General features: G+C 36.8%; 5 protein-coding genes and 1 long non-coding RNA gene across 13 annotated transcripts; 2 read left to right on the top strand and 4 right to left on the bottom strand.

Moving 5' to 3' along the window:
• Window positions 1-17475: 17475 nt before the first annotated feature.
• Window positions 17476-19109, bottom strand: LOC112286544 (uncharacterized). Its single transcript, XM_024528498.3, has 2 exons — window positions 18251-19109; window positions 17476-18121 (listed from the first exon to the last, which is right to left on the bottom strand). The coding sequence occupies exons 1-2, from the start codon at window positions 18596-18598 to the stop codon at window positions 17774-17776; spliced, it is 696 nt and encodes a 231-aa protein (XP_024384266.1). The 5' UTR covers window positions 18599-19109; the 3' UTR covers window positions 17476-17773.
• A 5120-nt stretch (window positions 19110-24229) lies between these two features.
• LOC112286573 (uncharacterized) lies at window positions 24230-25088 on the bottom strand. Its single transcript, XR_002971064.3, has 2 exons — window positions 24919-25088; window positions 24230-24680 (listed from the first exon to the last, which is right to left on the bottom strand). It is a non-coding gene; the product is annotated as an uncharacterized LOC112286573 (long non-coding RNA).
• Window positions 25089-31301: 6213 nt separating this feature from the next.
• On the top strand, window positions 31302-33973 carry LOC112286506 (uncharacterized). Its single transcript, XM_024528439.3, has 2 exons — window positions 31302-31522; window positions 31676-33973. Exon 2 carries the CDS (start codon window positions 31745-31747, stop codon window positions 33608-33610), a length of 1866 nt encoding a protein of 621 aa, XP_024384207.1. The 5' UTR covers window positions 31302-31522; window positions 31676-31744; the 3' UTR covers window positions 33611-33973.
• A 3229-nt stretch (window positions 33974-37202) lies between these two features.
• On the top strand, window positions 37203-44422 carry LOC112286467 (uncharacterized). Of its 2 annotated transcripts, XM_024528376.3 has the most exons (22): window positions 37203-37640; window positions 37811-37908; window positions 38012-38137; window positions 38255-38311; window positions 38434-38499; window positions 38634-38845; window positions 39098-39172; window positions 39517-39615; window positions 39885-40011; window positions 40197-40324; window positions 40552-40618; window positions 40935-41024; window positions 41195-41257; window positions 41430-41528; window positions 41790-41864; window positions 42080-42181; window positions 42374-42446; window positions 42741-42826; window positions 42962-43033; window positions 43305-43499; window positions 43750-43899; window positions 44052-44422. In XM_024528376.3, the coding sequence occupies exons 1-22, from the start codon at window positions 37529-37531 to the stop codon at window positions 44196-44198; spliced, it is 2319 nt and encodes a 772-aa protein (XP_024384144.1). In that variant the 5' UTR covers window positions 37203-37528; the 3' UTR covers window positions 44199-44422. The 2 variants fall into 2 exon arrangements, with proteins under 2 accessions (XP_024384144.1, XP_024384145.1); XM_024528377.3 differs by lacking the exon at window positions 44052-44422 and having other exon boundaries at window positions 43305-43595; window positions 43750-43883.
• Window positions 44423-44833: 411 nt separating this feature from the next.
• On the bottom strand, window positions 44834-47447 carry LOC112286468 (F-box/kelch-repeat protein At1g80440). The gene is made up of 2 exons (XM_024528379.3): window positions 46589-47447; window positions 44834-46152 (listed from the first exon to the last, which is right to left on the bottom strand). The coding sequence occupies exons 1-2, from the start codon at window positions 46978-46980 to the stop codon at window positions 45381-45383; spliced, it is 1164 nt and encodes a 387-aa protein (XP_024384147.1). The 5' UTR covers window positions 46981-47447; the 3' UTR covers window positions 44834-45380.
• A 4769-nt stretch (window positions 47448-52216) lies between these two features.
• On the bottom strand, window positions 52217-56972 carry LOC112286700 (uncharacterized). 7 transcript variants are annotated; one of them, XR_016504695.1, is made up of 5 exons: window positions 55669-55804; window positions 55260-55383; window positions 53501-55089; window positions 53195-53346; window positions 52217-52803 (listed from the first exon to the last, which is right to left on the bottom strand). XR_016504695.1 is itself a non-coding variant. In XM_024528847.3 (5 exons), the coding sequence occupies exons 2-5, from the start codon at window positions 55290-55292 to the stop codon at window positions 52723-52725; spliced, it is 1824 nt and encodes a 607-aa protein (XP_024384615.1). In that variant the 5' UTR covers window positions 55293-55383; window positions 55669-55804; the 3' UTR covers window positions 52217-52722. The 7 variants fall into 7 exon arrangements, 4 of the variants coding, with proteins under 4 accessions (XP_024384615.1, XP_024384616.1, XP_024384617.1 ...); XR_016504696.1 differs by having other exon boundaries at window positions 52217-52794; XM_024528847.3 differs by having other exon boundaries at window positions 53532-55089.
• Window positions 56973-71601: the final 14629 nt, after the last annotated feature.

The following is a 71601-nucleotide window of genomic DNA, read 5'->3' as shown; positions in this document are numbered from 1 at the left end:
AACCAATTTTGGCAAGGGAGGAATGAGAGCATTGGTTCAAGATTACTTAAAAGGGCATGAAACAGTAGCACGAGAAAGTGCAAGTTATGGTGCTAGAGTAGATGATGAAATTAGTAGAAGTACGAAAACTAGTGAGTTTTGGGCTTCTACCGTTTCTACAATGCAAGAAGGGAAATTACCTTGAGAAGCGTTATTGAGGACTGCAGCTACAATACAAGGTAGAACAGGTTGAAAGGATCCTGTTGAGTCTCTTTCAATTCATGCATATATTGCTAAGAGCCAACATGAAGCTTTGATGGAAGAAAAGAGACGAGGAAATTTTGATGATACTAGAGAAGGAAATTCTTCTAAGAGGCAAACTCGAGGAGACAAGGCTCAGGAGGCAGCTTCACAAGAATTGCCTATAAAGGATACCTCAGCATCATTGGGAGAAAAAACAAAGGAGACAAAAGATAAGGGCAAATCAATTGCTTATAACCTACTTTCTGACATTGAAGCGGCAATAAATTTGAAAGGGGTGTTGGAAGAACGTATATTAAATGCTTAGGTGGAATTCACATTGAAAGAAGTCTTGGGAATTGTAAAGAAGGAGTTTCATGATGTTATCATTGACAGCATTAAGCAAAAGAGGTAATTAATGGGCAAAATTGGAATAAGTCATGCTATTGATACAAGAATATATAAAGAAGAAGAAGAGGTTGATATTGATTACAAGCAACCAACAAATGAAAAGAATGGGTATAATCAACGAGTACATTTCAAAGATTTTAGTGACAAGGAAATGAAAACTTTGAGCCATTATACTCAAAAGCATTGGACAAGGATAACTACTGAGATATTGGTGAAAGTAGGAGATATAGAAGAACCAATTGTTGCTTTGGTGGACCATGGTTCTGAAATAAATCTCATGTCTAAAGATCTTTATAAGAAGCAAAAATGGCCAATTGATGTGGAACATGGATGGGCAATTCAAGCGGCTAATAACACACGAGGCGAATTATATGGAGCTTGTGCCGATGTCAAAATTTGGATTGAGGATGTTGCGATGGAGCAACATTTCTTTGTTCAAGATACAACGTCTTATCCGTTGATTTTAGGACAACCTTATATCACGACAACACGGATGGAAACAAAAGTACTTGACGATGGTTCTGCTTATACAAGGGTACGATGTTGTGTTGTAACATGAGTATAGCGTAAAAATATAAAGAAAGGGGACTTTTATTAATGTTCAATTACCTCGAATATTGGGAGCAACGACCAACTCCAGTGCAAATACTGAGTGGCCAGGTTCAGTCACCCCGTTACAATCAGCCGGGGCATACTGAAATGCTCCATTCGGTTCCGATAACGGGAGTCAGGTTGAAGAAAAAGGACCAATTCACACGATGGGTGAGCCTGGTTCGAAGAGCCAATTGGATCCAATTTCAAGAATCCAATCCGAGTCCTCTTACCCAATATGAGACCTGCATTGGTCGAACAACCCAATGCAGTCTAATTACGGGAAAATCCAGGTCTTACTATGGGCCTCAGCCAGTCTGACGCGAAGGATCAATTTGATCCAATTACGGGAACATCCAGGTTACTATGGGCATCTTACCCAATATGAGACCTGAATTGGTCGGGCGACTCAATGTGGACCCGAGTACGGGGTTTCGATTCTATTTCAGGCTGTCCTATTCTCTGTGCCATTTCAAGGAACGTTATTTTCGGTAAATGGATCTGTTAACGATAAAAATGGAGGAGGAAGCTCTGACAGTAGGAGCCAATTTCGGATCTAAGCTCTGAGGATGGGAGCAAATTCTGGATCCAAGACGGAAGATTGAAGAAATTCAGAGGATAAGGTTAGGGGGAGAATAAGTTTTGGGGGGGTTTCTTTTTAGATCGGGGTGGGTTTTTTGGATCGAAGAACTAGCTTCAAGTTTTTTTTCAAGGTTACTAGTTCGGTTTCATTAGGGGATTTTTTTGAAGATCAGGGGGAGAGGAGCTTCATGCTTTGGGCGGGAGAGGAGCTTCATTCTTGCAGTCGTTTATATTCCAGCAGTCAAAAACTGATAGACTGCTTGACTATTCGCGAATCTCCATACTACCTTTTACAGCCAGACGCCCGACGCGTTCTCGAGCAAGAAAGCATGTAATACGACAATGGAGCGAAGATGGAAGAAAAGCTGTATAATTTCTAACAATACCTCCTAATCATGAACGGAATCGAGATAGGTTGAGGGAGAAACCATTGCCAAAGATTGTTGAAGGATTTAAGGATTTTGGGGATGTACCACTGTAAAGCGAGATTATGGAGGTACAAAAGAGGAGGTACTCTCGCAAGATGAAGGTGCCTTTGATGCGAGTTTTATTGGTATATTGGAGAATGGAAATATTATGTATAAGAAAGTTAATGATTTTAAAAGAAAAGAAAGAAAAAGATTATATGATATTGAAGGACAATTGTGCAAGTTAGGTACATTGCAAGATGATGAGAGGATTTTAGGTGTTTATGAAGAAAATGGACTAGAAGATTCATTGGAATTGATTACATCTATTGGGTTAGGGGATAATGATAAGATTGTTGAGATTCATTCAAGAGAGGTTTATACCATACTTGAATCTTTTCAAGCACCACAAGTCACTGTAGAGACGAGATATAAAACGGTAAATAAAAAGATAAAGCCTGTTGCCGGGCCATTGCCAGAAGATTCTAAAGAACAAATGGGAGAAGCATCAAAAGAAGCAAGTTTAAGAGATCCAATGAGTATTGGACATCAATTTACTAAAGAGACTTTTGAAGAATTGAAGATTGGTTCTGATGGTTCTTTATTGCCGGAGGAAATTACTTGCTTCAAAAGGATGTTGGCTAAACAAGGTAGATCGTTTGCTTTCGAATCTCATGAAATTGGATGTGTGGATCCGAATATTATAACACCTATGGTTATCTTCATTGTACCGCATGTACCTTGGAATCTAAGACCGATTCCAGTACCGAGGGCACATTTACCTAAATTGGTGGAACTATTAAAAGAAAAGATAAAGATGGAAATATTGGAACCCTCATTTCCGTCGTATTCTAGTCGATGGTTTACGGTACCTAAGAAGAATGGGTCACTACGGTTTATTCAAGATATGCAACCGGTGAATGCAGTAACTGTCAGAAATGCAGGAATTGGACCTATTGTGGATGAATTTATTGAGGCGTTTGCTGGAAGGGCGATCTATTCAATAGGTGACTTGTATTCAGGTTATGATCAATTTTAACTTGCCGAAGGAAGTAGAGATATGACAACAATGAGGACACCACTTAGATTGGTTAGAATGTGCACTCTTCCTCGAGGCGCGACCAACTCAGTTGCGCATATGATGAATGGGATGAATAAGGTATTGAGTGATTTTATTCCAGAAAAGACTATGCCTTTTCTGGATGATGTTCCTATAAAAGGGTGCAAAGAAGGAGACAAGGATGAAACTTTAGATACGAGGAGGTGTCGCAAATATGTTGTTGATCATATATAAGATTGTGAAAAGATTTTAACTCGGCTTGGAGAAGTCCATCTTACATTATCGGGTATGAAGTCCGTATTTGGAATACGAGAGGTTGTAATTGTTGGACATTTATGTGGATCTTACAGAAGAAAACCAGATCCGACTAAAGTTGATGCAATTGGAAGGATGAAAGAGGATTGTGATTCTTTAACAGAGGTTCGTAGGTTTCTAGGTGCATGTGTATTTTATCAAATCTGGATCCCTCATTTTGCTCACATAGCGGATCCATTATATGAACTGTTACGCAAGGGCTACCGATTTAAATGGAAAGAAAGGCATATTGAGGCAATGCAAAGATTGAAGAAATTATTGATGTCACCTCCAATATTAAGGAAGGTTGATTATAAGTACAATAGACCAGTGATTCTTATTGTGGACGCTAGTCCAATTGCCATTGGATGGACTGTGGGTCAAGATGATTCAAATGGGAATAGAATTGCAGTTCGATTTGGGGCTAAAGTTTTAAGTATTCATCAGCGTGCATATTCGCAAGTCAAAAGAGAACTTTGGGGTGTCGTTTCGGCTATGAAAGCTGAAAAGGACTATTTGATTGGGGCAGTAGTAGTAATTGAAATAGATTGCTTGCCATTGCTTGGAATGATTATTAACTGTTCAACGCCAGATATTGCAATGTTGAGATGGATTCTTTATATTAAATCACTAAATCCAGAATTTAAGCATATTATTGGGAAAGATAATTTAGTAGCAGACATGCTATCTCGAGCAAGATACGAGAGGGAAGACGAAATGGTTGAAGACATTGATGACGTCGGATTGAAATTCTATTCAATATCAAATCTCAACAGTGAAGACAAGCTATTTCTTGAAGAATCTTATGAAGGAGAATTATTGGATATTGGTCATTACTTGAATACCTTGACTAAGCAGAGGAATTGGTCTACAGAAAAATTCAAACAAATAAGAAAAAAAGCATATGGATTTTTGCTTCGAGATGGATTCTTATGGAAGAGACCGAAGAAAGGAATTGGGATGCCACAACGAGTGATAGGCAAAAAGGAAGAAAAACTAAAATTATTAAAGGAGTTTCATGATAGTTTATGGGCAGGGCATAGAGGAATCTGGTCTACTTTTGCTAAACTCAAGGAACGATATTGGTGGAAAAATATGTATCGAGATGTGCTCTCATTTGTAGAGTCATGTGAAATCTGTCAATCGTATTCTAATATCCGACATCGAGATGGTCTTCATCCTACGTATCCTCTGGCTATTCATTTTAAATGGGTTGTTGATTTGGTTATTATGCCGGTTGGGTTATGGCAGATGAGATATTTGGTTTTAGCTCGTGAAGATTTATCAAATCAAGTAGAAGGAAGAGCATTGAGGAAAAAATCTACAGAGGGGATTTGTAGGTTTTTGCTTGAAGATGTCATTTGCAGCTACAGATGCATAGGAAAAATCACTGCAGATCATAGAGAATTAAATGCACAAGAAGGTCATAATTTCTTTGAAAGATGTGGGGTTAAACTATCACTGACTATTGCTTATAATCCGGAAGAGAATGCAAAAAGCGAACACGGTCACCCATCGATTGTTAAAGCATTAGTTAAAGCTTGTAATGGGAAAGTTAAAGAGTGGCCACGGCTTTTGTCATTTGCATTATGGGCTGATCAAACAACACATAGTTCAGTGACAGGATATATGCCAGTAGAACTTATGACAGGTCGAAAACCAATTATGTCGATTGAATAAAAGGTACTTACTTGGAGTATGCTACCATGGGAAGATGGATTGTCAAGAGAAGAACTTCTGGCTATTAGGATTCTACAATTGGAGCAAAGAACGGAAGATGTCCAGATAGCATTGGAAAGGTTAAAAAGAGCAAGGTTACAAAACAAGGCACGATTCGATAAGCAACATCGATTGAGACCAAAAGCAATCGATGAAGGTGACTGGGTACTTGTTTATGACAATAGTCTGGATAATCAACATAGTACTTTGCGGAAATTTTCAAAACGTTGGTTTGGACCATATGTGGTAACAACTGTTCATGATAATGCGACTTACTCATTACGGGAGTTAAATGGTACAAAATTGAAAATACCAATTGCAGGGAAGCGAGTAAAAATATTTAAACAAAGACACGCGGAGATGAATATGGAAGACCTTAATGAAGGTATAGAGATTCCCTAGCAAGAGATTCAAAGTGATTTGGATAATGAAGGTGACGAAGACAAACTGGATAAAGACGTAGAGGATATTTTCTAAATCAAACAACAATTAGATAAATTGGTGCATACCGGAGGATGCACAAGTTCAGAGGGGGTCGATGTCGTGTTCTAACACGAGTATACCGTGAAAATATAAAGAAAGAGGACTTTTATTAATGTTCAGTTACTTCGAATATTGCGAGCAACGACCAACTCCAGTGCAAATACTGAGTGGTCAGGTTCAATCACCTCGTTACAGTCAATCGAAGCATACTGAAATGCTCCATTCGATTCCGATAACGGGAGTCAGCAAGAAGAGAAAGGACCAATTCACACGACGGGTGAGCCTGGTTCGAAGAGCCAATTGGATCCAATTTCAAGAATCCAATCCGGGTCCTCTTACCCAATATGAGACCTGAATTGGCCGAGCAATCCAATGCAGTCTAATTACAGGAAAATCTAGGTTTTATTATGGGCCTCAGCCAATCTGATGCGAAGGACCAATTTGATCCAATTACGGGGACATCCGGGCCTTACTACTGGACTCTTAGCCAATATGAGACTTGAATTGGTCGGGCGACGCAATGTGGTGTCGATTAGGGGGTTTTGATTCTGTTTCAGGCTCTCCTGTTCTCTGTGCCGTTTCAGGGAACATTATTTTCGATAAAAGGATCTCTTAAAGGTAAAAACGGAGAAGAAAGCTCTGACGGCGAGAGCCAATTTTGGATCCAAGCTCTGACGGTGGGAGCCAATTTCGAATCTAAGATGGAAGATTGAAGAAATTCAGAGGATAAGGTTAGGGGGGAGAATAAGTTTTGGAGGAGTTTTGAAGGATGGGGGAGAGCTAGCTTCATGCTTTGGGCGAGGAAAAAGACAGAGAATTGGGTTTTTTTTTCATAGGGTTTTGGGAAGACTGAGGCAATCGTTGTTGAAGTCAATGTTGTAATGGTGAATCGAAATTTTTAATGAAGTGGGTTTGATTACTCTTGACTGTTTTGTGAAATCGAGTTACGTCTGTGATGAAGAATTAAAAGAGTGTCTATAGGATTGAGTATGCGGAGTGAATGAAATTTATTGGGTTAATCTAACAAGACAGTCAGTGGATACAAGATTGTAAGTACAAAGCGGTATCGAAGATTAGTAGTTTGGGTTGTTCGGGGTTCTCTGTAACGTTTAGAGACCTACCGGCTGGGACAAAAAAGGACTTCAGCGAGCAGTCGAAGGGCATCCGTATAGATTTACGATGTATTCTTACAGTCGTTTATATTCCAATAGTCAAAAACTGATAGACTGCTTGATTATAAGCGAATCTCCATACTACTTTCTACAGCCAGACGCCCGGCACGTTCTCGAGCAGAAAAGCATATAATACGACAACGGCTGGACAGTGAAATATCGCAACAACAACCAGGTTCTTTTCTTTCTACTCAACCTGCCCTTTGTTTTACAATACCTTTGCTTATTGGCCCTCAGAAACTGAGAACCTTAGCATTACTAGATTCAGGAGCATCTGCTTATTTCTTAGACGAAGAATTTGCAAGGCGTCATAAGATCCCTTTAGTACAAAAATCCAAACCTATTCACGTTGAGGTCATAGATGAACGACCTTTATTGTCTGGTAGTGTCACCCATAAATCAGAACCTATAGAAGTGACGTTTAAGGACCATAGTAGTCATATTATTTTCAATATTATTAGAATCCCATCAAATCCTGTTATTCTTGGTCTTTCCTGGTTGAAAAAGCATAACCCATCCATAGATTGGAAGTTGTGAAAGATGACCTTTCCCACAAAACCACCCAAGAGCAAGCCTAGTAGAAAACCCCGAATAGAGAAATCCTTATTTATTGGAGCAAGAGCGTTTATAAGATTGTCCAGGGGAGGCACACCGTTTGTCATTTATGCGGCTCCAACTACCGGGGAGAAGATCTCGACAGCAAGTATACCGGAGCAATATAAGGATTTTAAAGACGTGTTTCAAAAGAAAAATGTCGACATGCTATCGAAACACAGACCATATGATTGCGCCATAGACTTACAAAAAGGAGAACAACCGCCTTTTGGCCCAATCTACAATCTATCGCAGATGGAGTTGGCGGAGTTGCGGAAGTACATCAACGAGAATCTAGCCAAGAACTTCATCCGTCATTCAAAATCATCAGCTCGAGCACCCATCTTATTTATGAAGAAGAAAGATGGCTCGTTGCGGATGTGCATGGACTATCGAGGCCTCAACAAGGTAACAAAGAAGAATCATTACCTGTTACCCTTGATTTCTGGTCTCTTAGAACAACTTGGACATGCAAGGATCTTTACAAAAAATGATCTAAGGGGAGCTTACAACCTCGTACGAATCAAAGAAGGAGATGAGTGGAAGACAGCGTTCTGTACAAGGTATGGCCATTTTGAATATAATGTCATGCCCTTTGGTCTTACCAATGCTCCAGCGGTCTTTCAACATATGATGAATGACATTTTCCGAGAGTACCTTGACGATTTTGTTGTCATCTATTTGGATGATATTTTGATATTTTCCAAAAATGAGGAAGAGCATGAAAAACACGTTCGTTTGATATTGGAGAAACTACGCGAGCGAGGACTATATGCCAAGTTGGAGAAGTGTTTATTTCACCAAATAGAGATGGAATTTCTGAGAATCATTGCGACTATGAAAGGCTTGAAGATGGATCCCAAGAAGGTAGAAGCAACTGTGTCTTGGGAGGTTCCGAAGACGGTTAGAGACGTACAATGCTTTCTTGGTTTTGCCAACTTCTATCGGATCTTTATCAAGAATTACTCTCAAGTTGCTGCTCCTCTCACTCGGTTGACATACAAGGATAAGCTGGAATGGGGACCTCTAGCTGAAAAGGCGTTTCAAAACCTGAAGACCGCATTTACTACGGCTCCAATCTTGGTACATCCAGACTTTACAAAGGCCTTCTATTTAGAAACTGATGCTTCAGATTTTGCTTTGGAAGCTGTACTTTCACAAATGGGAGAAGACAAGAAGCTCCATCCGGTTGCATTCTATTCTCGAAAGTTCTCTGCTGCTGAAATCAATTATGAGATCCACGATAAGGAACTTCTTGCTATAGTGGATTCTTTCCAAGAATGGCATCACTTTCTTGAAGGAGCTGCACATCTAATGACCGTATACACAAATCACAAAAATTTGGAGTATTTCGTGTAGGCTCGAGTTCTAAATCGACGTCAAGCTCGATGGAGTATGTTGCTATGTAGGTTCGATTTTGTTATCACTTATCGACCTGGAAAGCAGCAAGGACTATCTGATGCCTTATCGAGGAGATCGTATCTTGTACCAAAGGCTGGAGAAGCAGCGTTTGATCAACAATGTACGACATTGTTGAAGCCAGAGCAATTTCAGCTTTGCGCTAATATTATGTCAATTGATGCTGACTTCCTGAATCAGGTACGTGCCGTAACCATTGAAGATTCAGTAGCCATTGATATTAAGCAGCGTCCCAATGATGACAAGTTCAAGGTGGAGGGAGATCTTTTATACTTTGAAGAGCGGTTATATATCCCAAAAGGACCAGCACAACTCCGAGTTCTTCAATCTCGCCACGATTTTCCAACTGCGGGACATTTTGGATTCAACAAGACCTTGGAGTTTATTTCTCGAGATTTTTGGTGGCCCCAAATGTGGAAGGATGTGAAAGATTTTGTCCTCTCCTTCGACATCTGTTCAAGATCCAAGAATCCTCGCCATCGCCCTTATGGACTTCTACAGCCATCGCCGATTCCACGTTGACCATGGTCTTCAATTTCCATGGACTTCATCACGGACCTGCCATCATCGAACTCATTTGACAGCATCTTTGTCGTGGTAGATCGGCTTACAAAAATGGCACACTTTGTCCCTTGCAAGAAGACATCATCCAGTGAAGTCACAGCAAGGCTCTTTCTCGATAATGTGTATCGATATCATGGACTACCAGATGATATCGTATCAGATCGAGGAACCCAGTTCGTATCAAAGTTTTGGAGATCTCTCTTTGAGATACTGAAGGTGGATATCAAGCTTTCTTCGGCTTTTCATCCTCAAACTAACGGTCAAACGGAACGGGTGAACCAAGTCTTGAAACAATACTTATGATGCAGCATCAACTATTAGCAAGACGATTGGACCACATATTTGCCGCTAACCGAGTTTGCATATAACAACACCCTCCATGCATCGACTCAATACATACCATTCTTTTCCAACTATGGGTATCATCCAAAGCTTGATTTATTGAGTTCATCAACAAATAACAATCCAACAGCTGATGGATTTGCGAAACAACTATCAGAGCTTCAAAATACATTGAAGCTTCAATTACAATCCGCTCAAGAATCCTACAAGGCGTCTGCAGATAGATTTTGGAATCAAGCACCTACTTTCAAAATTAGAGATAAAGCATGGCTTCTTCGACGAAATATCAAAACCAAGCGACCATGTGATAAGTTGGACTATCAAAGATTGGGACCATTTATCATCCAAAAGCAAATCAATCTAGTGGCGTACCGTCTGGAATTACCGGCTTCTATGAAGGTACATCCAGTCTTTCATGTTTCTTTGTTGGAGCCTTATCGAGAGTCATTTTTTCCTGTGAGAGTGCAATGTCCGCCACCTAGTATTGAGATTTTCAGCTGGCTCCCACGTTCGCCAAGAATCAAGCACCTACTTTCAAACCTCACCAATGCGTCGCAAAAGGTACAGGAGTTTCATCAACAACATCCTCATAAACCTAAGCCGGTTCGACAATAGCTTCTTTTTGAAGCTTGCTCACCCAAGAATATAAGAAAGGGAGAGAGCACCACCAAAATTCGTAGTTGATATAGTTATTTTCTCCAAGATAAAATAGAATTTTTTCAGTAGCCATAGTTTGGTCTTCTGATATGGATAGCCAAGAGATAGATACTATGCCAGTCAGATTATCTCAACCAACTAGTTCACGAAGGCGACCCCGAGATAAAGAACCACCTATACCACGACGACGACGGAGGATACCAAGTAACCGATCACTAGTGATTGTATTTGAGTCCGAGCCTGCTTACGATGGTCAATCAGAAGGCATATTTGTAGGACAATTTCACAATGAAGACACGAAAGTTCATGCTTGGTCAGAAGTTGAAGGAGTGGGCCACTACTATTGGCTTCAAGGGCCGATGAACCACTTACCTCGTGAACAACAGTTGGAGTTCATAGCAGACGTTATGCAACAGATCTTCATTTTCTTGCGTTCGTACTGATTGACAACAACATTGCTTCTCAGAGACCTCGAAGCTAAAGGAAGGGGTGATGTTAGGAACATAGTCCTTAGAACCTTTTAGAGACAAGTTTCTAGAACCTTCTAAAAGCTTCTTAGTTGGTAGAAGATGTTCGGGACATAGTCCTTAGAACCTTCTAGAGATAAGTTTCTAGAACCTTCTAGAAGCTTCCTAGTTGGTAGAAGTTGCTTGAGAAGCTTCCTAAATAGGAGTATATATTGGAATCGAGGCTGAAGAGTTCTTCAGTCTCGACAACACATCTCTTGGAGCTCTAGCTCACCTCTCTGGTGTTGTTCTTGTATTCATCTGATTAATCTAGTTCTTGTCAGTTCTTCTTGAACTTCTTGGTAGATATCAAGTCTGTATTCTGTGTCCGTGACAGGATCACTGTTTATCAATTGTTGTGAAAGATTGAAGATGTATGGAAGTTTCCAATCACTATTTATTGCAAGATTGTAAGTTTAGTGGAGATAAATTTTAATGGAAGGAATTGTCTTGATCAGATACTATGGATTGAAAGTTGTTCATTCTAGGGTTTGGGTTGTGCTTGTATATTCGTGAATTATACAGGGTACTGAAATTGATGTCATGATTGTTACCGTATTGATATGAGAGAGTCGAGAGTAAGAAGAAAAAGTTAAGTGTTCTTCGGTATTGTAAGCATTCAGCAGTAGCTGTTAATTCTGTGACCCTAATAATTAGAGCTCATATACATGGTCTTTTCTTGTATTTGAATTCCCTTGTATGGATTTATTCTGAGAGGTTTCTTCCGGAATAAGTAAAATGACAACCACAGTTGGCATTGAAGATGCGTGAAATTTTTACCCTGAGAATATTGACAAGTTTGTGACAATGTACAATAGTTGTAAATCTATTCTCACTTTTGCCAAGTATAGCATCTATATTTTTTTTCTTCCATCTTTATAAAATATTTAAAAAGAATTTTTAGAAAAAATTACCTTAAAAAATTAGGAATTGATATTCAAAGAGAATAAATTTTAAAACATGATTAATAACAAACTTAATGTATAAAATTATATACTTAAGGTAAATCCAAGGTTCTTTGATTGATTAAAAAGTGAGATTTATGTGTAGACAAGAATGACATTCTTTAAACATTGGTTTTAAGTGATTTAAGTTTATAATGACTTTGTAAAAGCTTTTCAAAATTACGATTAAATTGGGATAATATAGATTTTTTAAAAATAAAAAAGGTTTATACTTCAAAATCATTTGTGATATTTATTATAGATCTACATGTGAAAATTTATAAGCTTGTGATTAAAGTTGTATTATATGTATATTGTAAGTTTTATATTTGATCAATAATAAATTTTAAGATTAATGAAGCTCAAATAGATTGGAGTCTTAAAAATTAGAGTTTAAAATATTAGTGAGAGTTTGTAAGATTTACAAAAAAAAAATTAATTAGAATGAGATTCAATTAGGTACATCTATAGTAAACTTGATTTTTAATAATTATAAAAATTTTAAAATCAATTGGACAATAAAATCAAAAAATATTGGTATTGGAAGATTAGCATTAAGATTAGAGAAGGAGGTTGGCCAATACTTCAGCAAATTAAGAAATTTATTTTTTTATTTTATAATTCAATCTTCTTCAAATTTTTGTATTTTTTAAATAATAAAATACATACATAATTTGAGTAAGAATTGATGATTAAATTATTAATTATTGAGATTTTGACTTGTAATAGGATTTTCTGAAGATTTGATAGAATTACTTAGGATTTGAATAGGATTTTTTTTAAAATTTGATTAGAATTTTATTAAAATTTATTTAGAATTTTATTTTTTAATATTTTTTAATTTTTAATTTATTTAATTATTTTTATATTTCTTTATAATATTTTTAAAAAACTTTAAAAAATCTTTATGTTTATTTTAGAATTTCTTTAAGATTTCTTTAAAATTATTTAAGGTTCAATTGGAATCTATTTAGAATTCTATTAGAACTTTTGTTTGTTGCAAATTATAATTTACCATCTACAACTAAGTATTTGGTGCATTTTCAATTAAGACAATAAATAATACAACATTATTTCTTTTATTTTAGTCTATTTATTCTAAAAGAGCTATTATTCTCTTTATACATCATGACATTTTAATTGTAGGACATTATAGGTTTAATAAGACATTAGAATTTATTTTTAGAGATCTTGAGTGGTTTCAAATATAAAAATATTGTTAATTTTTTTTTTATGTCTTATGACATATGCTCTAGTTTAAAGAATCATCAACATCATATATATAGATTTCTTCAACTGTTATCAATTCCAAAGCAACTATGGTCTTTTATCTCTATAAACTTTATTATTAATATTTTACTATTAAATTCTTTTGATATTTTATATATAATTTTCACTTGATTTACTAAGACGATATATTTTTTTTCTTACTAGAAGACCATCAGTGATGAAATAATTGCCAAAATCTTTATTGATAATATTTATCAACATCATGAATGTTTTGATGATATTATATCAAATTATGGACCATAATTTGTATCTAAGTTTTTAAAGTTATTTTTTGAGATATTTTTATTATTTCCATAAATTTTCTTAGTATATATTGATAAATCAATAGCCATAGGAAGTAAATCAATTAAGTCTTAAATAACTACTAAAAATGCATTGTCAATTACAAAAAAGACAATTAGATATTAAAATTTATTTTCAATTAAATTTGCTTACAACCACATAATTCATACATCTATTCAAGAAATTATATTTTATTTTAATTATGGTTTTTATCTAATATGAAATATATTTTCTATTAATAGATCTAAAATTCTAGATTTAAATAATTTAGTAAGCCAAATTACTAATATTTAAGCTATGTTAAAACTTTAATTGGTAGAAGCTCAAATATGCTATAAAACATCATCTAATTGTTAAGAACAAGAATTCAATAAATAAAAATAAATATTTTCTATTCAAAAAAAATAATTCTATTGATTATAAATTGAAACTACTAGCAATTATGAAGATATATCATGCTTTTTATACCTCTTTTAGAATCTTATAAAAAATCAACTATTTTGAAAAGATCATAATTGCCATAGCCCTGATCAACTTCTTTAGCAATTTTTTATAGAAAGGATAGAAGTAGTTCCAAAAGTTTTAGAATTTAACTTTTATAGACATATAAATTTTAAAAATCCAAAGATGGTTCTATTCTACCTCAAGATTACAAAACATCTTTTGATTTAGATTACATAATTAGTTATAAATAATTTAAAAAATTAATTTAATATTAATAAAGCCATCTCAATTAAACATTTCAAGCCATCAATCTTAACATAAAGAATTGGATGAACTAAGAAGATGCCAAAGAATATCTAATAGTTGTTTTATAGTAATCATTATCAGAGTAGAACTTATCTATAAAAGATATCTTGAAGCATATTTTAAAGAACATTTTTGCAACATAGACACAAAAGTTTAAACATGGTCTATAATAGAAAACATTAATCACTATCATTGATTACAAAGATTGATGAATCTTTTGACTTGCAAAAGTTAACTTAAGTATGTAACAAATATCATGCAATATCTTGGACTTCCTTCATCTTTGATTAATTTTGACTTTATCCCTTCTTATGGAACTTAGAGCCAAAGTGGAAGGTGATTTTACAAATATATAATATAAAAAGTTTCTACTTGGTCTTAGAAGATTTTTAAAGACTCCAAATAATTTTGAAAAGGCTTTAGGAGATTCTAGTAGGTTTAAAGAATTTCTTTTAAGATCCTAGAAGGTTCTAGAGGATTTGAGATGGTCATATAAGGTTCTTAGAGGCTAAGTTATTTTTAAAAGTTGGTAAAGAAGGATCTTAGATTTTCTTCAATTTCAAGCATCAAATAAACTCCTAAAGAATCTTCTTTATACTTAGTATATATAAGAATTGAGACTAAAGAGATCCTTAGTCTTAATAATAAAATATTTTTACCTAAGCTTGAATCTTTTAGTCTTGTACTTGTATCTTGTTGTAGCTCCTTACTTGTGATATAAAGTAAACTTCTTTTGTTTCAATTCTCTAAACTTTTAGAGTCTTATTCTACTTAATTAGTATATCTATAATAATATGTTTATCTAGAAAATAGATAGTTATAACCTATAAAAATGATTTTTTCTTATTTTGTTATAAAATTAAAAAAAAAATTAATAGAAGGCTTCTAATCATTCTTTGAATCAAATATAATAAAAAAATCTAAGAATTATAATTATTAAGTTTTTGTCTTCACCTAAAAATACTAAACTCTAAAAATACTCATTGCTTTAAATCCAACAAGAAACGACTTAAAGATCATCTAATTTGTTTTTTTATTTTTTTAATTTGTAACCAATGTAAGATAAAATAACTAAAATCTAAAAATTATTCTTGGATTGTAAAAATTCTATGTTAAGTTTTTTAGAGATTTAGAGATTATAACTTTATGGCTATCTTGAAATTAGAATTATTATCTTCAAAGTATCTTTTGTCTAGAATACAACATATTTTTATTAAAACTATATGCTATTTTTTTATATAAAAATCCATCAAAAATAAATATTAAGATTTGATATCTATAAACTACTTATAATCTAAATCATTTTAGATATTTGAATTTATATTTAACAATTTAATCATCAAATTTTAAAATATAATTTGAATTGCATAATAATAAACCTCCAAAATTTCTTTTAAAACTTAGTGATAGGATTTTATATAAGCCTCTATTGTAAGATCCACATTTATAGCTATTGTACATTAACATTGTGTCTAAATTGTTTTCTTTTGCCATTTTGTTCTATAAAAGGTATTTATATTATATTTTTGTCTTAGCTATGAATTTATTGTTGTTATTTCCATCTATTTTTTATGAATAGAACTAATTTTCTATTTTTGGCTTTACCATGGTATTTTAAAACATCCAATTAGTTTAAAAACCTTGTATAGTCTTCAAATCTTCCTCTATTTTTTCATAATGGCTCTCAAGGTGGTAAAACTTAATTTTACTAAAGTCTTAAAAACATTTCTTTAAAAATTCCTAAAATGTTTTTATAATGTTAATATCAATTTAAAGCTACATTTTTCTATCTTGATAATTTTTTATAATAATAAAATTAATTTAAATCAATTAAAAATCCTATTTGTATTTAAAGAACTAATTTTAAAATCCTATTTTTATTCAAACCTACAAAATGTACTTGAATATTTTCTTTTAGTTTAATCCCAAGTGAATGATTTTGTTTTTGCTCTAATTAAAAGAATGTTTGAAGTCAAAAGTCAGTACCTAAAGTATTGACAGTCAAGTCAACAGTCAATGCAGAGTCTTTCTTTTTCTTTTCTTTTCTTATCTTTTTTGTCCATATTTCACAAACAATTACCATTACTTCCAACAAAAAAACTTCATGCATCCCACATTTTGACCTCACATCGATTTTGTCTTTAAACCCCTTTTAATTCAAAGCAGCATGAAACAGTGAGGCTAGACCCAGTGGTTCAGAGTGAAGTTAAACATAATACTTTGTAGGTTGTATTTCAATTTATAGTTTTATGTTTCAACATGAATCAATACCATCTTGTTCTGAAGTAAATCCATGATTGAAATACAAGTAATTATCAGATTCTTCTCTGTTAGAAACAACTGAGTTGGTTTTTGGTTGGTCAATCAAATCATTACAAAAGACACAGATCTTCTTTTGGTATGGTTTATGTTTCCAACTGATATACATATCAATGAAATGAAATTGAGATTAACAGATATTTCATGTAACTGCAAATCTATGCATAACATGAAACTTCACATCCGGATTTCTCGACAGGATGTTGGAACTTTGACTGCTCATTCGCATGGAGCACCGACACTGTCCTCCGAATGCGCACAGACGCACGAGAGCATCGACGGCGACGTTATTCACCGACACTTCTGACAGTCGAACACGATGACTGAGAATAGGGTGTATCGATTCAGCAGTCTGCGCTAAAAGTCCTTCACGTTGCGTCGATCACACGATCTGTGCACTACTTTCTAGATTCATCATCAGTGTTCAACCTCATGCACTCTCATATGTGTACGACGAGAACTAGTCGCAAACTGATGTGAAGAAATTGGTTTCCTGAGTTATGGTTTGATTCCCATTTCTCGCTTTGAGAAGCGAGAAGGCAGCATTCTACCCAAATCTGCCTGCTAGCGTTGATCATGCTTTTGGGTTCCTGGAGTAAAGCTTGCCATGACTGCTCCTTGTTGCTGAATGAACGTTCGTGCAGTGTCCTTGCAGGTTGTGTGAGCCCTGTTCGTAATTCCCAACAGTATGCCAATCTGAACATTTCGACCCATAGGTTGTTTGTCTTGGATGGTGGTAAAGTAGATATGGGTTTTTTTCACGTGTTACAGTTTTTGTGGGTATCTAAGTATTCAAGCTAGGGTGTGGGATGAAGGACCGACACATTCGATTACGTTCGCAAGTTTTGATGAGAGCCTAGCAACGTGATGTGTATGATCAAAGGCACTGCATTGAGAAAACGCAGAACTTAAACCCTTGTAGATAAACTAGCGTACAGGTCTTCCACGTATGGTCGAGAATCCTACTCTACATTTTGGATCAACTTGAAACTGACATAGCTTAATTCAAGGAGCCAGTTTGTTTCTCTAGGAACCGTTGGTGGACTTTTCGAGTCCATTAAACCTTTACATCTGGGAATGGCACGTGATGCCCTCTAAGGAGTTTGCTGTAATATTTGTTTCCCCGGTGATCTTTCTGCACCACCACAATAGTCTTATACAAAATTCTTCAAAGATCAACTTCGAAAAAAGAGTCGAGAAGAGAAATTTCATCCTGCTTGCAACGAGGCGCTTTCGAAGTGCTTCTGGCCAACTTATTGCCGTAGTCTTTGTCTGCAGAACTCGAGCGCGACAGTGCTTTCGCAGACGAGAAACTGCGCATCACAGACTGCTGAGGGTGCATGCCAGGTTCACGTTGATAAGTTTGCGGCCACGCGGATGGTTCTGAAGGATTCGATGGTGCAGTTATAGGCTTAAGATTCTCTTCTTGTGGTAAACGATGCATAGACATTGTCGACGCTTGCAAGCAAAGCTCGAAGTTGAGGACTCCCCGCTGCTTTCCCGAGCGCCTAAACACCTGCATTTCCAAGAGAAACGTCATTGCCTAGCCAAGTTTGTCGACAAAGCTTGAAGATGAATATTCTGGAAAATTTGGAAGTCAAACATGGGGAGATTTCAGTTGTAAATAGATGGGTGTGAATCGAACCGGATGTTGCAGAAATGGCACATGAACAGAGGCTCCTTGCGACCCCTTCAGTAGGATATCAGTCATGTCAATCTTTACGAATCCGATCGGCTTCGTGGACACCAATCCTTGCCCGAGAAGTTCAATATTCAAGCACTTTTGTTGCCCTAGGGTCCGCTCGTCAAGAGTCACGGAGATGGTGGCATTCCAGACAGGGTTTCGGCCATGGTTTTTGTCAAATGGAGAGGGTACTCTCACACCTGGGTCCATCCATGCGACTGCGTAAGCTGCCGATCTACTCTTGTGCACTTTCTTCAACCCGTTCGCGGATTGAAGCACTATGTCCAACTTCCTTGTATTCAGTTTCATGTTGAGGAATTTGAAGACTTTCACGGGGTTTCTGCTTGCGATTTCTATGCAAAGACTCTACACTCGTTCGCAATTGGCACAAGAAGACAGAAATAAGGGCCTAACTTGTGAATACGACCCGAATTGACTTATGAATCTCCTCTCACACTGGCTATGTGAAAGGCTGGGAGAAGTCTTTCGAACTCACCGACGCTCGGTAGGCATCAGAAACTAGAACTAAGTTGAGTCGCAATTCGTGTCGAAGTTTTCTAACCAACTAGTTTGTCTCTGACAGGATTTGGCATGAACAATATTTGTGTTGCAGTCTTTGAACAAATTCCAAACTTATGTACTTGAAGGAGCCTGGCAGTCCTCAGTATCGGAATTTGAGAATACGTACTTCTGCAGGAATCATCACACTCACTCGGAAATTGTGCTATGCAAATCGTGGAAAACAACAGTGTTGGTGGAATGTCCCGCAACCTTTCTTGACAGGTCTTAGTTCTTTACACTCTACTTTGCTTTGTTTCAACCTGCGTCGAGTCCATACAACATGTCGTAGCCAGTCAGATGACTTTCTGGTTCCATCGGAGACTCCCTTTCCTATGGAATTATGCATTCGACGTGGACCATGGTAAGGGACTCAAGAGCCTGATATGAGCGCAGCGGGTTGTAATGAAGTCGGTCAGCCATCATCGACCTTTGCAAACCTCAGCGAAGTCTTCGTCCAGGGCAGTGGGTATCGTCACGCATCTTGTGCGCACACCATGAGGATTCCCCAAGAATGATACCTCACCAAGGAAGTCAACGGACTTTTTCGTAGCGGCTTTTGAATGTCACTGCTCACCATCAGAAACTGAAAATTTTCTGAACCTCGGATTGATAATTATGTCAACAAAAGGAACTATAAGTAACAAGTTTTCTAACTCCATAATGCCGTTTGAGAATACCTTCTGCTGAGTATCCGTACTACAGCAATAACAGGTAATTTCGAAGACTTTCAAGAGACTCTGTTGAGAATTTCACTCAATTACATTTGTCTCATGACAAGACTATTTTATACATTTGTGTTATCCTAGCCACATAATCAAGTTTTGCCCTAACCCTAAGTGCAACATAGAGGTGACATGGCAATATGGCTGACATGGATGTAAGGAGGTGACTCAGTGGCATTGTGGCCAAGCAGGTAGTGATATGAGAAAGACAAGTACATCATTTGAAGGTGGTGCAAAATGAGTTTATTGCTCCTGAAGTGATGCAAGTTGGAGTTTGCCAACACCTCCTCACAACTTGCATCCATGATTTATTTTTCAATAGCACATTTTCAATTCACTCCAATCAATGCCATTGATTAGCTCAGCCATATATTGGAGGATTTTTTGCAAGTGAGATGATCGCTACTTTGTTTTTATATCTTCTCTTTTTGGTTCTCTTTTATCTTGTAGAAGCAATTGATTTATTTTTGTTGCATTGCTTTGTTTAGTTGCAAATTTTGCTCATTACAATTTGGCTTGTATTGTTGATCCTTCAATGAATTTGTGCATCAATATTTGGTTTGTTGCTTTCTAGATTGTTGATGCTTGTATTGCAGAGTAAAAGTGGAGAAAGAATTGAATCTCTCACCATAGTGGTTGTATCTTTGTCAAAGGCACATTCAACTCATGTGTTGAGAGCTAGGATTTTGTGAAGATTTAATATTCAAAATTTCTATATAGTATGTCAAGGTTATAGCATAAGTATCTTTACATCTTAGTCACAATATACGATGCACATATAGGGATATTGAGGCATGGAATTTAAAAAATTCAAAACTTGTGCAGAAGTAGAAGAATACATTTGTCTAAAAAGCTAAATTAGATTAGTTAAGTTTAATCTTCTTTTGTATATCTATGCTGGTATAATTTATAGTCTAGTAATTTTTTGTAACTATTATGTCATCCACATATAGTAATACTATTGTGTAGTTGTCACTTTTAATTGTAAAGTACATGTTTGGAACTTTATTACTTTTTTATAGATTTTGGTCTCATAAATAGTTGTCAATTTGTCCATATCAAGCTTTGAGAACTTGGCATAATCTATATATTGTTATTTCTAGTTTGTAAACTTTATCTTCATTTTTTCTTTTTTTTTCTTTTTTTTTGAAACCTAAAGGTAGTATCATATATATTTCTTCCTCAAAATTTTTACTAAGAAATAATATTTTAATGTATAAGTGTTGTTGCTTCCAATTTCTTTTTGCTACTAGTTCAATAATAGTTTTGACTATTATCCATTTGACTATAAATATAAATATTTTAAAGAAGCATATATCTTCCTCTTATTCAAAGCATTAAGCTATAATCTTAGCTTTGAGTTTCTTGATTTTGTTAATTGGTCCTAATTTATCTTAAAGATCTACTTGGCTAAGGTTAGGATCTTTCTTTTAGATAAATTTTTTAAATTAAATAAGTAAAAATAAAAATAGAATAAGTTATATTGAAGGAGATATTACTTAAGGTGAGTTACTATTGATGAAAAAATTGGCTCTTGGTGTGTAAGAAGACTAAGAGATAAAGTAGATAAACAGACAAAGATCTTAAGGATTGTATTCTTTTATACATGTTTAAAACCTATCATAGTCTCTTGAAATACTATGTCTTGACTAATACAAATTCTATAGTATATAGAATCAAATAATCCATAGAATTTAGTTTGAATATCATATCTCAAAAATATATACTTAATTTAGTTGTATTTTTTTTAGAATGTGAAGATAAGCAACTAATTCAAATATTTGCATGTAGTCTACATGCAATTTGGTTTTATTGTAGAATTGTTCTAGAGTTATACCTTGATTTTTTCTAATAGAACTAATGTTTACTACATGGTTAGTATAGTAAATAACTTCAATCCATAGGTAGGCTAGTAGTTGACATGCAATTGACTTCAAGTGTATTCTTTCTACTATGTTTTGGTTTTTCTTTTTGATGACTCCATTCTACTATGAAGTACATGCCATGGTGAGTTTCTTTTTGATTTCTTGTCTTCTTAAGTAGTCATTAAATTCTTGTGATAGATAATCTCTTTCTTTGTACATCCTTTGACATAGTATTTGATTTCATATTTCCTACTCTACCTAGTTTTTGAATTTCCTAAATTTCTTAAATATTTCATCCTTACTTTACAAGAAGTATATACAATTCTTTTGAAAGTAATCATCAAGGAATACTGCAAAGTATTTAGAGCCTCTTAAGAATGGTGTTTTTATAGGTCCTATTAAATTTTAGTACATAGATTGTAATGCCTTTTCTATGCAATGAAATAAACTTTTTAGAAATCTTTCTCAATGATGTCATTCAACCAAGCAATCTTTATCCATCTCTTATAGTGTATAAAGTAGGGATAGACCTTGTTTTTGGCAAGCTCTCAACAAATATTGTAAAACAGCATAATATAAGCATCCAAACCTTTTATGCTATAGCATAGCATTGACTTTATTTGTCATTCAAATTACTTCAATGATAAATGGTTTTAATGCTTTATCATAAAACTCATAAAGTCCATTCTACTTATTTTTTTTTCCTTAGGTAGTTAATTTTTTATTTTGTTCTAATATCAAATAATGTTTATTTTTGAACATAATTATCTTATCATAGTTTGTCAATCTTCCAATTAAGATCAAATTGTGATCCAAGATTGAAACATATAAAATATTGTGAAGATTTATTGCAATAGATATTGAAGTTATATAAGCAAACCAGCAGCTTCATTCTTATAGAAGTTTCTAAATCATTGTTTGTTGAAATTGTATTACTAGGGCTTCTTCTTATTCCAACTTTTGCTCTCTTATAGCCATGTGGTGAGTTTCAAAAAGCTCATTGATAATGTCTTTGAACATTGATTGTATCATGTAGATATGGCCTTGAATCACCATTTTGTAGTTTTGTGGTAGTTTGTCGAGGATTGTATTTATAAGAGTCTTATCTACAATTTTTTTATCAAATGCCTTTAATTGATTTTTCATATCCTTTGCCTCCATCAAATAAGTATTAATGTCATTTCCTTCCTTTATTGTCATTCCATTTAGTTTGTTGGTCAATGACATGATTTGCTATTGATGTCTTACATAAAATGTTCTTATAAATATGTCCTGTAAATCTCCAAGATTGATGTATTGAGAAATTGTGCCTATCAAACTATCTATGACCGTCATGATAAGACCTAATAGGGCTCTTTGCTTTACTTCTACAAGATAAGTTTCTATATAAATTTTTTCTCATATAGTGATAGAAAACAATAAAACTATCGACTTGGTTTTTATAATATTCTACATATTCTCTCTCTTGACAATAGCAGTCATCTTCAACTTCCAAACAAAATAGCTTTGTGCTCCAACTAGTTTGCTCGACTCTCATACTCTACAATTTGTAAACTTCTATCTTCCTTATGCCATCCCTTTTGTACTTTCTCTTTCTACTTCCTAAATTAAAAGCATGGCTCACCAAATCTAAAAAACTACCTTAACAACGCTCTAATACCATGTTGAGAATTTCACTCAATTATCTTTGTTTCACAATAAGTCTATTTTATACATTTGAGTTATCCCAATCACATTATGCGGTAATTGCATTTTATCCTTATGCTAAGTACAACAAGGAGGTAACATGACAATATGGCTGACATGGACGAGTCATGATGACTTCGCATGGAATCTGACATGGAGGTGACTAGGTGACTCAGTGGCATTGTAGCACAAGTGGGAAGTGATATGAGAAAGTTGAATGCATCATTTGGTGGTACAAAGTGAGTTCATCCCTCCTAGAGTGATGCAGGTTGGGATTTGCTCACAGACTATCCATGGACTATTTTTCTCACGTACACTAAAATTAGATTTCTACATTCTGTTCTAATAATGGTATGAGTTATTACAAGATTTAAATTAGTTCAGCTTCTGTGTTGGTGTAACAGACTTGCACTGCCCTTGTGCTAGTGCCAAGAGCAAGGGCATAGCAATTCACGATGAAAGTTGTTTTTTGATGATTACTCAAATCGAGTAAGTAATGTATGTACAGGAAAGCTATCGCATTACGTTGCAATGGCATGAGTAAAGCACTCAGTGAAATTGTTTGTGGCCTTTTGTTGAAAGAGGAAATTCGAAAGTTCTTGCAGGATGATAGTGGTTCTAGCATCTAGGCCTCTAGTCCTCCAAAGGTATTATTCAATCATTTTCACAAAAGAAAGGTGCTTCGTAACAACATGATAGAGACGTTATCTTCCTCAAGCAATAAACAGTGGTGAGTGCATACATCGTTTCGTCGGTTGGAGGCGTCAGAAAACCCTCCAGGCACCTAGATGACCGGAACCCAGATGCAACAAAACCACACCACTGATGCATTCATGTGACCAATGTCAACCAATGTACCCTGTCGAACAAAACATCATACAAAAACTCGACACTTCATACTGACAAACCATCTTAATAATCGCGTCGACTGAAGCGTAGCTCCAAGAAACCCCTAAAAAATCTCACCTCCACCACACCAAAAACCCGTCAGGGAGCTGAAAGACATTTAACGAAAGGTTTGCAGTGATCCCTTCACAAGCATCACCAATCTACACCAGAACGAACACGGTCCTAGGTACGTGCCGACACATGCAACTCTGATTGAAACCAACAAATTTATCAAGTTTTTGACTTCAAGGAACTATAAATTTCAGTCCGAACCATCTTCTTCAAGCCTAAAACCCTAGCAACGTGCTTGAGACAGAACTGCAGGACAAAATGCTAAGAATGGCGACCAGCGTCGTAATGAGCAGAGTGGCGTTTCGAAAGAGAGGGATACAACGGCACACCTAGCGTTCGCGATCTGAGTGTTGGATACGAATGAGTGGGTCGGAGAGAGGGGAGGAATTCAACTTCTGCACAGGCTTCCACGCTTAACAATATTCAAATCGAAGGCTCAATGAAGATATGTAACCCAGATCCATAAAATCGGTGGTACCGGGCGAGGAAGGGACGTGGAGGAAGGTGGAAAACACGAGCAGCTTTCCAGAGAGTGGTTGCATAGATGTATCCTTCTCCACAAGAAGATTGGCAATGCATTGTGCAACGCCGTGGTCCCTACAGTATCACCAAACTTGCCATCGTCTTTTAGTAGTTTTCCAGACGTTCTTTCGCAACCAATTCCTAAGTAAAGCAAGTGAAAATTATTCCAAAGAGCTACAAAAAGCCAAGCACAGTCAGGCCTTCGTGATCTCTTTATAAAGCACATTGGCATGATTCTCAACAAATACACACATCAATCGTGTCCCCTCATATGATGTGTGGGCTGGTTGGACGTCTGCTAATGGATTCTTACTTATTTGCTCGCACATGCATTTGCTGAAATGCATCGTGAACCCTCCGATTGCGACGCTTGGTTCCAAACTTAGGGCCTGCTGAGCTTCAACTGCTACAAACGCTACAAATAGAGATGGTTTTGACAGCACTGCAGTTCATCGTACTCCTTCAGACACTTACCGAAATGAGAAATCTCGGTTCACTACCACACCCCAACTGGGGGCCATCTATTCAGCATTCTCGTGCATCGTTGCGAAAAACGTAGTTGCTTTCTTGCTCAGTAATAAAAGATGGAACTTTTCGTCCATCCTTCGTGGAGAATAAAGTACGTATGTAATGTTTCAGATTGCAATGTTTCACTGCCGACGGTATCGTTATGGGCTAAAATATGCGGCAGTATTTCTCTTCTCTGGTTCTGAAGTTCAACACGGTTTCCATCCGCAGGGTCCCGAAGGATCCTCCGCAATCACGACGCTGCAGCTCGTTCACATCCCATTTGCTTGTCAGCCTCCAATAAAATATTGAAACGTCGGATGCTCTTTGAAAAGAATAATATTATTTTTCATTCGTGATGATAACGTCTGCTAAACTTTAGGAATTTAAAATGAAGGTTACATTGGCATGGGAGATGGATTTTGAATCAAGTATTCTAAATGATCTCCAAATTAGAGAGAAATAAGGAAAACAAAAAATATTTTATAATGTCTTTATAATTAATAGAAAGATAGTGACTAGTTTACTTTATGCACATTTTTATAATTTAGTTTTGATGATCTGAGGAAGGAAAAAAAAAATGAATTTTTATTTTATTTGAATAAATAAAACTAAAGAGAGAGCAATGACAAATCAATAGCTCCAATTATGATTTTATTACATTTACTCTGCATTAGTTAGTTTTGTGCATGCAACAATCACTTGGTTTTCAATATAACAAACTTTCAACATTTTCTTTTCATGAAGGTAATTTTAACCATATTATATATAATATAAATATTTTTACGATTATAATAGTAGAACTAAGAACAAAGTCCTATTACTATTTCTAGATGGACCTTTGTATATATGAAGATCCAGTTTGTGACAAGCCATGGTTTTGTACTTCATACTCAAAACAAGCTACAAAGAAGACACAATTTACTACAAAGTTACCTAAAGCCAAAGGAGGTAATTATAAACCAAAGCACGTAAAAGACATTGTAAGTGACTAATATAAGAAGAGAAAACATCTTGTTGGTATTGATTTCATTTTGAAATTGTCTAGTAAAATATTACATTTATGATATATCCATGGTTTTAAGGATTAATATTTATAGAATTATTATTTTTTTAATTGATACAAACATAAATAATTTTAAAATAAGAGTTAATGCTTATGTAAATTTGTCATAGTAGAAATATTTATGAGAGATAAATTTATATTTTTTTCTAATTAAATCAATTAATATAATTAAATAGAGAATTCAATTTTTCTTTATTATGAAAAAATTTCATGGTGTAATTTTCTTTTTTTAAATAAAATTGCACTAAAATTTCAAGAAAATAAAAACTACTACATTTCTATACTACCTCTTGATATATATATATATATATATATTTTAAGAATTAAACCTAGATTTTGATTTTTTTGATTTTTTAAATTAAAACTTTTAAGCTAGATAAATTTTAAAGAAGGTATAAAATAAATTTAGAATATAAAGCAAATAAATTTCTATTAATTCAATAAATTTACTTGAAAAAATAAATATAATTCAAATGCCTTAATTTTTTTAAGCAAATTATATTTCTATCAACTCTCTAATAAAAGATAGCAGTACTTTATCAAATAAATATAATAATCATCTGCAATACTTAAATTCTATTTGATTATAGTTACTTATCTATTAAATGTACATATTTCTATTACAATTTTAATGTTATTAAAGACTATTTTGTATTCAGTGTTTAAAAATAATAGAATTAAAAATTAATTAATTAATTATAAGAGTATATAATTAAAAAAAATACCATATTTAGATCTATGAAATGAAATTATTTATTTCAAGCAAAAAAAAAAAAAAAAAAAACTATACTTTATATTAATAAATAAATTAAAGTTCTATTAAATCAAATCACATACAATTAGTAAGTAATTTGGAAATTTTATCTTCTTAGCAAGCATATCACTATCAAATAAAGCAACTTAAATTTATATTAAGAATTATGTAAAGAATGCCAAAAGATCTACCCCTTTTTCCAATCTCTTTATTTCTTTATTTCTTTTTTTAATCTCTCTATAAATAGATAGTAATCATTCTAGATTTTTTTTAGTGTAAACCATCAATCAAAACAACCATAAACAATCTTCTTGAGTACTTCACAAACTTCTCTACATTATAGAATATTAAATTCTTTCTTTTGCATAATGTTTAATCAGTATAATAAGAGATTTATTTAACAATATGTACATCCTTAATGTCACTCATTGTATAAAAATCAATTTTAAATTTGCAAATAATTAGCTCTCTATAATACTACGATAGTCGACAAAGACATACAATAGATGCAACTATATTTAAACACAAGTCATTATAATCTATATATATATATATATATATATATAATCAATGATTATAATCTATATATATATATATATATATAATCAATGATTATAATCTATAATAAAAAATAAAAAATAAAAAAACTTCTATATTGGTAGGGATAAAAGAACATAATATCATTTTCAATTCTATGAAATGATGTTAATAAAACCAAATTAATGAAGCTTATATGAAACTCAAATTGTAAGAAAGCCTTAAATTTTTTATTCTTCCAACACGAATTTGCAATAAGCCAAGACTCATACTTAGACACTTTTTTTTTAGTTTTTTCTATTTTTAGGCTTTTTAATTCTTCTAAATTTAATTTATAATTCATTATATACTTAAAGATGAGCCACAACACAAAGATTTTTTAATATATTGTACAAATTTCAAACTTATTATATTAATTAGATATTATAAATTATAATATTTAAAAATTTAATAATTATTAAAGATAATTTAACTTAGAAATTACGTATGATCTTTAAAAAAATAATATAATATTTTATTTTCCTAAGAACATAAACTTAGTAATATATATATATATATATATATATATATATATAAGCTTAAAATAACTTCTAGGCAAGAGGCTAAATATTTAATAATAAAGTCCATTATATGTTATAATCACATAAAAGATAAAAATAAAAATAAAAAAAATTACTGAAGAAAAAATTAGTCTAAGATCTATTTTTTATCTAATCAAATATGATACTAAAGAAGAAACAAAAATATAACAAAAATTGAAGCAAACTTTTTCATTTCTATGCAATATCGCATCAAACTTATAAAATAGTCTATAAAAAATGATTAAAAAGGAAATTAGACTTAATGATTATTTTTTTATAAATAGAATAATAAATACGATAAAGAGAGAGATAGTAAGAGAGAGAGATTCTTCTAATAATTACTTACAAAATAATTCTTAAAATCTTGCAACTAATGATATAAATACATATTAAGAAAATTAATCAATTAAGACCAAAAAAACTTCTTTTTTCTACATCACATCTTACATAATAAATTTCTTATCTATAAAAAAATATATTAGACAAAATTTTATAATATAATTTTAAATTCTTAAATTCTATTTTATCAAAGCTTATAATTGTATCTTAAAAATTTTGATTTAAAGATATGGAAACTTTAAGCTTTAATTAAGAATTCATTAAAATAAAAATAAAAATAAAAAACTACATTCATTAAAATTAAAATTACAATCATTATTAAAAGATGTTTTTCTAAAGGTTTTTACAGTCAAAAAAACAAAAAAAAAAAAAAAAAAAAAAAAGAAAAAAGACAAAGACAAAGTTTTCTACTAATATCCTATCTATTTCTAATAATTAAAGAGATCTAAAAATTTAATACAAAATCTATTGTAAAACTAGAGAAGTTCAAATCTTTTTTTTCTTTCATGTAGGGATTGAGCATTTTATTATTAATTAGTATGCTAAAAATTCAACTATCACATGAAATAATAATAAATAAAACATGAATTAAGTTCTAAAAATCATTTTAGTATTCAATTCTTCTTATATACTTAACATTAATTGGCATAGAAGGCAATGTAAACTAAGTTCTAAAAACCATATTGATATTCAATCCTTCTTTAAGGCTTAATTTTAATTGGCATAAATCCAATGTAATATGATGTACTAGGGCATCTAAACATCTATAGACAAATATATATATATATATATATATATATATAAGAACATTTTTAAAAAGATCAAGTTTAAGTTTTTTAAGTTTTTAGATACCTTTTTTATATTAATATAGAATCTCAAATAATTAATAATATACTTATATAAAAAAAACATAATAAACCTTGAAACATTAATATTCAATTGAAATAAATATGACTACTCAATGTCCAGCAAGAAACCTCTTTTAAGTAAAAATGAATAAAAGTAAGACAAAGACAATAATAGCTTGGCACATGGCTAATTGGTATATTATAAAAAAACATCTTAATCTTCTAAATCCTAACATGGCTCTTATTTCTTTGCTTATTAAGTAGATATTAAAAGTAACCATGATAAAAAAAATCCAACATTCTTATCATAATCAAGTTTAAAATAAGTCAAACATATTATAATAACATTCTAATGAAGTAGGATATATATATATATATATATATATATATATGTATTTATATTGATAATCAAACATATATCTAAACTTGCTTCTAAAAAATCTAAAATTAAAAACTAATTATAATTATTGGTAAGAATTTAAAACATATATATATATATATATATATATATATATTTTAATATTCAACTACATACTTCAGTTTAATAAGGAACTCTAATTAATGAGTAATTTTGTAATTTATAATTCTTTTTATCTTTATAAAGCTTGTATGAAGAAAATTAAGTATATTTTAGGCCATAAAATCCAACTTAATATGAATTGGTTTGAAATTAGATTGAAATATGACCTACATTCTATAGAAGAGCCTTAATAGATACTTATCTCGTATAATATCTTAACACCTTACATTCTCACTCTTTGTGACTATCTTATTTTATCAAAATTAATAATTAGATAATAACTATTTGAAATTAAGAATAAATAAGGTCCAAAAGATTTATATTGTGGCATAAAAAAATCTACGTATTCTAAAAATATATGCATTTAAAGTAACTAATTTGATGAAAAGATATATGTGGAAATATTTGGAGAAAAAAATTAAAACCTAGCATTAGTAACCATAATGCACTTTGTCTTCTAAAAATAATCATGTATGTCATTTAGTTTTTTTAGAAGAATATGGCAATGCAACAAATATATAAGTGAAGCATTAGCCTACTTTATCAACTATGTTTATATTAAATTTTCTATAACCTATGTCTTGTTTTTATTTTCTAATAAGTAATATTTAGCAAAGACATCTCTTAAGTCCAAGATGTAAAAAAGATTTTTTTTATTATTATTATTAATGCATATTTAGGGAGTAAAAAGTCCCTAATTTAAAAAATGTTACTAAAGAAAAATTAGTGATATTATATTGTTTAAGATAATGTAAAAATGTAAATAAACAAAAACATTTGGTATACAATAATTATATATATATATATATATAGATTGATAGTTTGGGTAATTGAGATTAAAATTGGTATAATATAATTTGACAAAATTCCATCTCCAAAGGTACATATATCTCACCTATTCCTAGAGACTTGAACTTGGTTCTAGCACTATGTAATCTTTTTATTCAATTAACAGCATGGAGGTAAAATAAAGTAAATCAAAAGTATTGTTCGTATGAAAATTGGCTTGACAACGGGATCTCATACGATTGAGTGCGGCAACTTTACTAGCTTTTCACTCAGTCAGTGAAAGCTTTTGTCAATCAACAATCTCACGATACTAGCAACAGCCAGGACTTCAGGAATTTTCACCGAAAAGCTGTGTTGACATTGCTTGAGGCGGCTGACGTTGCTGGATGTTTGTATATTAAATCTCTTCCGATGATTCAGTTGCACGTCTCGAAGGACTTTTGGAATGTGCAAATTTAGATGAATATGAAGAGTATACTTGAACTCTATTTTACACCGAAACATCCTTGCATCCCGCAGCAAAGGTTTCTGGGCATTCAATAATTTACTTTCCGTTGTCAATGAAGAATTATTTCCAGAAAATGAAGCCCTGCCATTCAACGTGAGACACTTCGTGGACTGTAAGCTCAGCACCTGCCATGGAGCCGTTCCTAGTTCTCGTGCTGAAAACACTAGATTAATAGATTAGTGTTACCTCGGATTAGAAACAAGGCCCACCCTTGTCTGGGTTGGTGAAAAATGCGACTGTGGCTCAGCAATTGAGAAGAAACTCTTTAAGTCACTCTTCTGTTTGTAAAATACATTATTTAAAGTAGTTATTTGGACCCAGCAGTGCAAATTTTTGTGAATATTTATGTCATCGGTTAGCCTATAACTCTTATCTAACGTTCTTGGATCGTTTCTCAGCAGCACGCCTCCTGTGCAGGAGGTTTTGTGAGTGCTTCAGAACAGACCAGTTTTTGAAACATCGTAGAAGGTTTGTGTGTAGATTTTTGTGTTGTTGAAAGAATCCTACCACCACGGTTACTTAGCTCACCTACTCCAAATTAGTCAGACGCAATATTCGATCTCACGCACTCATCAGGACTGACTGGATTGGGGGGAACTGGTGTTGTTTTGTTTGCCGCAGATCAATTCCTAGACAACGTCACACATTTGCACCGTCTTTAGCGGCCCCCGTTACTGAAAATTATTGACCATGGATAGATTTGTGAGAGGATGTGACAATGTTGTACTTTGTCTGAAATATCGATTTTCTGCATTCCTAAAACTTCTGCTCCTCTTTGCACTACTCAATCCAGTCCACAGTCTCCGACGAATGAGCACCCCCAACCTGGCGTCCATGCGCATTGGCATCGCCGGATTACAACTCAAGGAACTAAGACGTGCACACATAGGGCTGGAACAGCATTGTCGATTGCAGGTTGAAGCAATGCAAGGCGCCTTGCGAGATTCCAGCAAGAAAGTCTTTGATGATCCCAATGGGGCTCGTCGGGAGCTCGTCAGAGTGCAGAAGTTGGTCCAGACCTGTAACTTGAATCTGACCGCAATCGGTCAGCACTTGCAGTCTCACGATCTGCTTGCCAAAGTCGGTCAAAGCGTTGCCTCGGCGGAGAGTCTCATTGATCAAAGCGAGATAACAGGCCCTCTCCCCTCTCCGCAAGTAGAGAGTGTTAATGACGAAGCCAGCGAGTCTGTCTTCGAAACAGAAGGGTCGGCGCCAAGTACATTATCCTCTAGAGTCTCTGAAGATCGCAACTCTCGACAGACAGGCCTCACTCCTTCGATTAACAACCTCGGCCCATTTCCAGTTCCGCCGAAGTTCGAAATGTCCATGAGCGAGTTGGTCGTGGATTTCTGCTCCAACCATGTTATTCGCACCCTATCCACCGCGATCATCCGCCTCGATCGCAGCTGCGGCGGAAAATTCCACACGACTGCGAAGTACACTTCCGGCGTGTTCACCATCCGGATGCGCGCTCCCGCAAACGCACCTGGCATGATAAACAGTTTTTACATTTCCTCAAACGATGGAGCGCTCGATATGATAAGCTTCGATTTTGTCGGCAACCAGCCAAACCGCGTGCTGACGGCTTATGCCGTGAACGGAAATCATGAGCAGAAACTCAAAACTTTCCACATGGATTTTGACACCACAGCAGAGTTTCATCAATATACCATCAAGTGGGACAACGAGATGATTGTTTGGATGGTTGATGATGTGGTGCTGCGCACACTACGTGCTTCCTGTGTGAAGGATTACCCTACCAAGCCAGGTCACATCTTTGGCTATTCGTGGGACGCGTCTAGCTTGAACGACGGCGCCATGGCAGGGCGCATGAACTGGCTAAATGCGCCGTATTTCATGCACTTCAAGAATTTGCAGGTGACGTCGCCTCTGAGGCGTGGAGATTGGGTTCCACCCCAGCAGAAAAACGTTCAGAGAACCTCTACGAATTCAATCCGCCCTTTCGTAATCGATTATTGCCCTTGGAGCGTCGCCGCGGATGCCGAACATGATGTGGACATCACCTTCGACAAGAAGGGATGCGGGGGCCGTCTCCGGAGCTTGAATTCGTATCCCTCGGGGAAATTCAGCTCTCGCATCAAGTGCGCGGAGGGGGATACCAGTGGCCTGCTTACCAGCTTTTACGTCTCTTCAGGGGAAGGCACGATCACACAAGACGAAATAGACTTTGAGTTTCTGGGAGACAACAAGCGTATCGTGCAGACGAATTTCTACGTGAACGGAACGAGTGACAACGAGCAGTGGGTAGAGCTCGACTACGACTGCTCCTCGGGGTTCCACACTTATGCCATTCATTACGACCAGCATCAGATCAAATGGTTTGTGGATTCGAAACTGGTGAGAACCGTCGTGAAGGAAGACCAATTGCGGGAGAGGCTTCCATACCCCACGAAAAGAATGTTTCTGTACTCGTCTGTGTGGAATGCCTCCTTCGTGAACGATGGCGGGTGGACAGGGAAGTGGCACGGCATGGGAGAGCTGCCGTTTGTTGCGAGATTCAAAGACGTAGTGGCTCAATACTTTTCGAATGAATGATTGACGCAAGCGCGGCAGTTGTGATATGCATATGAGATCTCTACGGTGACTCTTATGTATACTAGTGCTCGATGGACCTCGAGATGGTCCAGATCATTAAATTTTGATGACGCCATGAGACACTGAACCAGGGCTGCGTAGCTGCGTCGGAAGAGACATGTGTCGCGGTGCATCTCTGCTGTAAGGTATGTAGATAAGTGGCCAGACTATATTAAAAGCAGAGATGATGTCTGGCTTGCTCCGAAGTTCAACGATGGCAATATGTTGCAAATATCAATGTTGCTAGCTGGCGACTGTCCAGCGTACACTGTATGTATGTATAGCATGGTTGGTGGGGGAACATTCTCAGAATTTAATTGTAAATATTAGTAAATGTTTTGAAATTTAGTAATTTGCAAAACGTTTATTTGTACCTAAAGTGCATAAAACTTAAAATATATTTATAAAGCAGTAGACTAGTATATAAGAACTACATGGTTTGGTCTATTAGTATTTTGTATGTTATGTAAGTGATCTAAGGCAAATATATCGATATACATATATATATATATATATCCAAGCATATACAAACAATAGTTTAAAAACAATACTGGTAAGTTGAGAAATGAATATTACTTGTTTCAAATGACCTTTCGATATCAAAGTTTCAAATTTTTCATATTTCAGATTTAAAATATATATAACGTACAATATTCTCTCATTATTTATTTTGAAAAAATATTAAGAATTATAAATATTAAAAATACATAGTGAGATATTTTTATCTAAATCTATCAGTTTATATTCAATTTATATTTAAGATGGCATAATATTTAAATTTCGTGATTTAAAAAATAAATAAATAAAAATCTAAATTTGATTTTTAAAAAATATAAATAATAAAACAAATAACTTACATCAAGCTTTTATTTTCTTTAAAAGTGTTTTGATAGTTAATTATTTTATTTTTAATTTTTTAATTTCATAATTTAACAATCAAAATATATATATATATATATATATATATATATAAATCAATATTGGTTATATGAGGTATTAGAATAAACTTAATATATATATATATATATATATATATATATATTTGCTATAAAATATTTCTAAAAATTATGATATTTAAGTGTTGTAAAACATTTTTGGTGCATATTACAGAATTGGATGACTTTTACTCATTGGATGCCAAATAGTACATTTTTTAAAATTTTTACATTAAATCTTAAAATAATACACAAATATAAGAAAGAATAATATTAAACTACCATTGATATATTAGAAAATTACGAATTCATTTATTTTTTACTATAAATATAGCTTTGATAATATATATAAAGAGAGAAATAAAAGTTTTTTTTTTGGTAGTATAATCCAAGCACTATTAACTTCACCAAGAATATTTCATCTCTATCAAATTATAAGTTTAGTTTAATTACCATATAGATCCAATTGCTCTTGCATAAGTACTAATAATATTATTTATTTTTATTGGTTTATTTTTATGAAAATTACATAAAGCAACACTCTGTTTTCATATTACTCTTTTACCACTCTCAACTTTTAGAATTAATAGAATTTATTTCTTCTATTACCATGGATTACTTTATAAAATCTTTAATTTTAGTATTTATTTCAAGCCATTTCAATTTCATGCACTTACTATCTCCTAATTGATTTTATAACTTCAACTGATAATTATAGAATCATTTTTTATATAATGATTTTAATGAAACACTGTATAAAAATATTATATGTTACTTTAGTCTATACTTTCACAAAGATAAAAAGATAATAAACTTAAAATTCGTTCTATGATTTATGATTTAGATGTGGAATTATTTATAACAATCTTTGAAGATGCAAATATTTTTTTTACTATGGAAACAGTATAATTTAATCTTGTACAACCAACAACCATCACATGTAACTTGGTAAAAATATAAAAAATCTCGAACCAAAATTAAATTTGCATACAAAATATATTTAGGACTAAATAGGGGCCTTAATATAACTAATGCAAAAGATGTAAAAATAATTTAGAAAAAAATGAATAATTCAAGTTTTGCAATTAGAAGACTTCAAAATTTAATTTTTCTATCATGTTTTAAGTACTCTTGGCAAAAAAGAATTATTTAAAAATAATTAGTGATCTAGTTTTACTTAGACACTTCGAACCAATTGCAAAATGGTGCATTATACAAAAATATCAAAGAATAGTCCAATGTAAAGAATTAATAGACAAAAATAATATGTTATTAAATTAAAATAAGCATAATTAATTTTAAATGGTTCAAAACAAATGCTATTGGATTTTTTTTAAAACGTAGTTATAAATAGATTTATTTTATAACTATGTAATTAAATAATATTAATAAAAAATAATAGAAAATTGCTTCATGTTCTAAGAAATAGGTATCATGGTAAAATTTGGCAAAAGAACAAAAGAACAAAAGAACAAACTCTATGATTCAAAAGTTTTAAACATATGCAAATTTTCTTTAGATATATCTTTTGTAGACAATTTAGACACAAAGAATTAGTATAGCTTTTAAAAGTGATTTATAGAATGACAACTAGATATATTTGTTTTAAATAAAAATATTTATTTAAATAAATATGGATACCAAATCAAAAAATCAAAAAAATCAAAGATAAGAAACTAACAATTTATGGATTAGAATGTGGATAACAAAAGAAATCACAAGATGTATTGAAAGAATTCTTGTTGGATAGAATTATGGAGTTATTTTTATAAAAATGCATATATAAGTACTTGTGAATATATTAATGTAAAATATAAGTATATATATACATATATACATATATATATAGTTGTTTCTAAAGACTTGTGTAAAAAGAAGACCATGTTGTAAATAAAAACCATATCTTATATGAGTAATTAGTACTAATAGTTATTTTATTTAAAAAATATATCATTAATATAATTATATATAATATTATTTTTAAAAGAATAAAAAATAACAATAAAATACTTTTACACAAAATTGAAGTGAGCACCAAATAATTAGATTTATGTTTACTCCATAAACAAATACTACAAAAATAAAAGTATTTTTGAATAAGGTGAGGAATAATACTACAAAGATTTGAATTTGTATTCTACTGGCTATTCTAAATTGCGATTTAACACTATAATTGGATTAGATTTTTAAATTTTTTTTAGTGAAATATTTTATATTACCCTGTGTTGTTTCATTCAAAATATTCTTTCAGATTCTATATTCAATCAGCATCTAACTTTAGTTAGAATGTACAAATATTTATAATATATTTTCCAAAATTTCTTTCGATGGAAATCATTGTGCAACATGTAGTGTTGGAAAAAACCACTGATGCCAACACAAATTAAACCCTATAACCTTAAATTCTAAAATCTTCAACCCTAAACTTTATCCTCAATCGTAGAAAGAGCGAATTGTTTTCAGAGGGGACCAAGACTAGATGAAACGCATCCGTCAACGAAGTGGACAGAGGCTGGACGTGAAGAAGTTTCGTCAACGAAGGGGCGGGGGCGGGTACCGTGGGTTGGACAAGAAGCGATTTCGTCAACCGGCATCACGAAGGAATTGCGCTTGGCCAGGCAGAAGAGCTCGTTGCGAACAATGCCAGAGAGCAATCTCGGGCGACCAGTTTCGTGGGCAATTAAACAAACTGGACCCGCATTTAAGTTGATCTTGGTGACCCATCGCATTTGTTACGGCACGAGAATCCATCAATTCTTAGCTGTAGATCTTGGTGACCCATCTCAGAGATCATCCTTTGCCCCCCAACACATCCCCCCCCCCCCCCCCCCCCCCAGTAGGTTTCTCTTGCGGCTCTTCTCTTGTTGCTCTCATGTGTGCACGGAGCCTCGAGCTGTAGATTTGTGCTTCGGAGCAAGGCCTTGACCGTTGCGTGCGGGGAGTAATGGCGCCTGCCTCTGATGCCCCTGGTGATGGAGAGAAGCGAGGGTTGATGGTTAACAACTCGCTCTGCAAGGAGAAAGTCCCATTTTTCACTAAGGACGGATCCCGGAATGGTGCGTGGAAGATTATGGATGGCTTGGCTTTTCGTTGGTGGCTTGGAGAAAACCTGAGTTTGAGGGGGTGTCTTCTGGCTTTGGAGAGTTTGAGGTTCTTAGTGAGGAAATTAGGGTTTAGGGTTTTGAAGTTTTGAAGCCCTGATGGAGTTGTGTGATTTGTGTGGCAGTGACGTGGTACATCTGCGGGCCAACTGTGTACGACTCATCCCATGTCGGACACGCGAGAAATTATGTGACTTTTGATATCATTCGACGGATACTCGAGGTATGATCGAGCCTCGCAGTGTAGTGGTGTGGTGGTTTCAAGGGTTTTATGGTGGGTTGTCGTGGCGAAGAAGCTCACGCATTCACGTGCTTTGCAAGTACAGGATTATTTTCACTACAATGTGAAGTATGTTATGAATGTCACCGATGTGGATGACAAAATTATCAATCGCGCGAGGAGAAATTATCTCATGGACCAATATCGCAGTGGTGCAATTGATTTGAATAAGGTGCGTTCTTTCTTCTGGGAATCACTCGTTGTGCTTACTGCTCTTTTCAATAGTCGTGTGAGTGTTGGTATTGGTTATTCCCAAGTATGGTTGTGACGGGGGTTGATTTGGACCCAGGTGATTGAAGACTTGGAACGTGCTATGGAGGAAGAGCTGGTCAAGCAACAGAAAAAGGTTTCTTTACTTTTGTGGAGCAATTTTCGATTGGATTGCGAGGTTGCTTTAAATAGAGTAAAACATCTCTTGGCATTGTGATTTTGCTAATTCTTCTTTCTTCTGCATTGAACTTGTCGCAGATATCAGATACAGAAGGAGGGCTGGAGAAAGCCACCTCGTCGAGACAAAAAGACGACTTGGCAGATGTGAGTGGCTTGGACTTGTATTCCTTAATGCAGCAACGTTGAGATTTATCTTCTAAGCACTGGCATTCTTGCAAATCAGTTCTTTTTAGTTCTAGTTGCGTGAGACATGAAATCATTGCGTTTGGATCTTACAGAGAGTGAAGCAGGAGCAGTTAAAAGTCACTAAGATCAACGAGGCAAGGGATTTGCTACAAGGTCAAAAAGAAGAAGCTAGGAAGTTAGGAGGAAAGGAGGGAATTAACATGCTCCTGGGAGGGAGTGCGGCTGATAGTTTGGCATCTCAATTGGATGCTAGGCTTGGGGCAACAGTAACAGATCACGCTATTTACAAGAGTCACACTCTCAAGTACTGCACTCATGAGCTTAGTTTAATTTAATCTTTTAAAAGCTTGACTTTAAAAGAATAAGGGACGCGACCCTCTTTCTATTGTTGTGTGCCCCTCCAGTCGTTATATTTGGAATGTATTGCCCCCCCCCCTTTTTTTTTTTCACTTAAGTTCTTTTCCCACAACAAACGAATCCTTAGGAAGAGATTTTCTGGAAGTTAGATGTCCGGTTCGCTAATTGACAAGTATTGTTCATTTGTGTATGAATTTAGGTATGAAAACGAGTTTTGGGATGATATGACAGCCTTGGGGTGCGGCTATCCCGATGTACTTGTGAGAGTGACTGAGTAAGTATCATCAGACCCAATTGTTTGAGTCTAGTCTGTGGTATTTGTATTTGTCATGGGGTAGATATTCACAACAGAACATTTTTAGAAGTTGATTCAGGAATCTGTCTTTTGCATTGTGTGAAGATTTGTAGAGGTAACACTTCTCCATGTTAATCCGGAGTTTAACGTCTTTGTATGAATAGTTAGATCTATCCCTTTCCTTTTTCTTCTTAGAGGACGTCAAGTCTTGAATTTGCGAAAGTACATTAGGACCTGAAGATACAAGTAAACAATTTGCTTGCGACAATGGAATGCAGTGGTATCTGACTGTAGAGGAATGGCGTGGTCACTATCTGTGGCAGGTATATGGATAAAATTATTGAATACGTGGAAGTCGTTTTGGCAAATAAATTTGCTTATGTGGCTAATGGGAGTGTTTATTTTGACACCAAAGCGTTCAGGTGTGTCATTCTACTTCTCATAAATTTTCTAGAGCTTCCGCACAGTGATTACTAGACGGTCTGGGGGAAGAAGTGCTAGGTATCGAGAACAAGTTTGATCTGCCGATAGATTTTTCATTTGAGATTGCATGTTGATACCGTTATTTTGCGACGGTTTGTGGAAATCTCTATGTATGGATTATAAAGTTCAGAACATAGGCGAGTAAAAAAAGAAAAGAAAAGAAAAGAACAGAAAGAGGAGAACATTAAATCTCTCCTTCTCATTGCAGAGAGGCAGGCCACCAGTATGGAAAGTTGAACCCAGCTGCTGTCGGCAGCTCATTGCTGGCCTCTGAGAGTGAGTCAAATTTTGAGACTTCTGAAAAAAGAACCAGCTGCGATTTTGCATTGTGGAAGGTGGGTCTATTTTACGAATCATTTTTTCTCAAATTTGATGTCTGTTCCGGAGAAATCAGATATTGGAAAGAAAAGAGTAGAACACTTTGTTATATATTAATAAAACACATTTAATGGTGTTCCACATGAATTCTTAGCTTTCGTATGCGGCGATTTCTCAATATTGTACCGTATGAATGTTGCAGAAAAGTAAGCCTGGAGAACCTGCATGGGAATCCCCTTGGGGTTTGGGACGCCCAGGTTGGCACATCGAGTGTTCTGCAATGGCCAGTGATATACTGGGTGATAACATGGACATTCATTCTGGAGGACAGTGAGTGACTTATATCTGACCTTTTTTTTTCTTACATCTAAGCTGCAAATGACTTTTTCGTTTTTCAATCTATTTTCAGTTTTACTTCCACAACACATATTTGTTGTCGGATAGTTCCACCCTTTTCATTTGCAATCTTATCATTGATTTTATGAGTAAAGTTTATTGGTCACTTGGCATCATCTGGCCAGCAGATATTGAACCTTAACTTTGCTTTGACTTTGTAGTGATTTGCAGTTCCCACACCATGACAACGAGCTGGCTCAATCTGAGGCGTACTTCCACTGTCATGAAGTATATGCTCTCCCTCTTCTACTATTATGTGTTCTTTCCAAATGTGCATTTATTGAAATCACCTTCTCCGCAATGAATCTCGTTAACTAAATGATGGTATTACATCTGATGAAGATATGATATTAACCTCGTTTTCTTATAACTTTAAAGAAATCACTCCTTTCAGTGTTATATGATGTATTTCCACTCGCCTCAGTGTACAATGGAATGATCTAGGTTTCTGGGCCGTGTAGCCTTCGCTTGGAGTAACTAGTGAGAGGATTTGCAATTTTTGCACAATGTTGCATATGTGAATGTCTGGCTGTCATGAGTGCAGTGGGTCAGATACTTTTTTCACTCTGGACATCTGTCTATTGATGGGTTAAAGATGTCGAAGTCTTTGAAGAACTTCATAACGATTAAGGAGGTAAGGACTTCTTTCGTGTTCTTAGTTGTTTTGACCTGGTATCTCTACTGGAGTTGAACGACATCGACTTTTTCATTGCCTGCCTGTGCACATTTGTGTGTGATGAAGTGATGTCCCTCTCAGAGAGTTACGGTTGACTTAATTCGAGAATGTGATGTTTTTGGGACCAGGCACTGACAAAATATACAGCAAGACAGCTACGTATGCTTTTTGTTATTCAAAGTTGGGACAAGGTATTCATCACTGCGGAATTTGTGTATTATATCTTTCAACTAAGATATGTACCTATGAATTACGTAAAGTTTGCACCATGTGATTCTGAAGTGTGCAATATTCAACTAATCCAAGGAGTTACCAAGTTGCAGTTAGACATATTCTGATCTTCTTCTTATTTTCTTTCTGCAGTCGATAAATTTCAGTACAACTGTTGTGAACGAGGCTCTACAAAAAGAGAAACAGTTCAAAAATTTCTTCGCTAATGTGGAATCTTATTTGAGGCAGCATGTACGTGCACTTCCTGGTTCTGCAGAACTTGATTTTCTGCTTAGTCTTTCTAGAAAGACTCTGGTGACTGAATCTCTTTGTTTCTATGTAGTAGGCTACTTATTGTGGCATGCGCTGGTAAGTGTAATGAAGTAATACTGATATTTAGTTTCTGTTAAATAAGCAATTGATCGCTGGTTTGGAATAGTCATCCAATATTGCCACTGTTCTATTGTTAAATGATAAACGAAGTTCTCACACCATCTAGCATTTATGCGGCAGCCAATGGCGGGAATTCAAAGGCCAGGAGATGATGAGAAGCAATTGTTCAGCAGGGTGGACCAAGCACAAATCATGGTAGGTTTATTCTTTCAACTCTCGCGGTGTTCTATGCTATTGAATGTCCAATGTTTTTCCGTCTGAAGCTATTATCATCTGATCCCGAAGTGGTAATTCATTATCTTGTAGTTTGCACACACACACACACACACACACACACACACATATATATATATATATATATATATTCAGCATGCTATTTGCATTGTTCTAAGTATTTTACTCCGTCACAGGTGCGGGAACGTCTAGAAGACAACTTTGATACCGCGGGTGCTGTTACAGAATTGCTTACCTTAGTCAGAGATGTGCACTCCTACATTGACAAGTGCAAGTCGGTAAGTCAGATTGGTTCCTTGAGGGAGTTTTCTTCTGATGCTTCTACATATAGTTGTGGCGTCATTTCCACTTTTGCTGTACATATGCTTTTACGCAAATTCTCTTATGCTTTCATTCTGTTATTTTAAATTGTGAAAGGTGTGAGTTAAGAGCAATTTAGGATTGTTTTTGCTCTAATTTTCTCGCTGCAGGCAAATGGAAAACCGCAGCCTTCGCTGTTGAAAAAAGCTGCGATTTTTGTGACGAAAATTCTTGTTGTGTTTGGTAAATTTTCCATTTCTCATTGACTGAAATTCATGGTTTCAATGTGTTAACATTTTTGGAAGTTGGACAAGGATGGAACCGAAAAATTGGAATCGGATACTAAAATTTGGTCAAGGTCCTTCGTGTGGTTGGTCATAATTGTGATGTTTCTTCCGTGCTAAATGTGTTGGTGCATCTTTTCTGTATCACTTTCTATTATGAAATCTTACTATTTGAGAGCACGGAACAGAGGCTTGCTTTAAGTTGAACAGGTATATTTATTTGCTTGACTGACCATTGAACTGGTGTTGGCAGGTTTGTCGGATGCGAAGAACGACGAGATTGGCTTCGGCAGTACTACAAGCCAATCTGGCTCAACTGGCAATCTTACAACTGTTGTGGTATGTATATGAGATTCTCTCTAAGACCAAGTGGAAACATGCCACTTTGACACCAAAAGTTAGTAAACTCTTTTCGTATCTTGTTCTTGAGTAAAATCATTTGTATAAGTAGATTTTGATTTGGTGGATGTTCAGGCTCCATATGTGGATGGATGGGTGTCACTTCGTGACAGTGTGAGATCTGCTGTCAAAAGTAATGCTTCTCAGGTACTATCTTTTTACCCTGGAGTATAATTTGATGTTCCTTAGCATCTTTTAATGGATTGAGATTACTGACCCTTACACGACGGCTGGAGATAATATAATCGAGCAGAAAATGAAGGAAAGAGGAGTCTAGCTAAGAATTTTCAATGTTGAGGTGCACTATGAAATGTAGCGTAATTACTGGTCTTGGAACTTTCTATTTCATGGGGACAGCGGAATGCAGTTTAGATTGGTGCTTTTCAGAAAGACAGACAATTTGGTTTGTTGTCACCAGGCAAAATTGATGGAGCTAACCGATAAAGTCCGGGATGAAGACATGGTTGATGCCGGAGTATGTGTTGTGGATGAGGGCAACACATCTACTTGGAGATTAGACGACCCACAGGTGTTACAAAGAGAGCGTGATGAACGAAGACTGAAGGTGAAGGAGGAGAAATTGCGTGTCCTTCGACAGAAAAGGCTGCAGAAGGTCTTTTTCAATATGTTCTCTTATCAATTATTCGGCAGTTGGAAAACAAAATCTTCCAAGTATTCAAGTCTGGTGCTTTTACAAATTCATGTTTAGGTCGTTTTCCTACGCGGTTCATCGTATGTATTAATATTTAAGACTCTTGGCAATCATCGTTCTTGTTTTGGCAGCTTTTAAAAGTGGCTATTCACGAAAACGTCTATTTTTTCTGTATACCTTTCTGCTCTATTCACCTTTGTTTATTTGACAGGCGAATTTGCTTGAAAAGCATGAAGCATCTTCCACTTCACCACAAGAAATCTTCAAGACCAAAGACGAGTACAAAGACTTTGCTTTTGATGAGCGTGGTGTACCCACTCATGACAAGGGCGGGAAAGAGCTGCCAAAGAATGCGAAGAAGGTGTGCTCTTCCTCTGATACTTTTGTAGTAGTATTACTACTAAGCTTTTTTGACGCAAGGAATTCAGCTGTTTCAGCCAAGCATTTTGTCATCGATGTACTTAACATGAAGCTGAAAGGATCCTGATAAAATCGATCGTTATTTCCCTGCAGAAATTTGAGGCAGCTTACAAAAAAGCTGTAACTGATCACGAAAAATTCAAAGACAGCTTGGTGAAAGATCCGCATTTTTTACAGAACTTGCGGGCGGAATTGCAGGAGATAGTTTCTCAAATTCTACGATTAGAACAAGATAGATAACATCTATGACCATTATTCCATCGGATGTTTTATGTTCCTATTTGACGTTGGAGTTAGAGATCCAACACAACAGTCTCTTACAGTCAGATTTGCATAGAATGCGTCCATCTCTGGATTGGTCATGGTCATCATCTCGCTGGTCATGGATTCATGATCATGCGCATGGTCATCATCTCGCTGTCCATTCCTATTGTTTCGAATAATCTACAGTCCCATTCATTGCATGCGATTCTACCATATCTTAACTCAGGTATGAATCTCTGGATTGTATGCAGTTTCCAATTGCCCATTATCGAAACTTGCGATATGAGAGGGTTGGTCACCGTCTATCTAGATTTAGTTCTTGGCTTGAGCCCAATTCCGCAAGTAGTTGTCAGTTGGAGAAAAGCACGTTCTGTTCTTAAAGTAGTCGGCTCTGCAGATACGTTTTAATTATTGAATTATGTCAGTATTGGGAAGGCAACAGGTCCTTGGGAACAATAAGAATACGAGAGTTGCAGTTATATTAACTTAATGTCCCGAGAGCTACTTCTTTTTTGCTCTCGATGATGGATATGGACATGCCTGCTCTATGCTTAGTTGTACCATGGATGGAACGAATTGTTGCTAATCTCATATACGCTTTTGAGAACAACTTTTACAGGATGATAAATGACGACATGAGATTAATATGGACTGTTAAAGAGTTCTAGATCTCCCCTCAGATTCACAAATACATTCGTATCATTTTCTATGACTCGTTAGGGGTTACAATAGCTGAGAAAATACTTGATAGATTTTCTAAAAGACGGTTTAAGTCACAATTTGGTTTCTTTACAATCATGTCAGTAATGTATCTACGAAATTGTTTCGACCGCTAACTGTACTCCGATTAAACCACAACCTCTGGCAAAAGTACTCTGTACAATTCGGCTGCCACAATGTGTTCGCATGATTTGTAGTGAATATGGTAGATTCCTCAACTTGATCCAGCACACCATTTCTCATTACTCGAATCATTGGTTCCAGCCTGGTGGTTGTGGGGAGTGTTGATGCTCGCTATTTGCAACGGAGCAGCCGTATGGTGAGCTCAATACTGGAAAAAGTAGCGGAGGTGGGACGTCGAGTGCAATTGGCTCAGTCTTTGACATTCAGGGCAGCAGGATGCTTCTGAGGACGTGGATAATTTAATCGTCGGTTTGCTTAAATCTCGATGACATGTGCGAACTGAGCCGCACCAACTAAACCAGCTGGTCTGGTGAGGCTCCCCCATTCACTCGTACACCTCTTTGTTACGCTTCTGTCAGCTGGCTTGTACAAAAATGTGCCATGACCAAGCTCTTCGCTGCTGTGAGATGGCCCTGTGATGAAGAGCGCCTCGTCTAAAGCAGCTACACAAATAGGGTTTACTTCACTGTCTGGAATTGATTCCACAACTGACCAGGATGCAGTTGTGACATCATACCTGTGGAGATTTTTCCCATTTAAAGTGTACAATCTCCCATACATGACTGCGAAGGGACCAGCTGGACGCGAAGTTTGCATCTCCATAGACCAGAAGCCTTCAAGCAACGTCCATGCGTTCGCTGATGGATTGTAGACTTCGGCACTCTGGGAGAATTGGCCCTGGCTGGTTGAAGAATAGCCACTGACAACGTAGAATTGCCCATCGAGGCATATACCTGTTGATTCGTCTCGCTCCTCGTGCATTGACGCGAGGGGAGCCCATTGGTCAGTCTCAACATTGTAAACTTCAGCTGATTTCAGTGCGACTTTATCATTATCGTGTCCTCCTGCGACGAAAACGTAGTTCTCCACAACTGAGCATGCAAAGAATGAACGACTCGTTGGCATAGGAGCTTTCCTAGACCAGGTTTGAGTAACAAAGTTGTAGATGTACACTGATTGTAGAGTCTCATACGTAGAGGGATTCCATCCGCCAAGAACAATCAGCTTTCCGCCCACAGCGACCATTCTGCAATAACCCACACAGTAGACGTTTAGTTCCTGTTCAGCTGAAAATTAGCCAATCAGTAATAGTAAACTTCGAATTCAAAAACCATTCAATTCTGTGGCACAGCTCCCTGAGGTAGACTGAAATTGAAGTCAGAGTTTCAAGGACCAAACAAAAAAGAATAGAAAGAAGAAAAAAGAAAAGAAAAGAAAAGAGATTGAAGGCTGGCTAGAGACTTTTTTTTTGTTTTTTTTTTTTATTAAATGATCATGTCGTAACATACTCAAACGCAAGGGAATGAGAGACAAAGGACACTGCTAGACGAGCTGCCAAAAGCTAAATTTACTGAAAGAACAAGACCTTAGGACGACCGGGACGAAGGGACTGCACTAATGAAAACCATGAAAGATGACATAGGAGATCACGATCTAGCTGGCGCTGAGGAACAAAGTCTTACCGGCCGACAATCGGGAGGCCTTCGGGAAAATCGGGAATAGGAGAGAGACGCTCCCACGTCCGTTGCTGCACGTTCAAAACGTTAATCCCGAACATGGGCGAGTGCTTCGTAGACGAGGAAGAGCCAGGGGTTTTTGCTGCCAACGACGGTGCAGAGAGGGGCTCCACGACTTGCATAATGCACAAGAGCTTCTCGCTTGTGCCACTGCGTTTGCGCTCTTGATAATACCACGGGCTGTTGACGAGCTCATTCCATCTTCTGGAGACTTGCTGCAATTGCGCGTGCGACTGGGGCTGCACGCGCAGCAGGCACTGCATAGCGACGTCGTCTGGGAGAGCTGGTATGAGTCCATCGTCCACAGTCATGGTCTTCTCGAAATTTCTGTAACTCATTTTGCAAAAATGCTTGAACCACTGAACTATCCCGCAAAACAGATCCAATTTCCAAGCTCCGAACACTCAATTTAAGCAGTTACCACTACAAACGTTTGCACTATTCGAAACATTTTTAGAAAGCGCTAGAAAATCGTTTCACAGGACACAACTCCAAATAGAAACCACCCTCGGACTTCAAACTACCTCGATCACTTCCAACTGAAACTATAATGCCAACGGATTTGTTGCCCTTATGGTTTGATTCCTTTACACGCCTAATATCATAATCTTCAAAGCTACTCCAGACGGAGACCTCACGATTGGACAAAAGATTCACGTTCCCAGACAAAACAATACCAAAAGAACTGCAACCCTCGAGATTTTTTACAGTAGCAACGGTTACAACCAAGAGTATGCAAAGAGGATAGCTATTACAAAATGTAGGCAAAGGTGTACTCTTAGGAAATCCCGCAAAAATGTAACAAAGCCTGTTCTTCGGAGAAAAATCGAACTAAAGCGGAGCATTATACTACGGTGCCAAAGGACGTTCGTTATAACGGATGAATGATAATGCCCTACTTGCAAGCAAATGGATGAATAACGGTTCAGTTTGAACAGCATTGGAACTGAAGGGCCTGGCTGAGCTGGCGTGGGGAGAAGGGCGATGAACACGATTGTGTGCACGTGGATTTGTACGGTAGATGAAAGGAAAGCACCTTTGATGCACAAACATATCATCTAGATAACTGTTGGATATTGTATGGATGAATAAACCTTACAAATCCCTAAGTCCACGTAGGACGGCCAGCTCCGCGTAGGCTTTATAGAACGCTTCCAGAGATATGGATGGACTGGGATAAGATTCCACGTGGGTCCGTCTATTCTCACTTGTGCTGAGTAAACAAAGTGCACTGGAACTCCCTTCGAACTTTACTGTTCTAGACAAATAAATAAACAACATAAGTGATGTATTTTGATGTAAATCTCAGATTATATGGGTTTCTTCTGCTTCGTTTATATTTTTTCCACGGAAGTCTAACAGTGATTAAGTGAAACTGTTTATTTTTAATATTTTGTGCATCAAACATTTAAAATTGTAAAATTTCATGAACAACATCTCAACCTCTATTTTTCACTGCAGTAATTACTAATTTCGCACTAATTCCATGATATTTTTATGATTTTAATTTTAATTTTTTTGAAATATTTTAATTCTTGCATGTATTTGCACAAATTTTAAGATGCTTGCTATGGAACGCCACCTGGAATGTTTTGGCGCGAAGGATAAAACGCCACCTGACTCCCCATTCAGTGTTGGAGGAAGCTTCGGCGGGGTTCCTTTGACGCCGATAAGTTCGATCCAGAAACTCCCCCCTTGCAGAGGCGATTGAGCACATCGACCTTTGCCCTTTTCTGCTCGGTGATGACGGTGCAGTGTTCCTCAAAAGTTGTGCTATCGGCTGCTGCCATGTTGCTTGCTTGGCTAAGGCTTTCTCGAACCTTGGCCCCGCTCCCTTTGTGACCCTACCACGCTGCGCTTGTGAAGCAGCAAGCCACAACTCCAGAGCGCCGCGTAGCTACTTCTCGGATACAGCACTGGGCGGCTTCTCAAGCTGGAGTTATTTTGCCACTCACTCTTGCTCTCACATTCGAGGGAGGCGAGAGCCTTTGTTTTCTTCGATCTTCCTTTGTTGCTTGCCGCTCATCACCAAGATCGTCCAACCTCAGGTCGAGGAGTTCACTGTTTCTCGCCTGCAACCTTGTCTCCAGTCCGACATTCAGTTAAAGAATCCGCCAGCAGATGGGACAAAAAGCAACGGCAGGGGCTGTTCGGATTACGGTCTGAGGTCAACAATGTTAGAAAAGTTTTCAGATGTGCGGAACTCAATTGAGGTGCATCAAGGGAGATTCTGATGTGGTTCGGATGTAGGTGTTGAAGTGGTTAAGATAGTGCATACATTATGGGCTCAATACATTGCAATGGAGAGTTACTTTCACCTTCCTATATTTTAAATGATTAAAAAAAAAAACCCATAAATGTATTGAATGAGTGTCTCTTTTAAAAGGAAGGAAGGTTTAGTCTCTGAAAAAGATGAGGAGTTAAAATAATTAAAGAACACATGAAGAGAAAGGAAAAGAATTAAATACATTTTATTGTTGACCACAAGTTTGTAGAAAGTTTGTATCATGTTTATGTAGCATTCACATAGAGTTTGTTGGAGAAATCTTTAAAGCAAAAGATGTCTCTAAAGCATGACTGAAACTTAGAAGGGATAGAATGCCTTCGCAGCGGTTAGTGTATAAATAAGTTATTTGGTTGAAACCGCTACAAGAAAGCTGGAGAGAAATGATATGGTGCTTGGCCATCTAATTATTGGATTTATGGGTAAGACAAAACCTAAGATTGTTATTGTGACATTCATTTGTTATGGTTCACGGTACATTGTCATTATTATTATTATTATTATTATGATTATCATCATTGCTGGAATCGTGTGTCACGCAATGCATCTCTAAATTGTAGAATTCAGAAGCGTAGACAACTCTTTTAGATGTAGCACAGAGTTTTAGTAAAAAATTCGTTAAAGCCATGCTGAAATCCAAAAATGTTGCATTCATAGTTCAACGCTTGATTCTTTTTAAAAAACAATAAAAATATCCTTGCTTGAGAGATGTTGGCCATCAATCAAAAAACGCATCTCAATTTTGAATTGCATTTTTTTTCAGCTCAATTGCACAAGTTTTTGCTAGTCTGTACAATAGAGAAGGTCCAGCACGGCAGAAATGCACAACAAAACAATCTCCAGGTGATGTGGTGTGTAGAGCACCATGGATGCTGGATATGGGGTAGCTTGCAAGCTCTACATGAGGGATTACTCCTAATGGACTTGTTTAGTGGTTTGTATGATAAATAAGCTCTATTTCAACACAGTTGCTAATGGGTTGAAGTTACCAGGTCTATTCGGCCAAGACCGCTATTCCCTCGATAATGCCCAACTCCGCCTTTCGTTTCTGCGCACAAATGGCAGAACAAGAGAGCATTTAACAAGGTGGTCTTGATACATCCTACTCTTAAATCCGCCAATTTTACAGCATTAAAGAGACTTTCGGATTTTATGCTGTATGAAACAGTTTTCATGGGCAAATCTCATGACCTAAACTCCAGACGTTCCTTTCAAATGACTTCAAACGACATTCAGTAGAGTCGATGCGGCTTAAAGCACTTCAGATTTTATTACTTGCAACATCAAACCCCTGAGGGTTTTCATAGAAGAGATTTGAGACGGCAGAGTTTATCCTACCAAGTTACTAGAGGCAGACAATTTCGAAGGCAAAATTGAGAAGACTTTGAAGGAGGCAACGTAGATGCACGCATTTTCTACCCGACCTCGTGCATTCTGCAGCCACCGCATCCAAAATAAAACAACTTCATGGGACATACTGCATAGCTCGCAACACCATGAGCTCTTTCTCTAAGGAATCCGCGTGGTTCGACAGGGAAGAGTTTGCCTTCGTCAAGAGAACAATCTGCCGGCTGTGATGTTCAAGGGTCTCCGCGATACTGCGAATACACTGTCTGTGCTCCTCCTGCATTGTTGCTACTATATTCTTTAACTTATCTAGTTCAAAATTGTGCGGCTCCTTTTTGAGACTGAGACCTACGTGATCGGCTTGCCAAGATTCCCCCCGCGCTTGTCCTCGCAAAGGTTTGTGATTCCACTGCGTAGCATGAGATGTGTCGTTATAATTCTCTTCTTCTTCCGAACCTTGATTCAACTGCACTGGTTCTTTCGAAGTTTGTTGACTTGACATGGTCTCATGCTCTTTCTTAAAAATATTCAACTTCTCCCGCAGTGGTTCTGGCATACCGGCATCATCCATTCTCCAAGATGTCAAAGGAGATACACTCCTCTCAACTGGACGGGGAGAACCTTCCCTGGATAGAGGTATTTTGGACGAGGTCGACCTCAGCCTGTACGGACAACGCTTCTTCTTTTCTTTGATCCCTTTCTTCTTGCTCATCCTCTCTGTTTCTTCCTCTTCGTCGCCATCAGAAAGCATGTGATCTAGACGTAATATTTTCAGTAACTTCTTAGCTTGCTGGACCTGAGCACTCTTCGGTCTTGATAGTCGAGGTGACGCCGAGGGAGTCTCCTGAGAACGAGTTTGCAAAACAGATCGAGGATAGTTAGCAGCCTCTACATTTGAGTTAGGCATTTTCTTTTGAAGAGCGCTGGTTTTACTCAATCTACTCTTCCTCTTTACCTCCATCCCCTTCTTCACCGTCTTCATATTGTCGTCATGCGTTCTTCGAAGACTTCGACACCAAAGCATTGTCTGAATGTCCAAGTTGCCATAGTTGGCGCTCATTGCGACCTTCCTCACTCTGCCGGTGGCTAAAATTCATCAAAATTTTGAGTGTCAATTTGAGGACACCGTATTAGCAGACGCAAAGAGTTGCTTCACTGAGTCCAGTGTTGCTCATCAAATTATTCCCAAACGAGCCTCATCTTTGTTTCCTAAGCGTAAATCTGACGCAACCCCGTCAGAACTGGGAATGTGCCGTGCTGGTAATCAGAACTGTGTAGCCACAACTGGTCGCACGCAAGCATTTCTGTATGGTCGCGGGATTTGTCTATGCCTACGATGGAGCGCCATGTCTAACTGCTTACCTATCTGATTGTGCATAATTAAGAACGGGGAATTCCAATCTTAAGCTTGGCGGAAAGCTGTAATTTGAAGTGATTTTTCTATTCAAATGCCCATGCTGGATGTCCTCGATTAATTTTCCTAGTCTTTTCTTCCGTAGTGCTTTTTGTGTAATTCTGTTCCTGAACACCACCGCAATGCAGTAGAGGGTTACTTTGCTTGATTCATCACGACTCGCTATTCTCAAGTACTAAACTTGGGCTAACGTGCTCCTTCCTGTCAAGATCATCACCACTTAATCCGAGAAATATCCACTACAACTGAGACAGCACAAAGCCGCTTTAAAACCTTGTGAACCAGGATCGTAGCTCATAAACTCCCCTAAACAGAACGCGTTCTCATCATCAGCAAATGTGCAACGTAACTGCAAGTGAGTTGAGGTAGTTCAGACCAAGCAAGAACGACTTTGTAAAAATATGCTATTTCGGCCAGCATTTTGACACTTCGTTGCACAATGTGAGCGCGAAATCATTCGGACAAAGTTTGCTCCATTCGGCAAGTCTAAACTCATGACTAAAACCCAGCAAAGATTCTGAAAGCCAGGTTTCTCAAACGAGTGTCAAACATGATAATAATAGAAGATGAGTCTCATGCCTTGGTGCCCATAAGAAATGACAGAGCTTCCGATTTCCCTCAAAGAAAACCCGATGCTCGCTGACTCGCTAACCTGCGGAGAAGTTGAATTCTTCAGAAACAGGGCAGAATAAGCTTGCTCGACTCAGGTATTCCTGATACAAAGTTGAACGAAGTTTAAACCACATGTCGGAAATGCTGTTTAACCTATCAGACAGTGACTCTGCAAATCGTAAAATACTGTATGATACCATAAACGTCTATCCCCAGGTGAAACCCATTACAAGATCTATTGAGGCTTTTCAGTGATTCGAATGTCTGGCTAAATATGGTACCTCCGGCATGTGCTCGTCCAACAGATCTAGGACTTGTAAGAAACTGCCCTGTTCCTATCCAGATTGACCACAAGCTCTTGTTATTACTTATGCATGTAATGTCTGTTTGGAAAGGTTGATAAACTTGTGAAAAATGCCTATATCAGGATATGTCTTTGACATTGTTGCCCTCGCCCACTTGGTTGGCAGCCTTTGGAAAATCCCCGACAAATTTCTGTAAACCCTAAGAATCATAGAACGCATATCACAGATTAAAACCCTAAAATGGTACCTTCATACAAACATAAGCCAAAAGAAATCAAGGTTGCTACTTTGGGTGAAACTGTGGTGGTCTCTGCACGGAAACAAAACTAGGCGAACAAACTTCAGAGCAGGATTGCTTGTAAATACATCTTCTTAGAGAATGATTGCCAAACCTCCACAGAAATAAGCGCAACTAAACATAGATTTATACACTTGTTCCAATACAGAACCATAAATCAGCTGTTCACCTCAGGCTGTTGATAGTTTCAAGGGTAATGACATTAATTACCAACACAGGAATTTTGAAGCTTGTCTAAAAGCCACTAAATCAAAGAGAGAACTAACTTTCCAAAATCAAGATGAATCCATACCCCTGACTGCAGTAGCTGTGTAAGGTGCCTTATTTGTTTTTCTCTTTCCTCCGCAAGTCGATCTTTCTCTTGTTGTTTCCTTCTAGCCTCCTTCAAAGCCACTGATAGCTGCTCACACTGAGAGACAAGCGATTCGCATCTCGAACAGCAATCTGTGAAGTTCAAAATGTGCAAGAGTTACATCGAACACTTTTAGTTCAAAAAAATTGAATGGCTTAGATTCCCGCAGATGCGAGAAATAAGATGATGAGAAGCAACCATCATGCATATCTAACGAGGAAACACATCCGAATACAGATTGCTTACCTATCTGTTTTCCTATCTTCAGGTTGCTTACCAGGTGCACTACCATGATGTCCAACCGGAGTAATCGTTCCCTCAGAAACCTCCTTTGCTCCCGCCCCCACTACTTGCTGGGGCACATTGTCGCTACCTTTACCATTCTTGATACTTTTATACACAGTATCCTTTTCATTCTCCTCGGTCTCGTTTCTCGTGGTAGAGGATGACTGAATGGGACCTTCAGATTCTCGTGGGAGCGAGGTATCCACTGGCGCCCACCCGATTGTTCCGGGTCTTTTTCCATCAGTTCCTTCAAGCAAGCTTAGTGCATATTCCAATAAGTTATCCTCGTTGTGATCCCAATCTTTCAAGGCATCAGACCCAGCCTTACTCCCTACCCTGCTAGCTGCCTTACTTTCTACCCTGCTCCCTACTCTGCTCCCTGCCTTGCTCTGAACTTTACTTCTACTACTTGGAGACCGTGATGCTCTCGAACCACCATGAGAACTCTCACTGCCTAATAGCATGGGAAGTTCAAGCAAGTCCTCTTCCTGAATATCATCCTCTTTCTCATGGGATCTCAGACTAGAGGATCGAGGACCCTTGTCCTGCTTCAACTTCGTATACCTGTTCCGTCCCTCCAAGACGTCATTAAGCCCAGTCAAACTTCCGCTGTACCGCTCATGTCCATACGAATTTGAGTTGGAATCAGATCCATCGCGTTCGTGTATCATTGCTACCATGAACCGCGAGTGACTGTCAAAGCTCCCATGCCGCTCTCTACCACTGTCACTCAGAGGTTCCCCTGGCCCGCACTGAGAATCAAGAATACTCCTCTGATGAAGCCCTTCAGCCACCTGGTGCTCAAGGTTAGGTAAAGTGCTTACCACTGCTGGAAGGACAGTCAGTGGAGTAGGATTGTCACTCTCTGCATGAGGAGTATTAGTACCAGTAGTGCCACCTGCAGCAAAAGGAGTTGACGCGCCCGTGGTGCCTGCAGGAGAAATTAAACGACCAAGCGGACTTCCTGGATATAACTGATACCCAACCTGCAAGTCATCCTGCGGATGGTGATCTTGCTGATAGTAATCTGGGGAAGCGAATGGAGAGGCTGAGTATGGAGGCTCCGCTTCTCGCTTCGTAGTTCGCTGTTCTGAGAACGAAGATCCTAACAGCTTTGCGAAAGGAACATCAGGGGAAGAAGGCGTAGTGAAATGGGCTGCAAGCTCTGGAGGGGGCGTAAAAGGAGCTGTGGAGGGAGCAGTTGTGAACGTAGAAAAAACTGGTGGAGAGACTAGAGCGGTTTCATGTGCATACGGACCTACAGCGAACATGTTAGACTGTGTTTCTAGAGGAATCCTAGACCCACCACCCTGAGGAACAGGACACGATGAAGGGTAGTAGGGCGACTGAACAGAGGAAGGTGCCATAGAATTTGCATAGGAAGCAGGAGACGAAGGGGGTGCAAGTAGGAAGGCAAACTGGCCCTGAGGGTCAGATGGCTGTGCAGTTCCATCGTGCACTCTGGTTGCCGGAACAATTCGCTTCTTGTTCTTGCGGGATAATGAGCCAAGACAAAATGGCCCACTCCAGCAGCATCCACCTCGTGCCATCTGCAGCAGTGATGGTTTGCAATTGAGTTAGACCATGACCAAGAGAGTGTTGTGAAGTTACCATCCACAACCAAACGAAGAACTCACTGTGCCTGGGAGCAAGTTCAGATTTTTCTTCAAACGAAGTTGAAATCAACGTATAATCAATAATCATGTGGTAAAACGCATACCAACTTTACAGACAGATATATGCTTGATAACATCAATTCATAGAACGGATGTCTACGAGTTCACATCCTTGGGAGAATCTCTGGCGACCGTAATGCAAAATGCCAGAATACCTCAGGATGGATCCTACAATGTCCAGAACAGGATGGTAGTTTTCATTCTTTTTGATAAACAAATACATCGATCACGATGAACTAAAATCTTCATATCACTTGTGTTCAAACAGTGTTTCGAATGATGAATTAGATGTCAGCGTTTGACAACAATGAACGTGCATCAAACCAGAACGGTAGTGCCACTGCTGCTAACAGGTCATTCCATGGTTCACAAGCTCACTAGAGATACTGTGCATCACCAGAGTAAAAATCCAGCAAGAACCAGCAGAATTAAACTCAAAGTATGAAGTCCAACCTGAGAAGAGGTAGGACACAAACGTTTCGTCCTTCCAATGTTTATGTCATCAACGGCAGAGCGCCATAGCTGGCATTTACAGATGTCGTCTCACAGTAGATCCTTATCATGTATGACCGCCAACCATTGCTGGAGGGCAAAGAACTTAGACCTCGCACTGACACGTTCCAACAGAAACCTCCAATTCACTACAACTATAGATCCTCGCTTCAAGATCGAATGCCGCGGGACACAGGCCCGAAGCACGAGGCAAGTGCGTCCTGTTCAGCCCCTCCTCTTCCCTAATTCCAAACCAGCTGTTGAAGGTCAGGGCTCCATCTCCCACTTCAAATGACAGCAAAGGCCATGGCAACTAGAACCTCACCAATAAGAAGAGTTTGCCTCGACCTCGCCAATTAGTTTCCCGACTTCTTATCGAACTCATTCACTATCTCACGCTGTGTAAGCCCTATTACGTGCAGAATCCGTACGTCAGTACTCTGTTATCTCTAACGTCCAAACTCTCCCAAGGGAACACCTCAAAGGTCTTATTTCTCATACATAAGACCAGGTCAAATTCCGAGCAGCACAGAACAAAGTGCACCAGCCACATAAGAAACAACATACAACGCAAGCAATGCCAACCGAAACGCCACAGATCCTTCACACTACGCCTGTTTAACCTTCTCCTCCCCAGCTATCCAACCTGTCCGCTCTTTCTCTACACCTTCCATAGCGCCCACAGGAACTTATGTACCACTACCCAAGCTAGGGCAACCATTGGTAAAACAAGCTCCTCTGCAGAAACTCTTTACAAATCCGTCAGAATTTCCTCAATGACACAAAAACTCGTCATCTTTCCCACCTCCTTCACCACACCATCTTTTCCTGAACTCACACCCTAGTCTCCATACCCTCCACCCGCCGCAATTTCGGTCCTTGGCCACGACCCGTTAATGCCCTCCAACCATCTCTAACGAACTGTACTTCAATACAAGACAATCCTCAGCAAGCCAGCCACCCACAAGGATTATCGCAGGCTAAAAAGCTACAACAAGACCACTAGTGATTAACTCTCCTTGCGGTTTTCTTCCCACCACGATCTTCTGTGACGAACACCTGCGGAGCTGGAAAAGAACACAGCCACCCGATCTGGCTATTACGAGGAGGGAGACAGAAAAGCTGTTGAGGCAAATGGTAGACGAGTAGGACGACTAACCTAGAACAAGCAACTAACGCTAACCACTGTAGCCTACAACGCCACTACAGTGCTCTAGGACAGTACCGTTGATGATGAATGTCGATTAGTGGCTGCTGCGTCGGCGTCGGCGTCGAGGGAAGAGCTCCAGAGCACGGGCATCTTTAGAACGCTGTAGACGACGACCGTTCCGGCCAGAACAGCCTCCCTCTTCAAATCTACCTTCAGATTGTAATGGTAGAGGTAAAAAAAAACACGAAAAAATAATAAGAAAACACATATTTGCCAATATTAGCAACAGGAATCGGATCTGAGTGTGAGGGTTTTGGCTAAGAATTCATGTGAAGTGGGGGAATTGTGACGAGGAGTATCTACACAGATCCTACTCACGAGGAATGGATCCGTGCGCCAACCTAAGGACGGAACCAGCCCAAATACATCGAAAGTCTCCTCGATCTCTTCTCTTCCAAATTGTGCAACATTAAAATCCAATTTCGATTATCAAGATCTATAATTAGCGCACAAGGCTGATGTACTGAATGAACTCACAGGCACCGGAAAAGGTAAGATTGTTCTCATCCATTTCCATAATGGGCCATTCGTGGGTGAGCATGGGGTTAGCTCGCCAGGCCGCAAATACCAATGGATCACCATCACTGCCAGACTGGCCCGGGCACCGAAATGGATACCGAGTGCATTCCTATTCATGAGCAGCACCATTGTTCAGTAAGTCATGGTTTTTTTAACGCCATGTACGAGGAGCACCACGCTGGCATTCAATGGAGCATCAGGGAGCGCATTGGTCCGCCTCTTATAAAACTGATTTTTGTGTCTCATATTCTGCGTTCGATGCTGCTTGATATTTACCTAGGAAAGTTGTGTGTGGGAGAATAGTCTGCGAAGCCCTTTCCGTCGATAAATTGGTAGAACTCATTAAGGCGGCGTGATTTTGGAGTGCGGTTTCTTGCCAAGTATGCAATTATAGATAGTTGGTGGATAGAACTCAAAAGTGCCTCGCTTCAAGTGTGGTTACCCGCGGGCCCTACTAGGCAAGATTTAACAAATTAGCTTCGATGGCATGTTTTCCGGAGCCGTCTTTAATTTCCATGCACCAGGGCTGTCCATAGGCTCGGCAGACAGTTGGGTTCAGGAGGGCTGGGAATGGGAAGAAATTTGGATGGAGTAGGACAAGATTCCTTGTTTTCCATCAGCAACCTGGGGCCGCTGCTTTGTCTTGAAATTTCCTTTATATAGAGAAACCCTAAAACAAATTTCGTATTTAGAATCGGTGACTGAGCATTTAGCTCGACTGATTTTAATAACTGCCGGTTCTTCCTGATCATTGCACGAAGAGAGAGAGGAGATATCAGAAATTATGTTCAATTTTCCGGATCGGCAGAGCTATTTCTGGGTATGATACAGAAGCCTGAATGACCCATGGCGAATTGCAGGACACTCTCAGCATTGGAGCATGCGGTTGCCAGGTGAAAGAGACAGTGCCCCCTGGCGAGGATGAGCTTAGATTATTTTCTTGCGCCTTAGGTCTCGCTGCAGGTTGAAGACAAGCAAAACTTCGACTTGTTGTAAGGACAGCTTTACCGATGGATGGCGACAGGACTTTGAACCATGTCAGGAATTTCGATTGGAAAGAAACTGCGGCAACTTGATTCTATACCAGTTTCAAAATTTAAGGAATAATGTTGTGATAAAATATACACGTCAAGAAGAAGGTACAATGCATCAACCTAAAAGACCGAGTGAGAGACAAAGCAATCTGGTTTCTTTGGACCAGTGATATTTGTGATACTGCATTACTCTGAATTCGCTTGCATGTAGCCAATGCTTACACTCCCATTTCTTGACTGGGTGGATTTCAAGCAGGGTTTCAAGAAAACAATCATCTCAAATTCACCATTAACTGGGAGGTTTTTAATACTGGACCGAAAAAGATTTGGAAAATTCAATGTGGTGTTCGTAAATGGTTCCCCATTTGCACTACCAAAGCCACCCATTCCTTGTCTGATGGCTTCAAGTTGGTCAGCCTCTCCCTGAAATCTGCCACCATCAAGGGCAGTCCCTAAGTATAGGCTATTCACATACATTAGATTGTTATTATGTTCAAAATCACACTTATATATATATATATATATATATATCTATATATTTCTTTCTTCCAATGTGAATTTTGAAATGGAATAGTCTAAATTCTTAAGTATAATTATAATTTTTATTTTTTTTGACAATTGGGCTCATAAATAATAAATGTTTTCTATCTTAATATTATGATTTATAAGCCTATCAACATATTAAACAAAATTGCAACAACATTGCTTCTTAACAATTAAATTGGTCAAAAATATGTGGTCATGTCTTCACCTTATTAATGCATCAATCAATAGTGTGGTTGTCAAGGATATACACTAGGAAGTTGTAGAAGATTCTAAAAGATTTTAGAGAAGCTTTGTAGTTTGTAGAAGCTACTTGAGAAGTTTTCAAGCTCGAGGAAGTTGCTTGAGAAGCTTCCTAGTTTGTGGAAGCTACTTGAAAAGCTTCTTAGCTTGTAGTATGTATAAGAGCCGAGACTAAGGGGATTCTCACTCTCGACAATACACCTCTTGGAGCTCTAGCTCGCCTCTCTAGTATTGTTCTTGTACTCATCTGATTAATCTAGTTCTTGCCGATTCTTCTTGAGCTTCTTGTTTAGATTTCTAGTTAGTATTCTAAATTCGTGACAATTTGACGAGACTGAACTCATCTTTCATATCACAGCTAGATCCTTCTTATTAGAATATATATTATCCCTCTGCTTGAAGGTGCTAGTATTTTAGAAGTTACGGATTACCCTCTTTTAAACTGATATTTTTTCTATTATAATATTGGAGTCTTATCTTTCTTGGAGAGAATGGATTATCCCTCTTTTTGAAGGTTTTAAGGCGTTTTAGAGGTTGTGGAGTACCCTCGTCTAAACCAATACTACCTTCTTGTAGAGTTATTTTTTTCCTTCTCTTAGAATGGCCGGAGGTCAAGATATTAGTATGGTTGAAAGTTCGAAGTCTAAGTTCGATGCCATTATGAATGCTCTTGCTATGTTAACATAGAGAACTCTAGAGATTGAAGGAATCATTACAAGACTTCATAATGATGGAGCATCTAGGATGGCACAATCGAGGATTCACCAACCTCAAGCTTCAGCACCAATAGAAGTAGCTTTGCCTCTAGTTGTCATGGACATATACATGTAAGCCAATAATTACATGTATAAATAGGTAGAAGTAAGTAAAAGTAGGTAAAAGTAAGTTAATTCTATAGTATTTGATATAGAAGCTTTTTAGAAGCTTTGTAGATGTTGCTTTGACTTTATAGATTTCTTTAATTGACTTTTTTGGATTAGAAACGTCGTCAACAAGTTGGCCACGTACCACACATGTTGTTAGCTTGAAGACCAACCTAATTATGTGGCCCATACATAAAAAAACTTGTCTTGTAAGTCAAGGCATAATTCCTATAAAGTCAACACATATTGGAGGTCCTATAAAATGTCGCCACATAGCCTCTAGTTAGATAGTATATATAGAGACAAGAATAAAGCCTTCTCTACTCTTATCAACTCCTTTCTTGCTTCCAGTCTAGTTTCAAAGGTCTCTACTTTTCTTGTCTTTTGGCAATAGCCATTCCAGTTTCTTTCTTAATATATATATATATATCAAGTTATTTCTATTTTGTCATCTTTCTATGAGAGAAGTCTCACTTGTTTATTTGTCTTTATCATGTTCTTGTCCTTGACAGATTGACAAGAGTACACTTACAATATTAGAGCTTTGTGTAATCTTGATTAAGAGTGGATTACCCCTTTTTCTTGATAAGACACAAGCATATTAGAAATTGCGGATTACCCTCTTCTAAACTGATATTATTCTTAGTATTTTCTTTGATCTCAAGTCCTTTCTTCCATTTGTCTTGAGCGATACTAGACATCTTCTCTTTTCTAAGTATTATCATGGCAAAACTTGTTGAAATGAAGAGTGCAATGGCACAAATGCAAGAGCAATTGAAGGAGTTAATCCTTGCGATGCATCAACTCAATTTATCACTAGAAGGAACAACAAAATTGGCAAGAATTGAAGATATAGAAATGATTGAAGCTGCTTCAACATTTGTACCAAATCATTTCCCTTCTCATATGGTGGAACATCCTTCTAGTATTAGAGAACCAAGAATTGTCCTACTGGAGAAGTTTGATGGCACCAGATCCAAGTTTCGAGGATTTATCAATTAAGTGCAACTTGTAATTGAACTTCAACTCCAAAGCTATCTAACTCAAGGATCGCAAGTTAAATTCATTCGTACGCTTCTTTCAAGTTCAACATTATTATAGTTTTTATCTTTTCTTGAATGACGAGATCCAATATTAGATAATCTAGAGACTTTTCTAGCAGAGTTTCAATCCATGTATAAAAAATATGATGTAATTCGTGTTGCAACCAATAAGATCCATATTTTACGATAAGACAATTGATCAGTAACGTTATATGCTTCATAATTTTGACAACTTGCAACTGATATCAAGTGGAATGATGGTGCACTTATTAGCCAATTTCTCTACGGATTATAATATGAGGTAAAAAAATTAATGTTCAACTTACTTGATCCTCAAAGATTGAGTCAAGAAATTGACTTTGCTGTGAAGTGCGACAATCATCTTTTTGAATTTTGATTTGAGAACCGTACAAATGGACCTCAATGTTACTATAATTCAATGGCAATACCAACACCTCTTCAACACATACATTCGGAATTAGAGGATATGCAAATTGATGCAGTATGTTTCAAACCTCTTGCTGAGCAAGAAAAGACTTGTCGTTGTCAAAAAAGATTAAGCTTATATTGTAGAGAACCTAAGCACAATGCTCAACATTATCTAAAGAAGTTACATAAATATAAAATGAAGAGTACGGCGATTAAAGAAGATAGCATGTCGGAAAATGAATTTGTGCAGCTACAATAGGGACCGTGTGGCTGGAACCTTGTACAATGCCTAGTGAAGGTCCTATCCTCTCATCAGAACCCTCTCCATGTTTTACGATAAATATTATTCTAGGACCTAAATATCTTAAAGCCTCTGCCTTGTTAGATTTAGGAGCATCAGCATGTTTCTTAGATGAAAATTTTGCTAAAAGACATAGTATATTTTTAATAAAGAAAACTAAACCTATTCATGTAGAAGTCATAGATGGTCGTCCGTTTTCTTCAGGAGATGTTACTCATGAAATCCTTCCTATAGAAATAGCAACTAATGGTCATAGTAGCTTTATAATATTTAATATCATTAGATCTCCTTCTAATCTAATTATTTTAGATTTATCATGGCTAAAAAAATATAATCCTAAAATAGATTGGACTTCTCGTAGTCTTGACTTTTCTGAAAGTATAACTAAGAGTATAGTTAATCAAGTAGAAAGTCATAAGTCTAGTATAATTAAACCTATAATTGTAGGTGTAAGTACTTTCTTGCATGCTGCAAAAGAAGGATCACCTTTTGTCATTTATACCATACCTGTTTCTACTGGTGGAAAGACTTCAAGTGGAATTCCAAGCCAATATTAAGATTTTCAAGATGTATTTGAGAAAAAGAATGCGAATACTTTTTCAGAACATTATTCCTATGACTGCTCAATTGACCTTCAAGAAGGAGCAAAACCGCCATTTGGACCAATCTATAATTTATCTCAAAATGAATTAGCTGAACTCAAGGAATATATTGAAGAGAATTTGGCCAAGAACTTCATATGCCATTCCAAATCTCCAGTAGGAGCTCCAATTTTATTTGTGTTGATTATCGAGGACTCAACAAAATCACTATAAAAAATAAGTACCCACTACCTTTGATATCTGGACTTCTTGATCAGTTGAATCAAGCTAAGATCTATACAAAAATAGATCTACAAGGAGCATATCATTTGGTACACATCAAAAAAGGAGATGAATGGAAGACTGCATTTCGAACAAGGTATGGACATTTTGAATATAATGTCATGCCTTTTGAACTTACAAATGCACCAACAGCATTCCAACATCTAATGAATGATGTCTTTCAAGATTTTTTAGATGATTTTATTGTCTATTACCTAGATGATATCTTAATCTATTCGAAGAACTTAGAAGAACATGAACTTCATATTCGCCAAGTATTACAAAAAACTAAGAGATGTAGTACTCTATACCAAGATAGAAAAGTGTGTATTTTACACTAATCAAGTCAACTTCTTAGAATACACTATTTCAAATAATGGACTTATGATGGATCCTAAGAAAGTTCAAACTATTATGGATTGGAAGATCCAAAAAACGGTAAGAGATGTCTAATACTTTTTGGGATTTGCTAACTACTATCGGATCTTCATCAAAGACTTCTCTCAAGTTGTAGCTCCACTTATACGTTTGACTTGCAAAGACAAACTTCAATGGAATCAAGAAGTAGAAGTAGTATTTGAAGCTTTGAAGACAGCCTTTGTTTCTATACCAATCTCGTATCACATTGATTTTTTTAAGCCATTTTTTATAGAAATAGACGCATCAAACTTTGCTTTGGGTGTCGTATTGTCACAAATGGGAACAAATGATAAACTTCATCTAATAGCTTTTCATTCCAGAAAATTTTCAATGGCCAAGATTAACTACAAGATCTATGACAAAGAACTTACAATCATGGATTCTTTTCAAGAATGGTACCATTATCTAGATGGTACTTTTAGCCCAGTCATAATGTATAGAGATCACAAGAATCTTGAATATTTTATGTCAGCACATGTTTTGAATCATCGCCAAGTCCGTTGGAGTATGTCTTTATTAAGATTCGAATTCAAGATCACTTATCGACCAAAAAAACAATAAGGTTTGTGAGATGAACTTTCTAGACGATCTTATCTTGCATTGAAGGAAGGAGTTGCTGCTTTTGATCAACAACAAACAATTCTCTTGAAGCCAGAGCATCTTCATCTTCGATCAATGAAATCAACACTAATTGTTGATTCAACTTTCATTAAGCAAGTTCAGTCAAGTATGTCTTCTGATCCTCTTATTTGTGATATGAAGAGAAATCCTTCAAAGTCTCATAATACTTTCAAGTTTGAATTCAAGAAGAATCTATTATATTTTGAGGGACGCCTATATGTTTCAGAAGGTGAAGCTCGATTACGTGTTCTTCAAGCTCGTCATGACTTTCCAGTAGCAGAACATTTTGGGTACAATAAAACTTTAGAACTAATATGAAGGGACTTTTGTGGCCACAAATGTAGAAAGCAGTCAAAGATTTTGTACAATCTTGTGATGTTTGCTCAAGATCAAAAACTCCTCGTCATTGACCTTATGGACTTCTTCAGCCATTACCCATTCCAAAACAATCATGGTCTTCTATTTCTATGGATTTCATCACGGATCTTCCAATCTCAAGTTCTTATGACTCTATATTCGTGATAGTAGATCATTTTACCAAGATGGTACATTTTGTACAATGTACAAAATCTATCATATGTGAAGAAACAGCTAAGCTTTTTCTTGACAATATCTACTGCTATGATGGATTATCTAAAGATATTATATCAGATAGGAGAATTCAATTTGTATCAAGATTTTGGCGGACTCTTTTCAAGATTCTAAAAGGGGATATAAAACTATCTTCGACATTCCATCTTCAAATTGATGGACAAACGGAGCGTGTTAATGAAGTTTTGGAGTAGTATTTAAGATGTACCTGTAAAATAGATATTAATTCGTTTTTGAAAGATATTGGTAAAATATATTAATAGTCCATATAATAAAAAATTCAAGAGGACGGATGAGTGATTTAGTTCTTAAAAGCGATTAATTACAGAATTACGGTTAGAATCTGGAGAATCAGGGAAAAGTATATAGGAGTTGTAGAAGTTAATTAAAGTACCATCGCTGTGATAGTGTGAGCCGGGATAAGCTTGGTGCTACCTCTTTTCTTTTGTTTGTTATTTTCTTTAAATAAGAGGATTCAGATTTTTTGAATATTGTGAAGTAAATTATAGAATGGAAATGTGATTGGTATTATTTGAGAAGAAGAAAGATTGAATGCTGAAATTTGATTGTAGTCCAGCAGAGAAAATGAGTCTGTATTTGTGTGAAACAGCGTAATGTGAATGACAGTTCTGTATGAAGAATTCCAATGATTGAAATAAGGGTAATTGTGTGTTGAAAGCTGTGAGGGTGCAGTATTACAGTTGGAGATTATGAAGGTGAATATATTGGTAGAAATAGCAGTTATTGATATGACTGAATTGCTGTAAAGAAGAGATCGATAAGGTGAAGGAGGAGATTATAGTTTCCTTGTGACTTCAGATATTGGAAATAGAGATGATACATTGAGGAGGTAATTGATTGTGTGACTCTAACGTGAAAGCTTAAGCAACTAGTCATTCCCCGTGTTGAAATCCCCGTATACGGGTTTATTCTCATTAGATTAATTTAGAATAAGTAAAACGAGCAATCACAGTACCATTAACTACCAACAAGATGACTGGACAACTCTTTTGCCATTGGCAGAGTTTGCTTATAATAACACGGTACATTCTTCTACAAAACAAACATCTTTCTTTTTTAATTATGGTTATCATCCACAAATTGATACTTTTGACCTTTCAAAAGTTGATAATCCTGCTGCAAAAGATTTGACAATTCATTTGTTAGAGCTACATGCAACGATGAAGGTACAATTGAAAGAAGCTCAAGAACAATAAAAGATCAATGCGGATGTCTATCGAAAGAAACAACCACCATTTTACATGGGTGATAAGGTATGGTTACTTTGTCGCAATATCAAGACCACTCGTCTTTGTGACAAGTTGGACTATCAAAGGCTTAGACCATTTTTTATTTCTGCACAAATCAATCCAGTTGCATATCGTTTACATCTACAGGAGTCAATAAAAATCCATCTAGTATTCCACGTATCTCTTCTTAAACCATACAAGACAATGGATATACCAAGAAGAAGACAAGCTCCACTTCCTCCTATAGAAGTGAACAATAATGAAGAGTTTGAAGTAGAAGAAGTCTAAGATTCAAGGCGGTGCCAAAATAAATTAGAATATCTTGTCCATTTGTACGGATATGATATTAGTGAATGCACATGGAAGCCAATAAAGAATCTTGTAAATATAGTGAAGGTGGTGGAGGCTTTTCATCGACGACATCCATCAAAATCAAGATGAAAACCTTCTTTATAAAAAAAACAAGATCTAGGCAAGATAACATTCTATTTTCAATCTTTTTTTGTAGCTTCTTTGTAGTTGTGACGCTCAAGAAATAGATAACCAATAACTAGTGGATTTGATTCAAGAGCCTTTGTTTGTTGACCTAGCGGATGAGACATTACGATTATCACAACCTTCAAGATGATGCAATCGAGATGAAGATCTTGAAGAATGACATGTTCTTCCTTGAATAGATGGCGAGATACAACAAGTTTGATATTACGACCTTGGAAGGAACTCCCGATGTTTGGTGATTTTATTAGAGGTAGGAATAATTCCTGATGGTATTCCAAATGTTTTATTTGAAGGAAGTTATGAAAGTCTCAACAATGATCAAATAACAAGATGGTTTTTTCGCCCTAGGATGGGACACTACTAATGATTGAGAGGCCCTATCAATTATCTTTGAAGAGAACAAAGATCAGAGTATGTGGCGGATTCAATTCGTCGCATCATAGATTTTCTCAACATATGATCACCGCTCCTCGTGGAACTCGTCCCTAGAAGGGGGGATAATATCATGGACATATACATGTAAGCCAATAATTATATGTATAAATATGTAAAAGTAAGTTAATTCTATAGTATTTGATATGGAAGCTTTCTAAAAGCTTTATAGATACTGCTTTGACTTTATAGGTGTCTTTAATTGACTTTTTGGGATTAAAAACATCATCAATAAGTTGGCCATGTGCCACACATGTTGTTAGTTTGAAGACCAAGCTAACTATGTGGCCCACATGTAGAAAAACTTGCCTTATAAGTCAAGGCATGTGTCCTACAAAGTCAACACATATTGGAGGTCCTATAGAATGTTGCTATATAGCCTTTAGTTAGATAGTATATATAGAGACAAGAGTGAAGCCTTCTCCACTCTTATCAACTCCTTTCTTGCTTCCAGTCTAGTTTCAAGAGTCTCTAGTTTTCTTGGCTTTTGGCAATAGCCATTCCAATTTCTTTCTTAATATATATATCAAGTTATTTCTATTTTTTCATCTTTCTATGAGAGAAGTCTCACTTGTTTATTTGTCTTTATCATGTTCTTATTCTTGACACAAGTTCAACAAGGACTGTTGGTCTTACAACAAAATTTTATTGTGGCTTAAAGAACGACGTAAAGGATTTATTATTATCTCTTCCCGATCTGTGAACACTCAACGAAGCCATTAGCCAAGCTGTGAAGTGCAATAACCGCTTGTTCCAACATCACCAAGACCAATGTTCAAGACAACATACAACTCATCACGCTCCAACTATGTTAGCAAGCAAATTGAATTTACATTCGGAGATGGAAGACATACAAATTGACGTCCTACGTATCAAATCTCTAACTGTAGAAGAAAAAAAGTGGCATATGGAGGAAGGACTATACTTGTAATGTGGTGAAGAAGGCCACAGAGCTAAAAACTACCCCAAGAAGCAAAATCGATGTATTATCAAGACTAGAGGCATGTTTGTTCAAGAAAACAAAGATGCCCAGCCACAATAGGGACTGTACGGCTGGACAATTTAATACTACAACAACAATCAAGTTCCTCTCTTTTTGCTTCTCCTGTCCATTGTTTTACCATTCTTCTATCTTTTGGCCCTCTAACCAACAATCAAGTTCCTTTCTTTCTGAGAATTTACAATGGAAAGAATCTACTATTGCAAGAAGTTTTTTATCATGGATCTCATAGTTGATCTCGACATCAGAAAACTTTCAAGAATAGAATGCCACCGGATGAAGCTGTTAGGGACATAATCCTTAGAACCTTCTAGAGACAAGTTTTTAGAACCTTCTAGAGACAAGTTTTTAGAACCTTCTAGAAGCAAGTCTTTGGAACCTTCTAGAAGCTTCTTAGTTAGTAGAAGATATTAGAGACATAGACCTTAGAACCTTCTAGAGATAAGTTTCTAGAACCTTCTAGAAGCAAGTCTCTAGAACCTTCTAGAAGCTTCCTAGTTGGTAGAAGTTGCTTGAGAAGCTTCTTAAATAAAAGTATATATTGGAATCGAGGCTGAAGAGTTCTTCAGTCTCGACAACACATCTCTTGGAGCTCTAGCTCACTTCTCTGGTGTTGTTCTCATCTGATTAATCTAGTTCTTCTCAGTTCTTTTTAAACTTCTTGATAGATCTCGAGTTTGTATTTCTATGTCCGTGACAGTTTGTCGACACTGCACTCACCTCAGATATCAGAGCTAGTTTCTTCTTTGTTAGAGTGTGGATTATCTCTCTGCTTGGAAGTGTACTAGCATTTTAGAGGTTGCAGATTACCCTCCTCTAAACTGATACTTCTTTTGTTACAATATTGGAGCCTTATTCTTCATGGAGAGAGTGGATTACTCCTTTTTTTGAAGCTCTTAAGGCATTTTAGAGGTTGCGGAGTACCCTCTTCTAAACCAATATTGTCTTCTTGTAGAGTCATTTCTGTCCTTCTCTTAGAATGGCTGGAAGCTAAGACATTAGTATGATGGAAAGTTCGGAGTCTAAGTTGGATGCTATCATGAATGTCCACGCTACGTTATCACAAAGAACTACAGAGATTGAAGGAGTCGTGGCAAGGCTTCATAATGATGGAGCATCTGGGATGGCACAATCTAGGTTACACCAACCTCAAAATTCTGCACTTAGAGAAGCAACTTTGCCTCAGGTTCGATAAGCACCACTGGTTCTACAACATAAGGAGCCCTGAGTTAGCCTTCCAAACAAGTTCAATGGTATGAGTTCCAAGTTTTGAGGATTCGTCAACCAAATCAAGTTGATAACAGTTTTACAGCCCGAACGCTATCCAACGGAGGAGTCACGTGTTGGGCTTGTCGGAACCTTACTTACAGGACAAGCTTTATCATGGTTTGCTCCTTTGTTTGAGAAATGATCATCCATACTAAACAACTTTGAAACCTTTTTGGAGGCATTTGCGAAAGCATTTGGTGAACACGACAAGGTTCGATGGGCTACAACAAAGATCTGGTCACTACGACAAGGGATGCGCTCTATATCAGTCTATGCATCGGACTTCAGGCAATTAGCATGTGACATCAATTGGGACGAAGAAGTGTTGATGAGTCAATTCTATTAGGGTTTAAGGGACGATATGAAGGATTTGCTGTTAAATCTTCCTGATCCACAAACGCTCAACGAAGCTATTAGCCAAGCTGTGAAGTATGATAATCGCCTATTCCAACGTCGCTAAGACCAACGTTCAAGACAACATACAATTCGCCACGCCCCAACTATATTGGCAAGCAATGTAAATTCATATTCAGAGGTAGAAGACATGTAAATTGATGCGGTACGTGTCAAATCCCTTACTCTAGAAGAAAAAAAGCGGCATATGGAGGAAGGTCTATGCTTGTATTGCGGTAAAGAAGGCCACAAAGTTGAAAACTGCCCCAAGAAGCAAAATCGACGTATTGTCAAGACTAGGGGCACATTTATTTAGGAAAACGAGGATGCCCAACCACAATAGGAACCGTGCGGCTAGACAGTAAAATATCGCAACAACAATCAGGTTCTTTTTTTTCCGCTCAACTTGCCTTTTGTTTTACAATCCCTTTACTTATTGGCCCTCAGAAACTGAGAACCTTAGCATTATTAGATTTCAGAACATCTGCTTGTTTCTTAGACGAAGAATTTGCGAAGCATCATAAGATCCCTTTAGTACAAAAATCCAAACCTGTTCACGTTGAGGTCATAGATGGGCGACTTTTATTGTCTGGTAGTGTCACCCATGAATCAAAACATATAGAAGTGACGTTTAAGGGCCATAGTAGTCATATTATTTTCAATATTATTACAACTCCATCAAATCCTGTTATTCTTGGTCTTTCCTGGTTGGAAAAGCATAACCCATCCATAGATTGGAAGTTACGGAAGATGACCTTTCCCACAAAACCACCCAAGAGCAAGCCTAGTAGAAAACCCCGAATAGAGAAATCCTTATTTATTGGAGCAATAGCATTTATAAGATCGTCCAAGGAAGGCACACCGTTTGTCATTTATGCGGTTCTAACTACTGGGGAGAAGATCTCGACAACAAGTATATCAGAGCAATATAAGGATTTTAAAGATGTGTTTCAAAAGAAAAATGCCGACATGCTACCAGAACACAAACCATATGATTGCGCCATAGACTTACAGAAAGGAGCACAACCGCCTTTTGGCCCAATCTACAATCTATTGCAGACGGAGTTGGCGGAGTTACGAAAGTACATCGATGAGAATCTAGCCAAGAACTTCATCCGTCATTCAAAATCGTCAGCTGGAGCACCCATCTTATTTGTAAAGAAGAAAGATGGTTCATTGCGGATGTGCGTGGACTATCGAGGCCTCAACAAGATAACAAAGAAGAATCGTTACACGTTATCCTTGATTTCTGGTCTCTTAGAACAACTTGGACGTGCAAAGATCTTTACAAAAATTGATCTAAGGGGAGCTTACGACCTCGTACGAATCAAGGAAGGAGATGAATGGAAGACAACATTCCGTACAAGGTATGGCCATTTTGAGTATAATGTCATGCCCTTTGGTCTTACCAATGCTCCAGCGGTCTTTCAACATATGATGAATGACATTTTTCGAGAGTACCTTGATGATTTTGTTGTCATCTATTTGAATGATATTCTGATATTCTCCAAAAATGACAAAGAGCATGAAAAGCATGTTCGTTTGGTCTTGGAGAAACTACGCGAGCGAGGACTATATGCCAAGTTGGAGAAGTGTTTATTTCACTAAATAGAGATGGAGTTTTTGGAGTTCATTGCGACTACGGAAGGCTTGAAGATGGACCCCAAGAAGGTGGAAGCAATCGTGTCTTGGGAGGTTTTGAAGACGATAAGAGATGTACAATGCTTTCTTGGTTTTGCTAACTTCTATCGGATCTTCATTAAGAATTACTCTCAAGTTGCTGCTCCTCTCACTCGGTTGACATGCAAGGATAAGCTGAAATGGGGACCTCTAGCAGAAAAGGCGTTTCAAGACCTAAAAATCGCATTTACTATGGTTCCAATCTTGGTACATCCAAACTTTACAAAGGCCTTTTATTTAGAAACTGATGCTTTGGATTTTGCTTTGGGAGCTGTACTTTCACAAATGGGAGAAGATAAGAAGCTCCATCCGGTTGCATTTTATTCTCGAAAGTTCTCTGCTGCTGAAATCAATTATGAGATCCACGATAAGGAACTTCTTGTTATAGTAGATTCTTTCCAAGAATGGCATCATTTTCTTGAAGGAACTACACACCCAGTGACCGTATATACAGATCACAAGAATTTGGAGTATTTCATGTCGGCTCGAGTTCTAAATTGACGTCAAGCTTGGTGGAGTATGTTGCTATGTAGGTTCGATTTTGTTATCACTTATCGACGTGGAAAGTAGCAAGGACTATCTGATGCCTTATCGAGAAGATCGTATCTTGTATCAAAGGCTGGAGAAGCAGCGTTTGATCAACAATGTACGACGTTGTTGAAGCCAGAGCAATTTTGGCTTTGCGCTACTAT

The sequence above is a fragment of the Physcomitrium patens genome, chromosome 9 (assembly GCF_059467195.1).
Source record: "Physcomitrium patens ecotype Gransden chromosome 9, ASM5946719v1, whole genome shotgun sequence".
Lineage (NCBI taxonomy): Eukaryota > Viridiplantae > Streptophyta > Bryopsida > Funariales > Funariaceae > Physcomitrium > Physcomitrium patens.
The sequence above is the reverse complement of the archived record's forward strand: the minus strand, read 5'-3'. Positions and strand labels throughout refer to the sequence as shown.

What these genes read in the sequence shown, in the direction of transcription:
- LOC112286700 (XM_024528847.3), bottom strand. Translation starts at nt 55,292, where the DNA reads ATGTTATCAAGCATATATCTGTCTGTAAAGTTG. An exon ending in TATATCTGTCTGTAAAGTTG is followed by an intron (nt 55,090 to 55,259) that starts GTATGCGTTTTA and finishes TCACTGCTGCAG; the next exon opens with ATGGCACGAGGTGGATGCTG. An exon ending in ACATCATGGTAGTGCACCTG is followed by an intron (nt 53,347 to 53,531) that starts GTAAGCAACCTG and finishes TGAACTTCACAG; the next exon opens with ATTGCTGTTCGAGATGCGAA.
- LOC112286506 (XM_024528439.3), top strand. Translation starts at nt 31,745, where the DNA reads ATGGATAGATTTGTGAGAGGATGTGACAATGTTGTACTTTGTCTGAAA.
- LOC112286468 (XM_024528379.3), bottom strand. Translation starts at nt 46,980, where the DNA reads ATGAGTTACAGAAATTTCGAGAAGACCATGACTGTGGACGATGGACTC. An exon ending in GGCCTCCCGATTGTCGGCCG is followed by an intron (nt 46,153 to 46,588) that starts GTAAGACTTTGT and finishes GGGTTATTGCAG; the next exon opens with AATGGTCGCTGTGGGCGGAA.
- LOC112286467 (XM_024528376.3), top strand. Translation starts at nt 37,529, where the DNA reads ATGGCGCCTGCCTCTGATGCCCCTGGTGATGGAGAGAAGCGAGGGTTG. An exon ending in AAAAAGACGACTTGGCAGAT is followed by an intron (nt 38,500 to 38,633) that starts GTGAGTGGCTTG and finishes TGGATCTTACAG; the next exon opens with AGAGTGAAGCAGGAGCAGTT. An exon ending in TACAAGAGTCACACTCTCAA is followed by an intron (nt 38,846 to 39,097) that starts GTACTGCACTCA and finishes GTATGAATTTAG; the next exon opens with GTATGAAAACGAGTTTTGGG.
- LOC112286544 (XM_024528498.3), bottom strand. Translation starts at nt 18,598, where the DNA reads ATGAAACTGAATACAAGGAAGTTGGACATAGTGCTTCAATCCGCGAAC. An exon ending in TGCCATTTCTGCAACATCCG is followed by an intron (nt 18,122 to 18,250) that starts GTTCGATTCACA and finishes TTGGAAATGCAG; the next exon opens with GTGTTTAGGCGCTCGGGAAA.